General features: G+C 40.7%; 1 long non-coding RNA gene across 2 annotated transcripts; it reads right to left on the reverse strand.

The window, feature by feature from the left end:
* Nucleotides 1–36,657: 36,657 nt before the first annotated feature.
* On the reverse strand, nucleotides 36,658–44,984 carry LOC310898390. 2 transcript variants are annotated; one of them, XR_014583268.1, is made up of 3 exons: nucleotides 43,827–44,024; nucleotides 39,490–40,935; nucleotides 36,658–37,668 (listed from the first exon to the last, which is right to left on the reverse strand). It is a non-coding gene; the product is annotated as an uncharacterized lncRNA (long non-coding RNA). The 2 variants fall into 2 exon arrangements; XR_014583269.1 differs by lacking the exon at nucleotides 36,658–37,668 and having other exon boundaries at nucleotides 37,976–40,935; nucleotides 43,827–44,984.
* Nucleotides 44,985–72,089: the final 27,105 nt, after the last annotated feature.

A 72,089-nucleotide genomic window follows, 5' to 3' on the forward strand; every position in this document is an offset into this window, starting at 1 on the left:
GACCCAGGGAACTACAGGCCAGTCAGTCTCACCTCTGTGCCCTGTGCCTGGCACAATCATGGGGCAGATCCTCTTTGAAAATATACTAAGGCACATGGAAAATAAGGAAGCTCTGGGGAGACCTCATTGCGGCCTTCCAGTACCTAAAGAGGGCCTACAAGAAAGCTGGAGAGGGGCTCTTTGTCAGGGAGTGTAGTGATAAAACAAGGGGGAATGGTATTAAACTAAAAGAGGGCAGATTTAGATTAGATATAATGAAGAAGTTCTTTACTCTGAGGGTGGTGAGGCACTGGAACAGGTTGCCCAGAGAACCTGTGGATGCCCCATCTCTGGAAGTGTTCAAGGCCAGGTTGGATGGGGCTTTGGTCAACCTGGTCTAGTGAGAGGTGTCCCTGCCCATGGCAGGGGGGTTGCAATGAGGAGGTCCCTTCCACCTCAAACCATTCTGTGATTCTATGAAAGTTTTGCATCATTCCTTAATATGGTCAGGTGCTAGATAACACTGAGCTTTCTCTGGGGAAAAAAAAAATAAAATAAAAATAAAAGCTTCATAAATGGCTTTATCAGATTATATTTTGACCAAAGTTCTTGTGGTGTTTGTGCTTGGTGATAGACATTGCTACAGAGGTATGCACCTACCATTTTGGTTCGGGGGTCAAAATTCAGTTACATACCTGTGAGTCATGCTATTGAAGACTGAGACCAAAGCATTAAATAGGCATTGGAAACCAGCTGAAGGCGACAGAGTCAACTGAAGACTACAGGAGAACATCCTTAGCATGGTTTGTAATATGGAGAAGGCAGGCAGCTCCTTTCCCTTCCTGGAGAAATTGGTGTATTATTTTCATATTCAGCTTTGGTTACAACACTGAAGATACTGATAGTAACCCAGCTTAGAGTGAAGTAAGGCAACAGTCTCCTAGGGCTTAGTCTCATGCCTTCAGACTCCTCAGCCTGATTGAAAGTATTCCTGGATACCCAATCCCCATGCTTAATAGAGAGCCAAATGCACCATGTGGATTCAGACCCCTGGTGAGTTGGGGAACAACTGTTTTCAGTAAAGACATTTTGCAGCTCTTCACACGCCTTTCTTTCTGAGCTACACTCTTCTGTAGATCTAACTCAGTTTTGCGCCACCACCCAAGCTTGACTGTCAGGCTCTAGGGATGTTAGGAACTTAATGATGACTTCTTTTGTATGTATGTATTTTGGCCAGAAAGAGGAAACTGGAAATGGAGCAGTAATTAGAAAGAGTCTGGTGGGTGTGATTCCCTTTCAAAGAGTGCTTCTGACAGAAACACAAACTGTTTCCTATAGTAATGATGTCAGTTGCTCTTTACTGGCTTTTGTCAGGCACATGGATGTATAGAGGGTAGCTGTAATATTTTTCAGCGTTTTTCAATATTTTTTAAGGCTTCAAAAACTTTGTGATGGAACTTACATTCTGCTGTACAAGATGGGACATACAATACATTTTGTTTGCAGCTGGAATTTTCTTTTCTAATTAGTTCCATATGTATTCAACCAACCTAATCAGTGAAGCACAGACAGCTTTTCACAACAGTTGATACTTGGATCTATCAAGTTGGTTTTGTGTCTGGGTTGATCAACTGGTTCATTGTGTGAAATAGGTCTGCTGCCTTGATTGCAGAAGAGTTAGAGGTTCATTTTGCCTCCTTTATGTAGCTCTGTGGTGCTGTAAGTGTTGGTCCTGGATCTAGTGGTGAAATTCAGAGTGCCTTTTATCCCGGCAGACTTCTCTGTACATCACGTTTATTTACTGCAGTTTATCTGTGAATTCTGCTTTTTGCCATCACTGCTTATTTTCTTTCCAGGTTAAAAATATGTACATTTAAACCCAAGTTTCTTTTTAGTTTAAAATTATAAATCCTGCATGTGAGATTTCCCATTTGTTCATCAGCCTTGCCAGCATTTTGCTGAAGAACTTGTGAAAAGTGAGTGAGTGCTGTTTTGGATAAAGACAGGCCCATTTGCAGGGGGTGACTCCACAACCAAAGCTGCTCATGAAGCCTTGTAACAGTAGCTTCATTTTCAGCTGAACCTGAAACAGGAAGAAAAGGTCCTCCTTAAGGAAGAAACTTCACAGGGCAGTGATGTGCAACTCTGCTGGACTCTTTAACAGTATCGATACAGTACAGACACCTCAACATCACCCATTTCTATATACTGCTAAGCTTTGGAAACAAAGGCACAGACATATTTGGACAGACCAGTGCTGGTGCTGGGGATCTTGCTATTTTTCTCTCCTTGGTTCTCTCTGCAGCTCCATCTGGGGCCTCTCCCTGGCAGTCCTTACCCTGGTTCTAGAACAGAAGTGGCACTGGAGTCTCTAGGACCTTCTGCTGGGTTTGAGATCCCACGTCCTAGCAAAATGCTACCCTGCTTGATGCCTTGCACTTACAGCTCTGCTCTGCTCTATCCTATCCAGGAGGAGAGGGAGTGGTGCTGTTGGCTGGGGATGAATAATGGGAAGTTGCTCCCTCGGCTTATCCTTTGTCCTCTTTCTTGGAACAGAAAAGCTCAGCAGGTAGCACTGTCCCAAACTCCAGGAAGACTTGGAGGAAAAATGAGGAGGTAAAAGAACAGCACATAGAGAGATTTTTGTAGGCATCATAGTTTGGTAGTTAATGTGGTTGGACATGGCTTTGCATAATTTATGTTTAATTTATTGGCCATTACCACTAATGAGGTGGGGAAAAGTCACCTTCACTATCAGTCAAAAACCAGGAACCCCTCCACACACTAAGGAGAAACAAAAATGAGGATGAGACACAGGACAGCATGAAAGAATCTGAGAATAACAGAATGGTTGAGGCTCGAAGGCATCTCTGTAGGTCATCTTGTCCAACCCCCATGCTCAAGAGCCAGTTGCTCAGGACTACATCTAGAGAGGTTTTGAAGATCTCCAAGGCAGGAGACTCCACAGACTCTCTGAGCAACCTCTTCCAGTGCTTGGTTACCAAGAGAGAAAACAAACTAGAGAGGAATCTGAAACCATCTCTCCTTTCCCATGCCCCTGAGGAATGAAAATGCCATGACCATGGCATCACAATGCACGGTATTGGGAGAGGCTGCTTGGGAAAAAGTGTATTGACCTAAAATTTGCTGCTGATGATGCCGAAGAGCAAAGGATCTTCTAAAGATTTTATAAGGACTGCAGAGGAAGCTAACGGCAAGCCCCTATGAACCCTATCCTGACAGATTCATAAGTATCTAAATTTCTGACTCAGCTCTAAGGCAGGAGCTGGTGAGGAGCATTTGGAGAGCTTTCTGCACCTTAGTACCATTTTCAGCCAGGTGTCTGGGGAAACAGCTTCCCAATCATTTATCCATATAAGATTGGAAAGCCTGGCAAGAAAACATTCAGCATAGCTATTGATGTAGCTTGGAAGCAATTGGAATGGAAATGGGGTTCATCCATGGTCTTTCGCAGGCATTTCCTATAGATCTTTGGTTTGGGATTTTAAATTTTCTTCCTTGTTCTCTACGTTCTTTGACTTCTTAGGGATTCAGCATATCTTCCATTTATTTAAGCAGGTTATACCTATTAAACTTATTGAGAAAATAAGGTCAACAGTCATGATGTAGCTAAGACAAGGAATATTTCAAAAACTGATAGAGTTATCTTTATGATACTTTATGATAACTATGGTAAATTCATGCATACCATTTAAAGCCTTAAGTTATGTGTTAAAAATAGTCAAATTGCCTTGAAGAAACATTTTAAGAGTAATACTGTGTGTAATCACCCCACATATGATAAATCATCCTGAAGTTTCAAAAACTCTTTGGTTGAAATTTTAACAGCTCTGCTTAAGAAATGCTAAACAGCAAATACTCTTTCCAGAAATACCATCCACTGTAAACCTGTCAGACTATTACTTAGCTATTAACCTTTCTCGATGAAATTGTAATAGTGCTGTTTAAAAGAATGCTGAATATCAGAAACATTTCACTAATACATAACAGATGGATACCATATCCAGAAATATTTGTACTGTAAACCAAAGCGCTTAGCAGTTTTACACTGAGAGGTCAAAGATGGGCAGGAAACAGTTTTCCCATCCCACAAGAATTTTAGTTTTCATATTTTCCTACTGTGATGAATATACAGAATATTAAAGAACCTGGAGTTTCTCATAATAGAGTAAACAAAGATTAATTTTTCTAAGTTTTTATTTGTTTGCTTTTAAAACCAAGCACATTACACACTTATCTAACATATCCTCCACACACGTTACATATTTGTTATTTAACACTTCTTTCTTGGGTACAACATCCTGCCCTGATAGGGCTTCAGATTCAACAGTCAATAGGTTTTCTTTTTCATCTCCATCTTCTCAACTGAAAACCATTTTTCTACTAGGTTAAAAAAGCAAAAATAGTGTTATAGCAAAACTGTGACCTAACTGAAATACAGATTCCATATGTCACATACCTTTTATAACTCTCCATATGTGAGAATAACTGATTTTTCCATCCTGTTTACATGGCTGATTTCACTGTTGGACTTGGTCCTGGGTGTAACCTTTATTTTTAAATAAATGAAGTTTGGGAAAACTTAGAGTTGCTGATTTTCTACCAGTTATAGGTATGGGAAGGGTGACACACGCATTTGGAAAATCTTTGTGAAGATGTGCTTTTTTTCATCTTCTCTAATATTTATACCCATGGCTTTAGCTGGCAATCATGTTTCTATAAAAGGATGGAATATGTTTCCAAACAATGTCTTAGTTTAAAATAGTTGGGCACTTCTTGTGAAATGTAACTTCAGCTGAAAAAAAGTACACTGTGTCTTCCATTTAAGAACTAGTAGACACCCTCCTAAAGGATTATGTCATTGAGGCTGAAGATTTGGATGCAACAGAGCACAAAGTATTATCATGTGTATATCTGTAATATGAGAAAATAGTACATTTTATGATTTATTTTTAATAACTATGAAGCAATATGTTTTCAGAAAATTTTGATTTGGTGTGATGGAAGCAGAAACCCTGTGTTCAAAAAATGTTTCATCCTTCTATTATGAGATGTAGCCAAGATGTTTTAGCAATAATTTTCTACCATTGGCAGTTAATGCAGAATCTTTCCTGATTGATAAATACATGTAATAGTAATGCTTTGCTTGCATTCCTTGAAATTAATTTTTTTTTGTTGCTTTTTTTTTTTCCATCATATTTTCTTTATCTTTTTTTTTTATTTAATCAGCTTTCTGACCAGGGCTTTTCATTAATTGAAGTAGAATTTCCTGTAAATTTTAGTTCTTCTAAAAGAAGAACTTTCTCTCTTTTATGCGTCTTCTTCTCAAGGTGTAAATTCTAACTTCATGAGCACTGAAATGATGAAGCAAGAGATGTTTTAGCTTTCCTGTTAATTTAAGACTTTAAAGCTAAATAAGCATCTTTATAAATATATCTATACATTTACATAGATAACTGTGATTCCATTTCTGCCCTATGTATGATTCAGGAATAGCTGGATAAAATCGTATGCTCTATAATACACAAACACTCAGACTAGTTTTCATCAATAATCCTAAAATGTACCAAATCGTATTAATCGTATTAATCGTATCCATTTTACATTTCTGTGTAACCGTCTTGCCTTCTATTCAGTATTTACTACCTGTACTGTTAATTTTTTTGTGGGGGTGTAATCTAATTAATGTTGTTTCCATCATATTTTGGTTTTGACTTTTTTTTTTCAAATTTTGAATTTTCAGCAGCAAGAAACATTGAAAATGGCTATAGAGAATGCTCACAATTTTAACTAACAGGAATTTGGATGCATTCTTTCAATAACTGACTTCTTTTTTTTTTTAATCTTTTTAATTTGAAATTTGTCCCATTCTTTAAATCTCTGAACTATGAAGTTGCTTTGAACTAGCAAAACCAAAGGCTATTGCCCCCCCCCCCCACACACACACCCAGGAGAAAAGACTATTTAGAGACACTACTTCCCCACTACCACCCTGCAACTGGGAGAATTTTTTCAAAATTCCTTCCGATGCCATTTAAAATTAAATTTCAATGGGATTTTTTTCCTCAGGTTATCCTACTACAGTAAGGATTGTTCTGCACATCCAACATGCCAAGGAAAAGCAGCAGTACAATTTTAAAGCTGTAAAGCTCTTTTTTCTTTTTCCTTTCTTTTTTTCTTTCTTTTTTCTTTTCTTTCCTTTTTTTTTTTTTTTTTTTTTTTTTTCCAATTAAGAGATGCACGTGCTTATTTCACAATAAAAGTTCCCCTGGCAGAACTACTTAGTTCGCTTTGATGTATTTTAATCAGCTTTTTTCTCGATGCTGCACAGGAGCTGTGTCCACACAGGCAGATGGAGCTGGGCAGTTGGTTCACAGTAAGAGCCAAGCAACAGTTCCGGGGGCTGTGTGTCTGTACTGACCTGCTCCGAGACTGCCGTGACTCAGAAGCCCTCTTGGCTTTTGTTATAGTTGTACCTGACTTATGTTAGGTAAAATCAAAATCATCCCGCTGATGGAAGCTTCCGTTTTGTTTTGTCATTCCTTATTATGTCCCTCCATTTTTGGTTGGGATCTTTATGTGTGAGCGGGAAATGTGCCGTTTATGTACAAGCCTTCTTGGCGATCTGTTTTACTAACAAATGTTTTCTGCGGCTCCACAAAGTTATAGTTCTGTGACTTGTTGGGCTTTGACTTACCAAGTCCAACTATCTTAAATACCATAGCAATGCCACCATATCATATTTTTCCCTCCCACCAGACCCCTGCAGTCCCTGAGATGTACCTCCTGGCCTTGACACAGCCACTGTGTCCCAAAGTCCCATCTCCCAGAAGGCATGGGCCAGACCATCCCTCAAAGCAAACCGCTCTTCACTGAGAGCAGTGGTGGTTCAGAAGATGTTTCCTCGCAGCAATGAACCATCCTCCCTAGAGATCACCCTTCCCTGAACACCTCTCTTCTCACATGAAAGCCTTTTTAACCTCTTTTTCTGTTAGTCTCCAGCCCTGGGAGAACAGCCCACAATGGCTGGGGTAGATGAGGAGGGAAATGGTCGTGTGTGATTGTGCCTTCAGTATTTTTTAGCAGGCTTCTTGTCTATAATTGTGTTGATTCTTTCATTGTTTTTCTCCCTCAGCTTTCTGTTAAGATACAAGTCTACATTTATGCAGGGAAGTTTTACAATTATTTTCCCTACTTCCCTAGCAAAACATTAACAAAATGTTAACGCAGCATGCTACATAAAATTGCCAGTAGTTGCAGGCTTTTAATCTGATGTTGTAACAGATATTGGTCCTGCCAATTCCAGCTAATTTGCACTTTGCATGTTTCCAGTATTTATGAGCACAAGGAAAGCTGTGCCATGCCTTTCTATCCCAATGGATAAGGCTCCACGTTAAATCCATGTGGAAACACATGTCCCCACGCTGTATCATAATTGAATTGTAGAGAGAGATTTTAGCTGCTCCCAGCCAGCCTTGTTACCTATGTTAATCTGGATGGTATCCTAAGAAGGTCTCGAATTCTTGAATATGGGTCACTTTTAAGGCAAGTTTTCTTTGTGAATCAGGAATGAAGTGCACAATCTCTCTGAAGCAGCCTGGATTGCTAATTCCTTTTTTTTTTTTTTTTTCATGTACATATATCGTTTCTCTGTCATGCTTGCAAGTGCATACACACAGAGACACTGTAAGCTTTTTATAGTTAATAGGGCCCTCGGCATTTTTAAGCCTTAGCCTTGACTAGACTAATTTGTTTTATTCTGCTTCCCCTCAGTTGTAGCTTGGTAAGCGTTTGAGTTTAGTTTAAGCGAAGTTCTTTGTAATCATTCTGCATGAAGGGCGCCACAGAAGTAACACAAGTATGATAGAACTGATTGAACGAATATACTCCTCCCTGCTATGTTCTCCTCTTCATTGGTATTTACAAGGAAGGGGGATGGACAGCTCTGTAGATGTTATTTGGACTGCACATTTTGTTGTGCACTTTTTCTACCATTTCCGTACCCACAGCTTCAAGATATTGAACCAAGGGAGTCATCATGAAACACTGCCAATCTGTTACTATACAGCTTGTTTTTAAACTACAGAATCCAATACAAAGGTACAGGGAGTATTCTTAATGCTTTTTCTCAGGACACCTTTGTAGTGGGTTGCTATAATTTGATAGAAGAGTGCAAAGATGATTGGAGGTCAGCCAAGTCTTCCCATAGTTCCCTAAGCTCCATGAAGAAAGACTGTGGCTTGGAAAAGGCGTTTACTTATGCCATTAGACTCCAGCAAAGCAACCACAAGAGGCTGAACAGGGTGATAGGCTTCCCACTGCAATATGTTCAGCAAGGAGAATAATAAGAGGGCTCTTGACAAGTACCCTAGAGGTAATAATGAAGTATTAATGTGATTGCAATCTTTGAGACCTCACCTGAAATACACTGTACATCTGAGGTCAACCACATTCAAAAAGGGTGAACTCAGAGCAGAGGTCAAAAGATTCAAAGGGCCTGCAGTAGGGGAGCAGAGAACCTATGTTTTGAGAGGATACTAAAAACAACTTTTTTTTTTTTTTTTAAAACCTAGCAAAGTAGCATCTGTAAATCTGTAAACTCATCATGAGGGCATACGCCAGGGGAATGAAGAGCTGGTTAAACTAGATATCAAAATAAAAGATTAAATGTATTTAACCAGTCAAAAAAACTGCAGAAAGTCAGAAGGCAAAAGAAGGTCCTCAAACGTTAAACTATTGAGGTTCTGAACAGCATCTCCAAGAGATGTGGTGGGAATAAAAATGGAACTGCTCGCAAAACACAGTTCAGTCAATCTCTGTATATGAGATTATGTGATGTGATTGCTTATGATAGTTGGATAGTTGTCTAGCCTTGATGACTCAAGAGGTCCCTTCCAATCTTACGTAAATGGAAACATAAAAAAATATATTTTACAGAAAAATGGTTCCAGTTGGAGTTATAGAACAAATGGGACTTTCACATCTATTGATAAATTCTGCAATTCTTATCCATAAAATGTTGGACTGTTACAATTATGGTCTGAATATTATTAACTCTGATTAAAAATTATGTCCAAAACATTTATGACTAAGTGAGCACCTCTGGACTTCTTCTGGCACCTATCATACTGTTGTAGGTTGTTATCTCATCTAAGCTCATAAATGGAGCGATTTTGAGTGAAGCTTGAAGTTGGATAATGGACATAGAGAATTGCCAAGTGAATCTTTGGCCTGCCTTCTGAATCAGTAATAAGCAAATGTTTGGCTGAACAAATTATACCATTGGATCTGCAACAGCCAAGAAGGTACATTTCCAAATAAAACAGAAAATGGACTTCTGTTTTTTATGGTTATTAAAAATCATGGGGTGCTTGGACATCCGACCAACCTGACCAGGAAATATTATTCTCCATATGTTCCTGTATTTTCATCTGTAAGGTATTTCTCCTTGCTCTTTTCCTAAGCTAGTGGCTCTCAAGTTTTTTTGGACTGGTGAGCCACTTCTCAGCCTTTGTAAGGCCACAAGCACATACCTGTATTAAACACACCTTTTAGTTTTAAAATACCACTGGGGCAACTGTGGGTCTGTATGCTGCTTGTACACCACCTATTCTGACCTTAAGATTCATTGTTTATTGTGTTGCATTGCTGGTTCTATTAAGGAAAGATTATTTTCTTTCACAAGGTGTCTATAATTTGTGATTGACTGCAATAGTGAATGACTTCATACATTTATATATTTTTGCTATTTTTTGTTATAAGGATATGTATCATTGCTGCTTATTCTTTACTTTTTTATTTTTTAAAATTTGATAGTTCATTGTTGTAATTATCGTTGCTCCTGTTGTTGTTACACCATGCAATTAAGGGGCATCTTTAAGTTTGTTCGCAACCATGGTCTCCTTTGTCTGTGGCTTTTCCAACCTTGGTAGGTAGAACCATTTTCATTGCTTGGTGCTGTTTGTTCTGCAGACTGAGCATAGCTGCAGAAGGAAGGGTAAGGCTCAGTTTGGTCCTCAGACCTTTGTTGAGCTAGAAAAGAAAGAGCAGGGAAAGATTCTGGTGTTAATGAATGTGGTCTGTGTGAGTGGAGAAGGTTTAGTACCTATTTTTAAATCTTCTTTTCCAGGCTACTTGAATCAGGCTTTGCCAAACATACCGCTGTTAGAGATATTAGGCTATTGTAATACCAGAGGCTGCGGTCAGATGTAAAATTAATTTTCTCTCACCGCATTTGATCAAAGTAATTTTATATGATGCATGTGTGTATTTTCCCTGCCACAAAGAGTTAGGCCAAATCCTTGTCTGGAGTATTTAACTGCCTCTATTAGATGGGTTTTGTGTGGTCCTCACTATGAAGGTGTGGTCACATACCAGTGTCAGTCCCATTTATTTCTGTGTGCAAAGCTGCAGACCGTAGTGCTGTAACACAGCTAACTCCACTATTAACTAGCATATGCTACTGCATAGTCACTGATGTTTCAAACTACCACACATGCCCTTGATAGGTTTCCTAATTTTTCTGCCCATCTTCTTCTTCAGCACAGATCTTGTTGCAAAATGCTAATTATGTGCAGGAACCAACTCAGGAAATGCTTGGTCAGACCTGGGGATGAATGTGTGGCTGGTCAGGCCTCTGAGTACTGGGAAGGGATCTCTCAGGATGATGTACAAGGTACTAATGCAGTAACACATTTGTTAAAATTTGTGTTTCTAAGACAATAGTGACAATATTTTAGAAATGGAAGTACAATGCTGTGCAGTACGCCTAACTCTTATTTCCCAGCCAGTATTTAGAAGTGCATTGATTTGAAAGACACATATGTCTCAGTAAGCATTTTTTTTTTTTATTAAAGAAAAAATGATCTGACTGTGAACAGCCTGGTTCTAGAAAGATAATCATGGACCACCCAGGCATAGTTTTTACATGGCCCAATTTACTAAGGAATGCCAGAATGTTATCTCCTGGGGTTATCACGGAAGAAATTAGTGTCTGTGCACTAGAAGCTGTTTGTTAAGTTAAAACTCCAGAAGAAAAAAAGAAGGGGAAAAAGGATGGTAAATTAATATTATTAAATTTAAACTATGATTCTCCATTGCCTTTGCCAAAATCTTTTATGGAAAGTGCAGTGTTACAAATAAAAATGCAGACAGTAGAAAAGCCACACTACCATGAGTGCACCCATATGGCATGTTGCAATATAGGCAAATATATAGATTTTACTGAAAAACAACAACAACAAACCACCTCCCACAGAAACTGAATAATATAAGTGGCAAGCTTATACTTCCACAAGGATATATATTCAGAACCAGCTACCCAAACAACTGTTGCTGTAGATGTTTAGGAGGTAGCTGACAGTCATGCTGCACAAATGCTACTTAAATGGTATTGCAAGACAGGAATGGAAGTGGCCTTTTAAACTTGCACGGCACTGAAGCAGGGGAGCAGGCAGTGTAGGAGAACAGACGGGATTTCTTACTGCTGCTTTTTACTTGAAAGCAGTGGCTTCTCTGGTGAAATTTTACTGGCTCTCATGTTGTAATAACACTGACAAAGAGCCAGAGAGGCTATGTATTATTTTTGTTTGGAGCTGATTTGCTTTTTTGTTTGTTTGTTTGTTTATAAATACAAGTTCCATCATTTATAAATAAAAGGGACTCCAGAGAAACGAACTATCACATGCCAGGATTCCCCTCAGTAAACGAAGGCTCCTGCCTCTTGGACGGCTGTTTCCTTCCTACCCTGTGTGCCAGAAGAAGTCATGCGCAGCCCTCCCCTGCGGCCCTGACACCAGGGATAAGCAAACTTGCCTTTGTTGCTCAGAGCAGCACAGAAAACTCAGACAGGGATCAAATGCTCCTAAGGAGGCAGGCGGGAGGCCCCATGAAGTTGCAAAGCATGAGTGAAAGCTGCCCACCTGAGCAGCAGTGTGATCCCACCCCATACAACTGTTCCTGTCTATGTCGACTGCAGGCAGCCTCTGAGCACAGACCTGCACCCCTGAACCTCACTACTTGCTCTCCTGGCCCTCTCCTGGTTTGGGCTGCGAAATTCACCCAGACCAGCAAGAGCCTTGCTCACCCTTGGAGACCACAAACCTGGACTGAAATCAGACCTAAATGGTGCATTAGGCCTTGTGCTGGCTCTTCTCCTTGGAGCAATTTCCCCCTCTACGGGGGAACTAATTCAGGCCATTAACTTGTACTTTATTATACCCTAAGCGCTGTGTAAAGCCACCCGATATTTGCCTGCCCACTGTTCCCCCAAGCAAACACACTACTGGCTATGCCAGTAGTGCATAAAGACAGCTTGTCCTGAGCACAGCCTGTTGGCTGGCAGAGGGTGGAGGGAAGACAGAGAGGATGGAGGGAGAATGAAGGGAGGACGGAGCTGGCTTGTGGGCACTGCGTGGTCTCTCTGGACTGACAAGGAGCCTTGTGGGAACCCACCCTGCCCAGCCTGTCACAAGTGAGCTGAGAAACAGCTCACCTGCACCTGGTTTTGGTGCTAGTTTTTGTTCCATATTGTTTGTAGTAAGTCAGTACCTCACAACCTCAGCAAGTATCTTAAGTTTCTGCTGGAGCTAATTTCTTCCATGGAGGGTGTTCCAGACTCTCATTTCACAGCCTGATGAATGGAAGATTTGAAAAAAGACTCTTAATGACTTCATGGTAGATTTTTGTTTTGTTTTACTCTCATGTGGTCAAGCCAAGAAGCAGGAAGGAACCTCTGCTTGTCAGGTGGGATCCCAGCATGCAAGAGTCCTTTTCTCTGGACTCTGTTGTATTTACAAATGATGGAATTTGTATTTATATCTGGCCGAGCTTATCCAAAAACTTTCCTTTTGTGGTATAAATATTTCCTGGAAAATTTGCACTCTGCAGGTGAAATGTTGAAAAAAGTTTCGAATGGCAGAAAACAAGGGGTTTCTTAGGAAACTCTTTGGCAGGTTTAACTACAGCTGTCACAAATGTCCCAGCTATGACATATGGCCCTCTACTATCACAAGAACGGGAGTGCTGATGCAATAATAACAGCCTATATGCACATGTATCGAACTTCTCATAAACCAGCAATTATGGGGCATTATCCAGTAAGTTTTGCAAGACACGCTTCCCTAAAACCCCAACACCAAATGAAAAAAATCACAAGGCAAGACAAAAAACTCAACCCCCAAACAAGACTATGCCTCTTCAGTCACCATTCAGTTTAAAACATTCATTATAGAGAATATAGCTAGCTCTACAAGAGCACACACAGAACATGCTCCTAGCTGCAATAGCCTGCACCGAGGTTTTATTACTACCCTGTGCAGAGTTAAAAAAAAAAGGGGGGAGGGCGGGGAGAGAAAAGAAAAAATAATCTGCAGCAACAAACTTACAGAGCACAGGGATCAGTCTCATTAAGGAAGAAAGGGGAACTTTATGAAATATATTTACAGAAAAAGAAGGCGAGAAAGGAAGAAAAGAGTACTGTACCAACTCCACTAGGGAAATAAAAGAGACGACCAGCCTTATACCAACAGAAAGAGGAATAGAATTACTAGAAAAACAACTCTAAAGACATCGTAAATCAAACAGCATAGAGTTTAGAACATCAAAAACGCAGAAATTTTCATCTATTATTAATTATGATAAAAAATTCTATCTCAGAATATTTTACACAGCAGCTGTTGCCAAGAAAATCTACATCTTCTTGAGCTGAGAAACTTTAAAATCAGAAGCAAATCTTTGAGTGGCCAATGGAGATAATACAGATATTAAGATGGTATTTCAATGTCTTCTTTCCATTTTCCAGTCAATTAAAATATAAATATGAAATTAAAAAAATTAATTTTATTTTGATCTTTTAACAATATTTAACTGAGCCCCAATATCCTGCTGTCTATTCTGTGTGTGTGTGCCTGTGTAATGAAAATCCAGTCATCTCTCTGAAACTGATTTATGGCTGTTAATCTATGTGGATTAGTAGTTATAATAAGTAATTTACTTTTTTTTTTCTTGTAGTAATTTTGATGAGATTGAGAACCATTTGTAAAGACAATGTCAGAGTTAGTATATACCAGATTAGCTTCCTCCTGAAGCCTGTAAACACCACCTCTAGCAGCTAACCTACAGTAACAAAATTGCTATCATTAGCTTCTTATTAATGTGTGTGCATATTTTCATATATTTTAAGGAGCTGGTTCAGCACTTGGGTCCATAAACTTGGATGCTTGCCTACCTTTTGGATGCTTTGCCTACCTCGGCAGGATTTTGACTGCAGTTTGTAAGGTTTGAGATTTTGGCCTCTGTCATCTGTTGCATCTTTTCACATATTTTGTCATGTATTAATTTATATTGCAAGTTCTTTATGGCAGGAGCCACATCAGTGGTTGTGTGCTATAGGTATTGACAATATTCACGGTAATAAAATTGCTGTATTCCCTGTTTCTTCTCAGCTGCAAATAGCTGAAATATAGACACAGAGATATAGCCAAAATTCCCCATGCTCTTTGTGTTTCAGTTTGGGCTAAAAAGGTCAGTTTTATTGGTATGAGATATTCTGGCCTCCATATGCATTCAATGCCTGGCCTCTCCTCAGGGAATTGTTTCTAGCCATTAAAGTGACAAATTATACTTCCTGAAAATGTATTAGTTCTTATTTGTCTAAATAAAAGATAAGAGGTACAAAAAGATTATTACAAACTGACTTGATAAAATAGCATGCTCCATTTGATGGGTGGGAGGAGAATTTTCAGGGAAAATACCAGTTACTGCAAACAGCAATAGCCCAGTCAACTTTCATGGTTAGTTTTTGTCAACAGCGTAACACATTTGCATCAGTCAGGAAAGTCATCGAAGCTGTTCACTTGGAAGAATTGCCGTCTCTTGTTCTTGAAGCAGCAGAGAATTGACAACCTATAAACTGCTTGCAAAGAGCTGAAAGGAAACATTTCAGGCACTGCCTGGAAAACGTGTGACTAAGGCTGTGAGAATAATTGTGGTTTTTTTTTTTTTTTTTTTTTCAGCTAGAGTGCCGAACTTAAAAAAGAGGGAGAAAAAATAAGTTAGAGTCAAACCAAATGGAACTTCATTTTTTGTTTTTCTTGCCAAAATGGAAATCTGAAAACATTTATTTAGTGCAAAATGCAAACATACATTCCATTTCATCCAAAACAAAAATGTTCATTTTGAAGCATGGAGGAAAAGTAAAGGAAATAAAGAGCTGGGATTTGCAAGGTTTTCAGAGGAGGCAGTGCTTTTTACCTAGCAACTGGTGTGTGGCACATTGTGTATATACATGACTGTTATTTGAATGGTGACTCCAGCTCATTATGTGACCTTAGCACAGGGACAGGAAGCACAAACTAGACTTTTAAAGGGGTAAAAGGCTCTTTCCTAGTATCATTGTGCCCAGAACACAGTAGGCAAAAGTTTCCTTCCACATCTGATGTGAACCTCCCCATCCTGAGAGGGTGCCTGCTTCATCTGGCTAACAGCTCTCATGAAAGTGAGCATGGCTCCCAGATACATGGCTAAAAATCATTTTTTTTTCTTTTTTTTTTTTTTTCCTCCATAGATCTCTCTTGCTTTTTGCCACAGTGACTATTTAAGCACTTTATTATATTTCAGCTTAATAATAACAGCTCTCTTGAGAAGGATTTAGAGCTACTTCGCTCAATACCCTGTAGAGTGATGGCAGGGGTGCAGGTGTAAGTGGCAGATTAAATTCTCTATTGACTCTGTCCAGGACAGTGTTGTCAGGTGTTTTGGACCTACTGTTTGTGACCTGCTCACGCGTTCAGTGCATGTGTAGTGAAAGGAGCTGAATGAGACATAGTTCACAGAAACAACATCTGCACTGTAAATCCAATGTAACTTGGGAAGTACACCAGGATTTCTTTCCTGGAGTCACAGGCTGGAACATGGGAGCTCTAGGGAGTACAAGAGCACACAGTCAGAGCGAGTCCTTGAGAGAGGATCTGATTCAGTTCTCACTAGAATAATCACAGAATTATTTGGTTTGGAAGTTACCTCTGGAGGTCTCCAACCTCCTGGTCAAAGCATGGTCAGCTCTGAGCTCAGACCAGGCTGCTTAGGGCTTTGCCCTGTTGAGACCTGAAAGGTCCCCAACGCTGGCGACTGCACAGTCTCTCAGGCAGCCTGCCCCACTGCCTGACTGGGAGAGTGGGCCCTGCCTCATGGGCAAGAGGGTTTTCCTTATATGCATCCTGAACTTCCCTTGCTTCCACTTAACGTCTCCTGTCTCTCATTCTCCCATTGCTGAAGAGACTGGCACTGTTTTCTCAATCATCTTCCTGTAGGAACAAGCAGGCTGCTCTTAGGACCCCAGAAGCCATCCCTTCCCCAGGCTTAAGCAGCCTGCCTCCCTCAGCCTCTCCTCACAGGGCAGGTGCTCCAGGCCTCAGCCATCTCGGTGGCCCTCTGCTGAACCTGTGCCAGTCTAACAACAAATTTATTGTACTGGGGTCGTAGAACAGAGTGTAATATTCTAGACGCAGTCTAATGAGTGCTAAGAAAAGAGAGATGATCCCTTCCTGCAAGCTACAGGCCTTGCCCCCTCTGATAGAGCCTGAGAAGCTTATGGGTGCCTCTGCTGCTCGTGCTCTGCTCGCTACCCAGCAGGGCCCTGGGGCCTTTCCTCAGAGCTGCTCCCCAGACAGGCTGGCCCCAGCCTCTGTGCTGGCAGGGCTCTTCCTTCCCAGGGCTGGGGTCAGTGTTAAGGGGCTGTTCACTTCAGTCACCCCTGCTGAATTTCATGGAGTGCCTGTTGGCCTCTTCCTCCAGCCTGTCTGAGTCCCTCTGGATGGCATCTCTGCCCTCAAGTGTGGTCCCCTCAAATCAGTGCTATCTGCAAACACGGCAAGAGGGCAGCCCATCACCTCCTCCAGGTCAATCATAACGATATTAAACAAGCCAGGTCCCATTGTAGACCCCTGTACTGCATTTGCCACAGGCACCCAGGTAAGATATGATCCATTAATCATGACCTTCTGAGCTTGAACATCCAATTGCTTTTTACTCGTGTAGTTGCCCACCTATCCAGTCTGTGACGCTTTAACTTGGATACAAGTATACTGTAGGAGATAGTGCTTAAAGCTTTGCTTAAATCATGGTAAATGACATCTACTACTCTCTCTTTTTGCACAGATCCAATAATTTTGTCATAGAAACCAACTGGGTTGGTCAGGCATTAGTTACCCTTGATAAATCTGTGCTGCCAGAAGTTTCTTTCTTTTTTTTTTTTTTTTTCAACTAGCAAAATATTTACTAAACAGTTGTAGAAGGTAAGCAGAGAAAAATAAGCTAGACAAAGTGGAGGCGAAGAACAAAACTCAAGCCTTCTCAATCTTAGTCCAATACCTGACTTAAGTGATGTATTTCTCTACTAATGGGAAGTTAACTTTTAGTAAAGTATTTCATAGCTGGGAAGAAAACAACAAAACGTGGACCATGTGACAGATCCCCACAGACAGCTAACAGCCAATGGAACACATTTTGAGAACTGCTGTTTGACCAAATTCAGCTATGAATTGAAGGGCATCTCTTTCAAAATAAATGTGCCCCCCATAACTGGGGACACAATTTGTCTTTGATATTTCCTAGACCACAAACAGCTTAGGAGCTTTGAAAATTAAACTCAGGTGTAAAACAAAGAATAGAGACATCTCTTCTGGTGATAGTAGGAGGAAAGAAATGTTTTTTGTGTGTCTCTTCTGGTGATAGTAGGAGGAAAGAAGTGTTTGCTGTGTGTAACTGCCTAGACATATCTGAGAAAGATTTGGTATGTATGCAAGCATATTTTAACTTTAATTCCTTAAAGTTCAAGACAATAATCTCTTTGGTAGTCAAAGCAGAAGGCTGAGGGATTGGAGGCAAAAGAGACGATGTTCTTACTGTGTCACTACAGAGCCAGATTTTCTAGCATTGATACCCACAAATGGGGCCACGTTTTTAGAAGAACTCTTTCCCCAACAATTTTCTTGTTAGAGTTGCAGCTTATTTGTCAGAAAATTTTGCTCTGTGTTCTTAGCTCAGTTGAAAGCCTGACCACTCTTTTTTTCCTGTCTAGGTAGAAGCTTTGATTATTGTCTAGATAGAAGCTTTGATTTGTGGATGGGTGCTCTTAAAAATCCATCTTAAGGAGACAGCTAAAAACTTTGATTCCTGACTGATGTCAGGAGGATGCAACATATTTTATACAGAAATATAACTTGCATTGAAAAGTAATGCCTTTTTCCAGAAGAACGGGGTAAACACAGTTATTTCCTAGTGGGTCTATGCTCCTGTTTGAATGCAGCCTTTATGAAAGTATTTCAGAGCTGTTGAGTTTCATGCATGGGCACTAATGGCCAACTCATTTAACCTCTGAGCCCATTGTGAAACCATAGCCAAAGAGATGGAAGAATAGCAGTTAGACTTTTTTGGTGAGCTGTACCACTTCAATGATGGACGTGCTGAAGTCCAGGAAGAATTTCCATTCAATTTAGTATGTTAAGACTTCATCCCTACCACATATCTTTTAAACCTCTTTCTTTTTCATAGTAGTTCGCAAGTAGCTCAGAACTTAACTGCATATTGGGTCAGCTGAGTGTGGTCACATTTTTGTCCTATTATTCGATGATCATGGAAGCCCCCATCAAATGCAAAAATTGCCTGAAACTCTTATAAAAACAGCTTCCCTGTGTCATGGGCTGGTAGGAACATGCTGCATCTACATCGTTTCCCAAACTTTTGGAAATTAAGTTCTGCTGCACTTAAAGTAACACAGTTTTGCTTCTCCTGCTAAACTACCATATGTTGTAAGTACACGCCCATTTAATGTATTCATCTTCTGTGACCCATTGTTAGCTCTTCATACCCCAAAAGGGGATATGTCTCAGACTTTAGGAAACAATGATGTGTTTTGACTCATTTGCTTAAACCTTTTATTCATTATTTTCCATCATACAGTTACACAGTTGCTATATATTTTTGCTTGGCATTATTCGTAATTGAATAAATAGTAATTTATGATGGGTTAACCCATAAAAACTTCAGCGGTTTAAGTGGCTTTCCATAGGCATCTGAAACCTACTTACTGCTACAAGAAAGACAGGAAATCAAGATCTGCAGATTATGTGTATAAAACTAGAACAGTCCTCTTTGTAGCAGGAATAGAAATCTGAAAACTGGTTTGTTAATTCCTCTCACCCACACAGAAATGCAAGTTTCTACATCTTTCCTTCTTTTTCTTAGGAGTGAGGCAGAGACAGAATATATGGAAAGAGAAGGTAAGAAAAGTTGGAGAATTGGAAAATTGGAAATAGGAATACAAAAATACCCCCATGAGAAATATTCTTGATATTTCAAATCTGGCATTAGAAATATCAGTTATCATCGTGTTCTTGCAAAAATTCCCACTCAGTATGAAGAGCACAAAGCTTTACAGCTATGAAGAGCTCCAGAGCAGGTCCTGTCCTACCTTGCTATTTGTGAAATTTAATTGTTACTGAAGTTGCAGAAGGTATAAGTCAACCCAGAACTTGGTCTACTTTCTTGATTTTAAAGCAAAGTTTTCTGTGATCTTATTGTTGCTATAGAAAGACAAGATTGGAGTGGGTTTCAAACCACCCATGCAAACTTTCAGTAAAAAATGAAAGACTGCTTAAATCATAAGCTTGTTAGCAACAGCATTTTTTACTATGCAAAACAGCTTTTTGCACCAAAATCTATATCTTCCTGTAAATGGTTCTAATTTCAATATTCATAAACTCTGAGTTTCGCTTTATTCCTAATGTTTAACACTGTTTTCTTTAGCGTCTAAAGATTAGCAGGGTCAAAGATCCAATCTACGTACTGCAGTTATGTAGTAAATTACTGTGCTTCCCATATGTAGATTCACAGAATAGGCTGAAAGGGACCTCCAGAATCCATCTAGTCCAATACCCTGCTCAAAGCACTTCCATTTAGAGCAGGTTGCTCAGGGGCGTGCCCAGCCAAATTTTGAATTTCTCAGAGGGTGGAGATCCTACAGTGTCTCTGGTCAATTTTGCCAGTGGCTATCCACTTCCATTTTGAAAAGCTTTTTCCTTAAATCTTACAGGAATTTCTCATGTTCCACCTTGTGTCTTGTGGCTCTTGTCCTGTCACAGCTGAGAAAAGTCTGGATCATTTTTGAAATGGCTAGATTCAGGAAAAAGGCTGTAGTAAAAAACACATAGCTAACTCTTATCTAATGAATCTTTCTTGTGAAATCAAGTGAAAATCCAAAACTTCTGCTGATCTCAGAAGGGCTAAAATCTGGTTCAGTCACATCTGTGGCAAAACCAAATTGTTTCCTTCTTTTTTATTTTTATTTTTTTAATTATTATTAATTTTTTTTTTTGGATCACATAATTTATGAAGCGTCAAAGTAACTATGAAAAATGTGCTGGCTTCTGATTTTGTATTTTGATCCTTTTTCATCATCAGTGCATGTATGAATATGAGTGCAAAAATCAGAAAGAACCTGATCTGAAATTCAACTCCCCTGATAAGTGTGAGCTGCTAATAGCAGATAGGTGTGTTGAAAAAGGAATTTTTGTTATGAAGTCTCTGACAGAGAATGAATGTGTATCTCCCCATTGTCATTGTTAGAGGTACCTTTCTTTTAAACTAGCCACCTCTGGGGTGGCTTTCATTTCATTATCGTAAATGCCCTCATCATGCTGAAGCGGTTTTGTGCACCAGGCAGGCATCCCTGAACAACAGTTTGTGCTGAGGAAAACTAATAAGAGAAAATTCCTTTTTGGTCAGATTGCTATTTTGCTTATCAAAGAGATTAAATATAGAAAAGCATTGTCAGATCATTGAGCCATTCCCATTGCAAATGTATGCAATCCCCAGCAGAGAATGTCCTTGGTTTTCAGATGAAGATGCCTTTTCAGGGAAGAATACTGTAGGACTCCCTTTCTCCTGGAAAGCCGGGGAGCCTCATGGTCTTGTAGGAGAAGAGGGCTGGGGTGTGGGAGGAGGGGAGAGGAGATTGGATGGCCACTGGGAAGCCTTTGGGCAGTTCAGAGAGGGGTGTGCAAATAATGCCACCTTTCCCTGAGTGCTTCAGCACTCCCCTCAAACAAGGCAAGACAGTAAATCTTGTCTTTGCATTGTAGCCCAGATAATTTTCTTCTTCACTTTCTTTCCATGCCTGTTCAGATTTTACTGAGTCTTTGCTCAGTTTTAATGCCTTTTTTTAATTATTTTTTTATTTTTTTTAAGCTTCCACTGTGCAGCTGCTGGGCTTGAAGGCCCAATTTATAGCTCCTCGCAGTGAACCCTCTTTGCCTGATCCGGGTCACAAGAACAGAGGAAGGCTGGGGGAAGCAGACTTGTTGCTAAGCCCACTCTCTCCCTGTCACAGAGGTCTGATGTCTGAGGTGTTAATCTTCATGTTCTTTTGATCTGAGAAAGGATAATAGGTTGTTTTTCAATATTGTTTCTGGTTCATTAATATGTATGTTGTCTGCTACTATTTTTTTCTTTTTTTTCCCCAGAAAAGCCTTTGAAGATACCTTTGTAGCCTCTCTTCTGCTGCAGGCCTAACTTTGACTTTTCCGCTGTTCATTGTTTTACTCTGTGTTTCATGTTCTTTCTGTTACAGCCACTTGGATGCTGTAGCCAGCACTAAAGCGTCATCCTGCTTTTTTTCTGAAGAGCAGTATAAAGCAACAGCACCTTCTGCTGCAACCTCGCTCTGTAAAAACCTCAGCCAGGCAACACAGATGCTGATGTTTCAGGAGGTGTCACTTTTTTCACACTGTCTCGTCCCAGAAAAGATCTGAGGATACTGTGCAGCAGCCAGGGCCAAAAGGGCCTGAGACCCCAGCTACAAAGATGACCGAGAAAGCCAGATGCCAGCATGTTGTAGGGTTTCCAAAGGGTGCACCTGTTGCAGCATGCTGTGCAGCATGCTATACCTCTTGAATGCACAGGGGACTCCAAAGAGCACACAAGGTAGCCTGTTTGCCCTGCGACGTGGTGCAGGTCCTTCAGACTCCTGCAGCATGCATGGTGCCTAAACCTTTCTGGCTTCTGCATGTGGCCCCGGCAAGGCAGGTGTCACTGTGCAAATTAAAATAGGAGAACATCACTGGTAGGCAGCAGTGCCTTTAGGCATACATGCTTCTCCCTACAACAGTATTGGACAAACCAGCCTTCATTAACCGTGCTGAAGTCTGATTGGTGTTGTTTCCAGACACATTTAAATACTTGTCATAGTGTACCCTGTGAAAGGGTGAGACAATAACTATCTAGTCTTAAAGGCTGCTTGTGATGAAAAGCACATTAGATCATTTGATTGCTATTTTGCTTTGGAATACACCCTCCTACTCACCACCCTGTGGGCATCTATACTCTCTTTTGTTGAAGTTGTTGCTGTTAATATGATTTCATGTGCTTTGAGGCATTTCAGTGTTCTTGCTGATCTTTTTTTCCCTCTGTCTTCTCTTCCTCTGTACCCTCTCCGTATTTTTGTGGTATATTTGGCAAAGCTGTGGGTTACACCCATGTTTCGTCTTGTTGTTTTTGTCATTTATTCACCAACTGAGCTCAGAGGAAGGATTTGTTTTTCAGTAAAATCTGGGGACTTTTTGTTTTTTGACTTTTAATAATTTTATAGTTTTGTTGACTAAAGTACAAGAAAATTGAACGACTTGTCCATGGTCACACAGTGAGTCATTGCTTCTGTCAAAATAAGAATCTGTCTTGATCTGCCATAGTTTGCATCTCCTCGTCCAACCATTAGAGAATCATAGCTCTTCTGTGAGTTTGTCACAAATTTAAATCAAAGCTATTTTTTTACATCACCTGTTTCTATGGCATCAAATAAATTTCACAGGCAGAGCTATCAACCATGCTGTGTGGCAGACAACAGCAATACAAAATTCTTCGATAAAGTAGATGTTAGTTCCTGGCCTCCAAGGAATGGATTAATAAAGACCTGTGAGTCTGGACCCTCTAGTTCCAGCTCAGCTCCAGTCCAGGTCTCACTTGAAAGAAAAGTCTGAAACAATGAGTGCTCTGAGGGTCAGAAGTTTTGCGTTTATTCTAAATTGTTGCTTCTTGTCATGGCCTAAGACACCACCTGCACGTGGTGTGGGCCAGCGTTGCACTGTCCATTTGGACCCATGCACCAGGCTGTGAAGTGCCATGTGTGGAGAGGAAGCTCACTAGTGATCACTGCTTCAATACTACTCATAACAGTAGATGAAAGAGCAACATTGCCTGCAGAGAAAGAAAAACAAAGAGAAAAACAACTCTGTAGAAACAGAATTTATAATCTTATGAGTTTATAAAGTAAACAGGGAAGGCAGAGTGGGAAGCATTCCCAGTATTCCCACCTCTCCATCACACTGCTGGCTGGGAATTCAGTCACAGAAAAAGGGACCGGACCTAAGGAGAAAAGCCACCTCCACTGTTGTCCCTGGCTGCGACCTCCTAAGGCTGCTGAGGACGTTTGCAGCAGAGCTGAGAGCTGAAAACAGCACCTCTCACTACCATTACCAAGTCTAGCCCAGAGATAAACATTTATCGGTCAAAAGAAAACAAAACCAAACACCAAAGACCCTAAGTGGAGAAGAATAGCAATGTACCTCAGGTGCTTTTATAGGTTGAAAAATGTTCAAAGTCTCCTCCGCTAATCAATGTCATATCTCCTGATGGTGAAGAAATGTAGGGAAGGAAGACAAAGAAATTAGAATATGGAAGGAGAAATAATAGAATTATCATAGGCCAAATGAAAGACTAATTCAAGTCTTATTTATAGACTGTGGGTAACACTCAAATTTCACTTCATCTTCTTTAAGTCTTTTACTCACTAATTCTTTGAAAGGAAGACTAATTAAGAAAAGGATCCACTTGGCAACTTATTAGTTTTAAAATCCTTCTTCTTTACAGCCTTGGTCACTATTGCTTCCATAGTCTTTTGGAAATTTTTCTTCTGTTTATTGAAGAGACTTCAGTTGCCGCAACCCTTTTTACTTTAGCTCATTTAAATATATCAGCCAGTTTCAAGACTTGATAAAGATGAATGCAATTAAGCTTAGAGGCCTCAAAAACATTAGGCAAAGAGCTTTTATTCTGAAATGATGGTAAAGCCAAATTAAAAGAATATCTGGTAACCCTCTGAAAATAGGAATGTGGGAATTTCTGACTGTAATTAATTTTGTATGGGGATTATAATGACTTACATTTACATACAACAAGGAATGCTAAAGAAATGGTGTGACAGAGTTTGTGTGAGTGTATATTAGTGTGTGGATGTATATGTAATGTAATATTATAATGTGGCAGTGTATGTTTTATCACTAAGATTGGTACTGAGTTCCCATTGTCTCTATTCACCCCTCTGAAAGAAAAAAATTCCAGCAACAAGATCAGTAGGCAAGCTAAGCCTGGCATGCACTTTTCCAGCCAAACATGAAGTCAGCAGGAATGGCAGATCCGAATTATCATATTCCATGAGATAATGGTTGGATTTTCAACACCAATCTTAAACCGCTTTGCAAGGCTGTTGTTAGTATTGCACCAAAGGGGAAAGTGAAACAGCAGAGGTGGAAACAGAACCTGGGGCCTCTCGAGGCTGTGCCTGGGAAGTCATTCTGCCTAACACAGGCTTTCCCTGAGCAGAAGTCTGGTGGCTGGTTTTGTTCTTTCAGCCACCTGAGAAGAAGGAAAAAGCAGCAGAGGACTGAGGTGGGGAGCAGTCTGCCCTGATGAGGACAGAGATCTCCATCCCTGAACTTTGGCTGCTGAGGCTTGAGGACCAGGTGCAAAGTTGGTTTCAGTACACTCTGATTTTTGGAGTCAAGAGATTTTTGAAATACTAATCATGAAATGTCACTCATGAACAGGGGAAATGACAGACACAGTTGTCGTCATTTGATGCAGAAATACATTTATTTATTTATTTATTGTAGGAAATAATGTCTACAGCATTTCAGTCACAACAAAGCAGAACGACAGTGCTCTTTTTCTTAGTGTCTTTAGAATGAACATAGTTTTCTCTCAAAAAAAAAAAAAGCTCCTTTTTTGATGAAATCTGGTTAGAATTCACAATATGAAGTAATAATTATGAAACCTTTCGCCACCTTGGAAGCCATAATAAGATCCCGAAGTCTCACCAAACTTGTGTGTGAACGCCTGTCCCTTGACAAGCCCAAAGAGTATCATGAAAAGACCTGGAGTCTTACTTTTTTTCTGCCTCTTACAAGTGGCTGATGATCCAGACTTAGCTTGTTGAGCTTGATAAAGCCTTACAGAAGGAGAAGGGCTGTTTGGGGCCTGAAGAACATCCTTAGCCTAACTTGCCTTTCACTAGCATTCACACAATTTGTTAAGCATGTAGTACAATTATTATGGGAACAGCAGCAGTACTGCCCAGCAACTAGTGAGAAAGGACTGAAAGTCCGGAGACATCTACTGTTTTCTTGACTGTGCTATTAACTAGCTCTGTGACTGTTGTCCAAATCAATTCTTATCCACACCTCAGTTTCTGTAAGCCTGATTCTCCTGACAAATATAATTAATTTGCACCATTGTGTCTGCACTAATATCAGGAAAATAACTTCTTACCCCATCTTCTGGGAGTGTGCATGTGTTTCAGAGATCTCTTGGTACCAGAGCAGTTGCTCACCTTTGCAGCAATTCTTTGAGGTCTTTGAATGAAGGGTGCTATAGGGTATACATTTTTGGAGAAGCACAGTACGAAGCATAGGATTTCTTCTATTTGTCACTTGAGTGTTCATTGGTTTTAGCCTTTATTTTACAATTCAGCAGCTTGGTGTATAACAGAAAGCTGAAAATTTAGGAGGGAGGTTGCTGGACCAGAGTGTGGAGCAGAACTGACCTTGAATAAGACATGCCAGCTCTGCAGAGAGCATACAAATGTGTTACACTGTATAATACGCAGAAAGGTCTTGAGGTCTCTGCTCTCTCTTTAAACATCAAAGATGGGATAATGTGTTTTCATCCTTCAACATTAAACATTCTGTTACAGCCTTGGCAAAGGCGAAGAATTGTCTCTGGAATCCGCTGCCACGGGAGGTCATAGAGTCAAATAGCATGGCTGGATTTGAAAATGAGAGGAATAATTTTGTGACCAGTAATAAATTGTGTAGCTACACATGCTAAAATAATGATAGGGCCATAACCTGAATGCAGTGAGAGTCAGGGAGGAATTCCCCTCTACACTACATGGAAGCACTGCACGTGTAAGCTGATGAATTTGGGGGGGTGAGGAGGTGGGGTCACCTTGCCTTGGGGTAGAAGATAAATCAGATATGATGCAGGAGACCACTTCAAATTTCTGAGAATGTTGGCCTCAAAGTGGGAGAATGCAAAATAAATTAATAGGTTATGGTGAAGTTTTGGGGACATAAAATATTTTTGTAAGAGCAGGACAATATTTCACAGGGGTAAACCAAAAGTCGGGTTCCTTTTTGTCGATTTATAACAACCTTGAAATGCTTACTGTTGTTTCCGGATGCCTGTTAGATATCGGGAGGTGGAAGTGAAATCTTGGCTTTACGAGTTTTATGAAAGAGTTTGACTTACTTATGTCATAACCAAGGAAGAGAAGCATGGAAAGATTATTTTTCATGAGAGAATCAAAACAGGGGGGAGATAAGGTGAGACAGAAACATGGAACTGGTGCTTTAGGAGAGAGGGTTGTCAGCAAATAAGGTTGCTGCTCAGTTTTGTAGAGCCGTTTCACAGTGTGCTGAATAAGCAGAGATGGCTCCATTAGGCACATTGCTGAGTATGGCCAGGAGACTGTTTTGCTGCTTGAGGCAGGGTGGTGGCCCTGAGAGTGGGAGCAGACAGCGTTGATCTGTTGTTCCAAGCCACATTCCAAGTGAAGCTTTTCTATTGTTTTCTTTCCAGACCTGTTGGCAGCAACTCTAGCTGCTTCATACCCTGACATAATAGTGATCACATCTTCTCCTTGTGCTCCAGTCAGTATTTTTTCTGTCCAGTGGGATTCAATACTAGATATTTTATCAATGTGATAGTGTTACTATACATTTTAAGACCTTAATTTCTTGGAGGGTTGCCTCCAAGAGCTGTAACATTCTGTAATTGTTCAGCACACCTGTTTCCAAATACCTCAGTGTGAAACTATTTGTTTTTTCCTGTGAGAAGACTATAGTACAAGTTCTGTTAAGTCTTTGACACCTAGCCAAAAAATACACCATTCATTTAAACTTGAGCATTAAAGGCTCTATTCACACACACACACAAAAAGGATTTTTCACACTTTTCCAGTAGAATTTTAAATGGAAATTAGAGCACATTAAAATATCACCTAGCCCAGCATTGCAATAGGTAGTTATGGGATGACGTGTTGAAACTGAATACACAGAAGATGGAAGTAAATGAATATTATATATATAATATCATAGTATTTCTATATAGCTTTAAAAAAATTGAAATGCACTATGAGGAGAAGACTGCAGACTGAAGCCTCTACCTACTCTCAGGGAGAAAAATTTACTTTTTGGTGACAACTTCTAGAACCACCATAGTGGCTTTCTGTCAGGACAGTCACACCATGTAATTTCCCCATCACAAAGAAGGTCCTGCTTTAGAGGTTATAAAGTAGCACTAGCATTTCTACTAAGTGCCAAGCTTGCTGTTCATCTAACAGTGTCTTCCTTTTACACACCAGGGTTGCCTCAGAAAAGTTCGATGATAAGTGAAATTATCCTTATGGGCATATTGTGAAGTTTTTAGATCCTCCCATGCGAAAGATTTCACTTAAACATAAGGTGGCTATTAGTAGTAGCAATACTCATAAAGTTATCCAGCCTTTTCAATATTCAATCGTGCTGTTTCGTTTTATCACCTCCTGATATAAGAGAAGAAAAACTGTATGTGAAAGGATTACGATTACAGTTTCCCCAGTGTTAAGTATGCTGATGGCCCAAGGGCACAAAAGGGGTTAAATACCTGCCTGTATTTGCTCCTTCAGCATGAAGAAAAACGTGAGCTAATTGGCTACCAACATTGCTTAATTGCAGGAGTTATTAGTGCAACAGAAGCTAAACCAGGTTGCATTCAAAATGTGCTTGTTAAACACGTGTATGTCTTCTAGCTGGGAGGGTGACTACGTGTATATGATGCATATTTATATGTGCCCTGAAGCTTGTCCTCTTCTACAGGGGAGGTGTCTTGTAAGTCATCGTAAACCCAGTTATTTCACCCTGGGGGAAGTAGTTTTTCCCCTATGTTCAGTAAACATATTGATATTTCAGTCACTTCTTGAAGACATCAAAGGTAAAAGGAACGAGGGGCTGCAGATCTTCCGTCTTCTTAGAGCATAGACACTGTACTGGTAGGTGCATAAAGAGCACAATACATACAGCATCACTTGAAGTGACCTCTCTTTTAGGTTGAGAACAGAACAAAAGGGAAGAAAAATAAAAATGTAAAATCTCTGTGAAAGATTATTGAGTATATATATATATCTTTTGCAGTCCACATTGAGCTTTAAGAATAAAATGTCTTCCCAACTGCTTAGAAGTACAGTTCATTATACACAAACAAAAAGGAGTCATAATTTGACAGCTGCATACAGCTTTCTCTTTGCATAAAAAATCAATTCAGTTATGATAAAGAAATTCAGTTGAATAGCTCACCCTGATTTAGGCTGTGTACTGTACAAATTTTTAGAATGATCATAATAAATGTGTGCTAGCAGCCAGATTTCATTCTCAGGTGTTAGAAATTTCAGTACAACTCTACATTCCCAAGCACTGCAGCATAACCTTAAGATTATGGCTGTACCCCAGAATTTCAGATCATCTTTTGTATATCTTGAAAGCAGTGTAGTTGGTTTTGATTACAAAGAAAACCACACAGAATTTGAATTGAGTGTAACCAACGTGGAGTTGAGCTTTAAGAGAGATTAGAACGTATTTTGCATTTCTGTCTGTGAGGTTTTAGCTCAGATGATCAGTACTTTAAAAATAACTTCATTGATAACGAGGTCATATCTTTTATAAGAAATTAGAGGGATGATCACAGACTTGCATAACATATTGCGCTTAGAGTTATTTTATGATACAAGAAACTGGGGGAAGGGCAGATTTGAGATATTGTGCAATTATTTTCTTGACTAACCAAGAAGGAGTCAACCTCCTGAAGAATGTAAGAGGAAACCAAATTCAGGGGACTTGGGGCAAATTTTCCAAGGAAGCCCAGCAGTAATAGCTACACAGCCTATTTTGATTGGGTATACTGCACACAGCTGTGGGATGCAGTTTATTTTTCAAAACTAGTTCTTCCTTTTCCATTTTTGTACCCAAGAGAGACTCAGATACTAATAGAAAGTGCGTACTTATTAGGTCCAATGCACATATTCACTCTGTTCTGCCATATTTTTAACCCATCATACTACATTGTGAGGTTAGAAAATACAAATCCATTCCAAATCAAATGCATTTCAAATACAAACCCATTCCAAATAACATGCATTTCACAGCAGTGTTTTCCAGAAACAGTCCTTCCCAAACAAATTTCCAGTAGGATGGAAATCATTTAGCAGTGATTAAAGCCAGATTGCATTCTGTAAAAGGGTCCTATGGCTGCTTCGACAGTCAGTGAGAAAGTAAGAGGAAGGCAGAAATCTCTTCTTTATTAGACTTACCATGGCTCAAAACTCAAAATGCTGCTGGAGATACTTCCTGATCCTCTGTTATGCATACCCCTGTTTTCTAAATTAATGCAAAAACTACAACCAGAAAGAATGCAGGTTCCTAAACAAGGAAGCAAAACTTTAGATTCTTTATTTGAAAAAAAAAAAAAAAAAAAGGAAAAAAGAAAGAAAGAAAAAGAAGAAGAAATAAGACTCTTGAAGAGTTTTGGCACGAAGGTGATGAAAGCTGAAGTCATTTGTTTAGCCCCAGAACAGGTATGGTACTGCTCCAAGAACGTACCTCACTTCTGAGCTGGAAGGACCACCTGTAGGGATGAAAGGGCACTTCAGGACCTGGGTCCGCTCAGTCCTTGGCTTCCCTACTGAGAGTTCCTATATGGGTGCCAGTGAGTGCCAGTCAAGCTGGCGGTTTTTATGATGTGGACAGGCATCCAGCAGGGACTTGACTGAGTTAATATTGTTTTAATAAAATTCTTCTGGTATATAAAACTCTACTAAAAACTCACAGTGCATTTAGAGTCTTGATGTGTCTGTGGAGAAACGAATGCTAGCACAATAAGAAAAAAGCTGCAGTTTACTTACCCAGATTAGGATCAAATTCTTTCATTTGTAACTTTATGAGATAAAACATATATAAACGCAATGTGCTTTTACACTGAAACAAAGAATTTCTTATATGAGGAAGGTCATTAAGTCATCCTGCCATTAGCAAATGATAATACTTTGTGATGTGGTAGAAAACTGAAAAGAAGTGAAACAAGTGGTAGTGCAAATGGGATAAAGAAGATTCTTCCCAAACCCTAAAACAATCAACACGTGGTATGCAGCATGGGTTTTGCTTGACTTTTGTCAAATATGCGTTTCATCCATAGAAAATACCTTCCTCCCTGGTGAGCGCTCCTTCACTGTTCAAAACTATTCCAGCATTCTACTCAAGTAGATTAGCATCTAGCTTCAGCTTCACCTTATTTAATAAGCAATGATTCCTTTGTCCCAATGTGATGTGTGTGTTCTTATATCCAGTAGGGAAACTGAGGCATACCACTTGTTATCCCAGAGGGGAAAAGTCATGGAACAGAGTCAGGATGTAATGCTAATCCCTCTTCCCTAATTCTCTCTGAAAGCACCAATTAAAGCAAGACAACAAGATTTGAGCATTTTGCTGTGACAGCACTGAATTGCTTCAAATTCCATTGTTCTAACTGGATGCCTGCACGACTTCAGTCAGATCACCAAATTTAGCCCTGCTGTGAGCTTGTGCAACTTGCACATAAGTCACTGGGAGTTATGGCTGGGTTACACCAGGCCTAGACTTGGCAGTGAGAAAACATTTCTCATGATAAAGAAGCGAACCGATTTCAAGTGAATGCTAAAAATTCCTGGCAAACTAACATTTCTCTCCTCCTGCCAAGCATCATCAACAGTATTTTTTGGGTGGATTCAAATCTCAGAGAGCAGAGTTTTCCATTACATGTTCCTAATTGTTAAAAAATCAGGCCTGTTTTAATACTTGAGAACTGGTATGTTTGGTTGTACTTGTTACCATAACACCAGGGTGAAATACTGCTTCTCCCTCAGCTGGTTCAGCCGCAGCATACAGTAGCAGCCGGCCTAGTGATGTCAAGGCATTAGACGGAGGCAAAGCAATCCACAGTCAACAGAATGAATGGAACAATTCACACTGTTGTACATAGATATAGAGGTTAAACCCAAACACATGAAAAAGTGATGCTGGAAGCACTTGGGAACAGCTGGGCCAGATGAATAACTCAATTGGATGCCATGAGGAACAAATTAAACAACTGACTGGAGACCAGGCTGCTCCTGTGACAGACACTTTAATCAGAAAGTCAAAAGCTGATTGACAAGATGAAAAGCTGGATGACATGAAAAATGGAAACAGAAGGAACAACACAAGAAAAGGGCACCCTGGGTCAGCATGCTGACAAAAATAATCAAGTACGACAGGCCATAATCCAATCTTTGAATGTTTGGCATGGTGCTAGTTATGAGAGTCTGCAGCCAAGAGGAAAGAAAACTATTATTAAGTGAAGGAAATTATCTGCATTTCTAGAACTCACTAGTATGTGTTCATCAGAGATTCTCTTTCTATCCAAAATACATTGTAGATATATATTAGAAACAATATATGTTGAATAATATGTAATAAAATAATTCGTGAAGAAACAAAGTAGTTTTGCAACAATATTAAAATAAGCTATCGCTTTTCAAAAATCTACATCTAAACAGGTGTTGACACTGAGTAGGTGTGAAAAGTGAGGACAAAGTATATGGGCCTTTTTTTTTAACAGATGAATGTAAAGCTATCATTTCAAGTTTTCTATAGGAACGTGTTCTGATTGGGCTTCAAGACTGGCTGTGTCTGGTGCTGTATTTGCAAAATGGAGGGAAATTTGAAATGCCCCAATTTCGTACATTTAAGATGTTCTGCACATACACTTCAGCTACTTGCCCCCCAAGACAGAGGGGCTGCAGTAACTGAAGGTAAAATTTAGCCTTTCATTGGCTCAACACCCAGTTTCTTAAAAGATAAGCATACTGAAATAACTATCCTAACTTCATAATTTGATGCCTAAAAATATTGCTGCTTTTTCCAGAATTTCTGAATCGATTGTGGCAAGGAGCAGTTTCCAGATGTTGGTACTTAGGGAAATCAGGTGCCTTGGGAACCTTGTCTTGCCCCCTCCCCAGCTGTAGAAAGTTTGTTATACAGGAGCTATATGAAATGAGATTCTGCTGTAAACAGGACAAATCCAAATATGTTTACACAGGCACGAAAGGAGTATTCAGCGACAGCTTAGCATATCCTCTTCCAAAACCAGCATGGAGTGAGCTTCCATGGGGGGATGTTGGATCTTGAACACTGACATCAGAAATGGGGAACCAGATGCAGAATTATGTGGCCTTTCAAGCAGAACTTGTGTATGTCAGGTGCTCCTGTACATCATTACACACAGTTTATGTACAGTGGCAAATAAGAAAACATTAGCCCACACCAGGGTATGCCTTGCTAGAATCTTTTTTATTGCTGTTTCAAGTTCTTGCCTTTCATCAAAGGGCATGATAGATTGTCTAATCAAGCTGATGACATAACTTTTTGTTAGTGAAGCATGTCTCCCTGTTTTAAAGAACAGTATTAAAATAATACTCTGAATGTCAGGGTGAATGTGGAGCTCTTTTTGCTAGAGAGATAGTTACCTGTAAAACAAAACAAAACAAACAAACAAAACAAAAAAACCACCACCACCAAAGATGTGTAGAAAAAGGAAAATCCAAGGTAGAGATTAATTTAGGCATAGGTCTTCTTTTTCCTATCTGCTTCCCATTTTCTTGCTTGTGTGTTTGAGATTTTTGTTGCTCTTCTGTGGCTTTTAGTGGCTCGAAATTTTTCCTTTATTTCCCCCCTTTCTTTGTCACTGGGCTTCTGTTTCAGTGACAGCATGGACCCAGGACCTGGTTTCATCAGTTCCCCGTTTGTTTTCCTAAACAACAGCAACAGTCACCAGAACAACAAATCCTCTGCTGATACTGAGCTGTGACCAGGTTGTTGTTTACCACAAACAATGGTGTAAAACTTCCTGGAAGTCCTAAAACTGCTGTTGAAAGAGAAAAATTAGTGTTCCAGAGTGTGTGGTTGGTTAAATGTTTGTTTTCTTCCTTTAACTTTGTCTGCTCTTGCCATGTTATCTGCCTTTGTGGTGTCTTTGTTTAAAGCTTCTTATTCTTACTTTTCCTATAATGTGTTGCAGAGGCAGAACATGCTGTGCTCTCCTCTAGGAACTTTGTATTTGTTCTTTTCTTGTTTTGCTGTTCTCTTACTTGAAGATAAAGGTCAGCCTGACAGGAAGCATAGTATATGCTTGCTGCTGGTGTAGGTAGAACTTATGATAAATGAGCTTTGTTCTTGGTTTAAATTCTGGTAGACAGATGTTTCTGCTTTAAAGAGTCCCACTGTACTTGAGACAAGGGTGGTTTTTTGTTTGTGTGTGTGTGTGATTGTGTGGTTGTTTGCCACTAGATGCAGATGTCACAGTGCATGGCCATAGTGCAGGGGAAGAGACTGTGATACGTTGTGCTCTGTCTGTCCTGAGCTGAAGATGAGTGAGGTGAAAGACTAGAGGAAGGTTCTTGAAAGCAGGGTTCTTCAGCCTGTAACATACCCTCATGAGAGAAGCATAGCAAATCTCTCATCAAAAAGAATATAAAATTATTTTGGGCAAGGGCCTGATGATTATATGCTATAATAAAACAAACAAACAAACAAAACTTCATTGGCTGGACAGAGGGAAGAATGTCAAACTTTCATGTGGTTTTAGGGTTATGAGCTCCTTAGCCTGAATCAGCATGAAATTTGCTTTTAAAAAAATGAAGGGGTGTGTATGCATGTGTGTGTGTGAGAGAGCACGTGCAGGTATGCATGAACATGTGCCTGAGACATACAGAGGGAAGATAATTTTAAAGTTTTTCTGGGGATGCACCCAGGGTTCATTCAGAAGAAAGAAAGGCTCTTAACTATGATGAGTTCAGGTTAGGTCAGACAGCTGTTTTTTTCCCTGTTAAGAAGAACTATTTTATATGGGTGCTACATTCCAGAATTTTTAGTTTATGAATAGTTTTATTAGATGAAATAGATTAATTTCTTATTATGTGATATTTTAAAGTATTTCCCAAAAGGAGAAGAGAGTTTTTATTAACTTTCAGCTTCTAATATATTTACTAAAATGTACGCTTTACATGTTTTAAAAAATAAGCTGTATCAAGGGATGTAGATCCAAGGACAGTTCAGGTCTAGTCCAGAACTGAAATCCCTGCAGAGTGGCCTGTGTGCAGAATCAGAGCCAGAGAAGTGACCTGGGAGCCAGGAAGACAAACCAGTGCTGAAACGGCCCACAGTCTGTGCCCAGCTCAGATTATCACTGGGCTTGAGACCAGCTGCATCACCAGCACGCCACAGGTGTTCACACAATGAGCAGGTGAAAATGTGATGGTCAGGGATGAGATGAGGTGTCAGAGCAGCACAACCCTGCACATCTTTCCTTTGATTTACAGGTGTTAGGGGCAGAATCATCAAATCCAGCTCCACTGATATGTAATGAAAAATGTTCTGGAGATCAACATCCACTGAAGTGAAAAAGAATACTATCCTCCAAGAGTAGAGATATGGTTTGGTATTTTAAGACTATTATTATTATTATTATTTACATTTCAAAAATAAGTCAGGTGCAATAGAAAGTGTTAAGCAATGGATGGAGGACTTTTAGCAATGGAGTAGTTAAAAGCTGAAGCGTTACGTAATCAGGCCTAATTACAAAAGATGTCTCTTCCCCCTTCCCCCCTTCTATCTTTATTAGCACTAGGCAGTGTTGTTAACGTTGACCATGAAGGATGTAGGAAGACATATGTTTTCCTGCCCAACAAAACACAGCCGCCTCTTTGTCAGAGTGTATTCACAGCAGGGCTGGTTCATAGCTCTCACGCAGCTTAGACATGAAATAGAACAGTGTGTCCTAGCAAAGATAAGGGAAATATGGGTAGCCATTGCAGTTAATTCAAAATCTTGTTTTCACAGCTTTTTATAAGAAGTTACACTGCCTGTTTGAAGGCACCTGGTGGCCCCTGAAGTTTTATGGTTTCAGGGAGTGACCAAAGGCCACCCCCTGCTTCTGGCTTTGGTTCTCTGCTCTAGATACTCTGGTAGAAGCATCTGCTACTGCTTTCCTGCTGAAAATGGGCATCTACAGTTTGGCCACTGCACCAGCTGGCCTGGGTGCCTGCCATGGTGCCTCATACCCCCATCCCAACCACTTCCACCCCAGACATTCCAGAACTTCCAAAAGACATGAACTTTCTGATATAGGCTCCCTTAGCCAGAATAAAGTATGTACAAGGAAGCAAAACCTGCAGATTTTGCAGAAGAGTCACATGCATCACTTACTCTGACATTGGTAATACAATATATGTATCTGTGAACATGTTTCACCACCTCTGGCCCTTGAACATGACAAGGTATTCTTTAAGCTTAATATAGCATTAACAGAGTGCCTTTATTTTCTATGGCAGTGCATTATTTGCTGATTGAGGGACCCTGTCTTTAGTTTTGCATTCTTGATTTGAAGGTCTCCTTTCATTCTGTTAACTTTTTTGTCCATCTTACCTGGCCTTCAGCATTTATTTTAAATCCACACTCAGCACTGTATATCTTTGTTCTTCTCTTAGTAACTATCACAAATGTGTAATAGCTAGTTCACTATCTAAAGGTCTCTCCCTAACGTCATTCAGTTGTTCCTGGTTTACCCGTGCCTGTAAGTCCATGCTAGGTCAAAGGCTGGATAGTTTTCAGTCTGACAACCTCATAAAATCAACCATGATTCATAAGCTGCATGATTACAGATACCCCTCCCTAAAACATTGCAACCACTATGAAATAATTTTGAAACTCCTAGCAACGTTATCACTTCAATTTTCCTCTGAACTCACCCATCTGCTTATTAGCTAGACACAGATCTGCCTAACTTGAGAAATCAAGAGAAAAAGAAGGAAGGATGGTCCAGGATTTAGGATGCTGCTTGGCATAAAACCTGGCCTTTAGCAGGTCATTTTGAGGTGGATGTAGAAAAGAGCTCAGACATCATAGCCTTTAACTCTTATTTAATGTCATGGCACCTACAGTTATGCAATAGGTTCCAGTGCAGTACTGCCTATACATTATGTGAGGAGAGGGAGGTGTTTGAGGATCAGAACCACAAATGTCAGCTCACGTGTCAAGGCTCTCTAGCAGGTACTGCTGGGGAAAGGCCACTGGGGTTGTGGACGGCAGCTGACTGCAGCAAGCTCCAGCCCTCCTTGACCTGGAGGCACTGAACCCACTCCAGCGCTAACCACCACGTTACGGCTGACTACAGGGCTTGAAATCCCCCTATCAAAAACCTTTCACTTGGGCTGGAATAATTAAATGTTGATTGGCCAGAGAAAGTGAGAGTGAGAGAATATGTATGACTTCATAGTCCAGTAATTATGGCACCTCCTGAGGAGGAGAAATCTGGGTCCCAGTCCTCACTGTAATGACTATTTCATATTTTCTTTTATGTACATGTGTATATGTAATATAAAGTGTATTGATATAATATGGTATAATCTAATGATATAACATTAAATAGACATTAGAGCAGAGACAAAACCTAGGCCTTTCCCCTTGGGGAAAGCTCAAGGCAGTGGAGTCATGCTTATTCTCTCACTTGTAATCTCCCTGGCCCAATGAATACTTCATTAGTCCAAGCACTGTGGAAACACTTCAAAAAGAGGTTTGCCAAAGCCTTCCTTGTGTATATAACATGGTCCCTTGTTTAGAGAATTCACAGTTGGAAATGTGGGTTGAAATCTTCCCAAAGAGAGAGTAGAATTAAATCTCAACCTACTAAAGTCTTGGTGAATACTTGTAATGGCTGAGTTACAAGGTGTTTGGGGAGGGGTCAGACAGGGTTTTCTTCTGGACCTTCTTTGGGCAGTGTGGGAAGGCTCAATCCAGGAGGAGTGCTCCAAAAGGACGTCCCAATTCAATACTCCACAGTGGGGCAAGGAGGTTATCTTTCAGCCCTTGAGCCCATCGCAGGCCTAGCTACCTGACACTGAAAACTTGAGAAGTCCTGAGCAAGTCCAAAAAAAAAAAAAAAACAACTTTCCAATACTTAACAAAGTTGCTGGGAAAAACAGGCATTCTATGTACTTTTAAACTTTGTAAGGACTAGTAGCAGGGGGGACTTTGTGGATAGAGACTTCGTCATTCACAGAAGCAATAAGGCAAGAGTTGAGCAGCTAAATCCCATTGAAAGTTTGCCATTATGCTATGGACATACATTAATTTAGCAAACAACAGTGAGCTTTAACAAATTGCTACCATTCACCTGTTTGCTTTTAGTCTTTGCCAGCATTACTACCCTCCTTAGCTTCTGTGAGCACTTCTTAACCTGGAAGAGAAAAAATTCAGCTTATAGAGCTTAAAGAAGTCATTTCAGATAGTGTGACTGAGCCTCAGTGCCACAGGAGGTGTGAACAACCCATCAGCCAGTAGTTACTTCAGGATTTGGGGTGTTTGAGAGATGCTGGGTTATGGTATTACAGCACATCCGTATCAGGAAGACACTGCCTGTCTAGAGCCTTACCGTATCTCTAAGTAATTCATTTGCAAAACAAGATTATAGATCTTCCTGATTTCTTTTACTTTTTACATATGTGCAGAATAGATGTACTGAGACCTCTATGGCAATAACAGAGACCAATTTTAGGGACAAAAATAGATAATAGTTTAGCTGAAGCTGGTTGGGAACAGCTTTATATTTTGTGGAGGCTTGTGTCCCCCATGTAGAACAGGTGCAACATGGGCATCAGTAGGATGAGCTTTCCCCACCTAAATTGCCACCGTGAGTCAAAGGTTTAGTGTAGGAATTCCTCCTGAAATGCTAAAAATAGTTCAGTTTATTGCTTCTTCTATCAAGATGTCTACTTACGGCCAACTGAGCTACAAGCATGTATCTACCAAGACCAGGAACAAGGGAGCCGCTTGTTTCTGATGGGCTCCCAAGAACCACCAAATGATTGAGATTTGCAGTCACTTTGAACTGCTACCAGTGAATGTGTGGAAAAGTTGCCTGCCATAGCTGTTCTGGAAGAACTATCTCCATGAGTGGGCGGTGCTGAAATAAGTTTGGCAATTCCAGAATAACAACTCCACCTGCGATTACTCTGGAAGATCTAAATATATCAGGATAGATGAGTAGTCTCAACAACCCTGAGAAGCCGAGGTCCTAAATGAAACAAACCCTTCTCTCTCTCTGAACTTACTTTGAATAGACACAATCTCATTAAAATCAAGAAGCATATAGCCATTGATTTCCAGGAAGGATCTGGTGTTTTGCTTATATAATGAATTAGCATTAGCAAAAATTCTGGCTGATACAGAATGCTTACAAGAAATGTTACTGACTCCTGCATTATTTTAGGCATTTGCTGTGATTATTTTATAGTCTTTCAGTGCTAACTGAAACTGGCTGAAACATATGGCACAAGGGTGAGATAAGAAATACTCTAAAGGTGATATGAATGCTAGCTTAATGGGCTGCGTAGAAAAGCTGCCTTTGTTACTATAGCTGCAACTTCTCTGTACAAAGGACTGCCTCATTCATGTTCTGCTTACAGTAACTCAGTGGGGAAACTTGTATTTGTTCAAGTCAAAAATTTCATAAGTTGTTTCTGCTTTTGGAGTCCAGCCTGAGATACTTTGGGTCTGATTTTGAAAGATGCTGAGACCCCCATCAGTCTCTGCTATTCCTTGTGAACAGTGGGTACTGAGACCCTCAAGAGATAATTGTTGCTTGAGCTCTTACTTCTGCACATATCTCCTGAAATTACAATATTGCAAATCCATTGTAACTACTCAGGATTTTGCAACAAACAGATGAATTAAATTTGCTTAATAAAATTACTTAACAAAACCAGGTCCAAATTCTATTTTTCTTTTCTCTCTCAAGTGCTGAACACATAAGGAAGATGAAACTGCTTTGATCATAGTTCTGAAAACAAATTTCTCAACTATCCATTGCAGTGGAGTCACCATTTAATTAGGTCAGAGAACAGTAACTGCATAGCTTAGGAGAATGAATATCAGCTCTAAATTAGAGGCAGTGAGTGTGGGAAGGCAAAGGAAGTGACCTGAAGTGGAATTTTGGCCAGTACAGCTTAAGCTAACAGCCCTTTTTTTTGTGAAGAAATACCACAGGACTTATAATTACCATTGTTGGGAGGAGGGTGACGGGATGAAGTACTCATAATCTTGTGCCTGTTCCAAATCAAAGCATATCCAGCCCTCTTCGCATTGTGCTAGGGCAGTGGTTCAGCACTGACTCAGGCATTACGACATCAGTCAGCACTTGGGGCTCTATATGCCAGCCTGGCAGACAGTTCTCTCTCGCTTCAAACTGTCAACAAGAAATACGCGTTACTGTGCTTGAAAAGTTTTTGCAGAAAATCACAGATAGTGCAACACCCCTTGGGAATGCAGCTTAACCACAAGATGTGGAATACCAGCTTTGTTGGGCAAAGGTGCCAGGACACATACTGTATTGGGAAAGGTGGCTATGGAGCATTTACTTCCCTTGGTAACTGGCTGACACTGAATTTGTGACATTTTCATGACATTAGAAGTATGTCAAGAGTGGTAGACTGGACCGGTGAGCGTTTTGCCTTTTCTGTCAGGACCAGAGAAGTGTTGCTGCCCTGGCTTCCAGAAAAAAACCTGTTGCCAAAGTTTTGGCTCAAGCAGAAGTTCCCGCTTGTCAACACAGCCTGTTTCACTATGCCTGTGAAGGAATATTTATGAAAACAGCAGTTCAGCAGTTTTCAAGTTATAGGATAGCCTAAAAGTTACTTCAGAAGTTCAAGAAGCTTTCTGAACTTGAGCAGCTATACAAAGCTTTTTTTTTTTTTGGTCTTTCTAACATAAATTGATTAGTTCATCAGATAGTATGGCCTTGTATAGGCGTTCTTAAACATTTTCTCAGTGAACCACCCCTACCAGACAAAAATGTACAAGCCACTTCCTCCCACAGCAGTTGCTTACATGGAAAGGGAACATTAGGAAAGTATTTAAGGTATTTTTAGCTGCCTTTTCATACAGCTTAGAAGCTGGAAACAAGGAGCACTGTGGTCTAGCTATATGATGCTGGGAGCTGATGTATAGCCATGCAGCTGCAAGTAGGCGGAGATGGCCGAGATCCTCAGGCAATCCTCATCTCCAGTTATTCCCCAGCAAAGCAGCTTCCAAGCGGTGAGGCAGCTCACCAGGGAAGCGTGAGCACACTGCAGCGGGGGCGCAGGGCAGGACCCAGCCAGACCCATGGTGCCTCCTCCCAAAACAAGCCCAGGTCTCGCCCACGGCTCCCAGAGGAGGACCAGTGTGCTGGCTCACCCGAGCAGCTCCAGAGTGTGTCACCGTGGTCCGGGTAGGTGCATTTGATCTGGCTCAGCTCTGAAGTTGTTGCAACAGCCCACAGATGTGGCTGGAGTGGAAAAGGGGTGATCAGCATCCCAGGGAGGAGGGAAGAGGAAGTAGCAGTGGCATCTTCAAAGCTGGTGAGGATGGGCAGAGGGCTGGACCAAGCAAGTGAAGCATTTTCTTCCAATTAAGGCCTAGTCACAGATCACTCCTCTGAATTGCGATTTGGGTTCTGGAAGGTTAGCTGTAGCAAAATCATTTTTTTTTTTTTTTTAGTAAACAGAAGTTATCTGAATATACGCACAGAGAAGAAATGTAGCTGAGAAATCCTAAAATACTTTCCAAAGCTAAGAAACTGATTTATGCATTTATCTGAATGCAACTATCCACATCTTCCCCACCCCTTCATCCCCTCTTATAGTAAGAGTCAAAGAGACCAGGAGGGAAAAAGGACCCAACAGAAACTGGAAATGGGTATTACATTGGCAAAATGTAGTTACTGTTATTGGAACTGACTCATAAGACTATTCATAAAGAGACTCATTAAGCAGTTTTTCCAACTTCCACCAGAGCAGCCATGACATCCCCTTTACAAGGTGACAAGCTCTGGCTGCCTTGTTTCACATCTCAACGTATTATGGAAAGCAGGCAAAAATTTTAAGTTAGTTTCTGATAAACTGGAAGAAAAGCTCAAAGTGATACTGAAGTAATCCCAATAGCTCACCTAACATGTATTATTATTATTTTGTTATATCTTATGAGCTTTGAGATCAACTCTCTAAGTTGGAGGAGGCTAATGCTGTCTTTTTTGACTACATAACAATACTTATAGAAGATGTGTGTTTGTTTCTCTATTCTTCTCAAAGGCAGTACTTCTAGCAGCCTGACATTTAATCCACCCACATCAGACGTTCCTGAGAGTATTGTCATGGTGCTGTTTAAGCTTCCTAGCACAGTCCAATAGATTTTGATTCAAATAAAACTTGCAAGAAGTGTTACCATGTACTAAATCTCCAACACCCTGCATTGTAACATGAGAGATACTTCAGGGTCTCTTCACCATCTTCGCTTTTGAGCTCTGCTAGGATGCCAGCATATGGGAATAAAGTACACCTGCCTTATTGCTTACGAACAAACGTTAGAGGTACCATTGCTCCATAAAACTTATTCCAGTTTCCATGCAGTGTCTGAAACAGTGAAGCTCAAAACACTGAGTATGAAAATAAGTCATCTATGAGAAGTGGAAAGTAATACCATCCAGAATTTGCAACTGCAGGCTTCTTTCATTAAAATCTTCTAACCTTCTCAAAGTACAAAAAAAATTAAATCATTTTTAAAAGAAAAAACTGTGCTTCTCTTTCAAAATCAAATAAGGGCTGAAAGTGTGCTTGAAGGACCTGCTACTAGGTGTATACAAAGAGACATTTTCTGGGGTTTTCCCTGGCAATGTTCCCTAGGAAGCACAGTTTAGTGGTTGCTTTTATGTTCAAAAAAGTACCTTGTTGTTGTAAACTCTGGCAATGAAGTTATAGGAGTTGATAGATCAACAACTTTTATCAATCTGCAAGAGCTCTTTCCATGGCTGTCTGAAAATGTGATCAACATAAATTGTATAGGGAGGATGGGATCACATATTCCAACAACTTAAATTTGTCAGTCTGTAATGCACATAAATGACATAAAATATAATTGCTTTTGAATTTGGGCCCCTTCAGGTTTCATGTTGATTGAAGAAAAAAGAACCAGATGTTTCTTCAGCAGGAATCACAGAGGCAAGATAAATATTCTCTGGCCCATGACATTTTATAGAATTTCCAAAAGAAACCAATTCATTATTTAATTATTGGGTGTGTTGATCATGTAAAATATAATTGGCCCAGGGCAAATAGCAGTACAACCCAGGGAGCTGGCTGACTGAGCTTGTATAATGTAATTTTTGCCAACTTTTTTTTTCTGCTGTGAAAACATTGTAAGATGAATTAATGCTACTTAATCTTTCTTTCAGTGTTTCATAAATAAAAAAGGCCCAAAATACAGACTTTTCTCTTTTCCGATCACCACCTTGCACTAGCAAGTAACTTGGAGACAGAAGAGCTAGTAGCAAGCATAAATATTGTGATAGGAAATGATAGCTTTGTTTAACTAACATCATTTTAAGGAGAAGGCAATCTGTTTTAAGCAGCCACATTTAATTCCTCAGCTCTGTGAGGAATTCCTCATGTTATGGAGAGCGAAGAACCAGTTCTTTCCCTGTCAGCACCAGTGGGGTGGGTCAGGAAAAAAGAATGTGGTACAGGATTTACTGAGACACTGTGCAAACCTAGGTAATTGAACTAATTGAACCGAGTTCAATTAGCAAAGCTGACAGAGTTTTTCTTTATGATGTTTTATAAAGAAACATACAAGAAATTAATGTCATTTCTTTAAACCAGCAGCTACTTCTTAAATAATATTTATTGTGTTCCAAACTTTCTCTGTGTCTATGGATGTTCCTGCACTCACTCTGTGGTACCTGTTTTCCTGTTAAGAAGCAGGAAGTAATTGAAATGAGGACTGAAAGAAATTCATGACTCATGTCCTCATGATTCTCCCATCCTAACTTTCTTTTGTGCTTGTTCAGCAGCTTCTGACATCTGGGAGAGGCACGTTACTTCCACACCATTTTCTATGATTATATCAGCAGGCAGAGAAGGGGGGGAGGCCCACTTGTCTGCACAACGGTGAAAGAAATCAAAGAGATAAAATAATCTGTGATCCCTGCAAAAAAGCAGTTTCAGATTGTTGGGATCTTCTTTTCCTTGCCATTCCTACCATAAATATCCCTAGGACTCTTTCTTTCAGTGGTATGAGGTCAAGTTGTTCCCTCACTTCTCTTACAGTCTCCCCTCCAGATCTAAAGGTTCTTGCTAGGTTAGGTTTGTTCTGTAATAAGGAAACATACAAAGCCATAACTACAAGAAAAGGAAATAGCAGTCTCTACCAAGGATTGGCTTCAAAACTTTCATCAAAGAAATATAGAAAGCACTGTCTCCATAATTTCAGCCCACTCATGCCCATTCTTGAAATAACCTGATGGCTGACCTCAAGAGTCTTAAGACAAACGCATTTCTCTGAAAGGTGGGTATAGCTACTCACCTGCACCCAGAGCAAACTTAGGAGTTTTTCTCAAAGGACTTCAGCCAAGAAGAGATTGAAAACAGAAGCATTAGTCCAACTGAGAACCTAAATGCCCAATCTTAGGACACAAGTCTGCAACTCTCAACTCCCCTTCCCCTCCCCAATCCCCATTTAATACTAATCTTTACACTGGTACTTCCCCTCCCCCTGACACCTGGAGTTTTAATGCACACAGGTGGCAGAGGTTTAAGGCATTATTTCTACGTGCTGATTTAGGGGGTTACTTGTTTAGCAAATCTCATTGACAGGCACCTTGCTCTCCCCTCCACAGCCATCTAGTTGTTGAATCCTCTGGGGCTCAGGGCACCCACAAGTTGGAGGGACTAGCACTGAGCCTAAGCCCCATTTGTGAAAGGAGCCCAGGTGCCCTCAACTAACATACACTCTTTCTTCCGTTGTCTTAATAACATAGGATCTTCTTGACCATGAATATGCAAGTAAGATGCAGTGTAAGCGCTCTTCAGGATACATTAAAAAATGAAGTTCTGCCTTCCACGAGACTGAACTTTATTCTATGTCTAAAATAGCTTTCATTGACCATGCAAATAAAATGTTTCCAGTGTAACAGCTTTTTCAGAATGTATAAACAAGATGGAAGTCTGCCTTCTAGATGACTGAATTTTATTCTCCACCTAAAATGGCTATCATTGACTACATCATCTGCAGCTATATTGAGGAAGGAACTGCTCTCCATTTCACCCTATATATCATCTTACAGTGACATTTTCTTAGCTGGGAATTGCTTGGTGATTTGCCAGCAGACAAATCAGAGCAGGAAAAGGATAAATTGATCACATTCATCCAGCTCTGGAGGTAAAACCCAGATCTCAGCCAGAGCTCTGCTCACATTAAAAACTTGCCTGTCCACCTGGTGAAAATGCGTCTGAGGAGCAAAGGATATGAGAGTGGGGTGGAGACAAAAATATAATAATTCATATTACCATAGCTAATCTCCCTCCTTAGATTATAAGTCCTGCAGAAGATATTATTTATGAGTTTTGAGCAGTAGTTCATGGCACTGGACCAATTTTCTTCCTTTCTATATGTACTTCTCCAGAAACCTCAAAGAAATGGCACTAAGTTTACTAACTAAATGTCCTTCTGTCCAACTGGACAGTAGGCATGGAGCCAGATAGAAATAATGGCTGTCTAGACTCATTTAACTGAAAAGGAAAGTTAATTTAACCAGTATGAGAATAAAAGAAAGGTATTGGGTTTATAAATTGTAGGTGTTGTTGCCATTCACAACTAATAGTTTTTCAATCAGGCTGTGCTCACTAAAATTCACTTAACAAAAAGGGCAGTAATTTGAATGAGAATCTGTACCTCATGTACCTCAAGTTTTTGCTCTACCTGGCCAACTTTCTGATATTTTAGGATGATTCAAATGATCATGTTTAATAATTAAAGCTTCCAAGGGACTTCCAAGGGACTTTGCAAGAGTAATTTGTTATTACTAGTCCTCTGCACAGTGGGTAAAATGAATTGTGTCTGACTGGCACATGTGTAAACGGTGAAGCAGCGAAACTCCATGACTTGCATACAGGCATGTGGTGATGCAGCAGCAGAGAGGTTTCCAGAAGGCTGCAATTCCCAGGCTTTGCAACTATTGATAAAGTTTGCTACTATTGGTAGATCTCTTATTTATGTACACGGTTTCAGCATCTCCAGTGTCCAAGTGTGCAGCCAAGGCACCATGCAGGGAGGACAGGTCTAAAACCACCAAGCAGCCAAGTGATATCAGGCCAAGAACTGCATACAGGTTTCCCAAATCCCAGTTCAATTCCCTGTCAGCATTTCTCTCCGAAACTCTTTCAGCTGACAGATTAATATGCTTTTATGGGAAAGTTCAACCTACTAGATTTGCATGGTCTCAGCAAAGCTTTAAATCTTGTGCTTTCACAGTAGTCGGAGGAACATTGGTTTTCCATTGGTTAAAAAGCTTATTTGCAAAACAGCCTGTTGGAAATCATGGTTCCGGTCCTTTGCTTTGCTTCGGGCATTTGCTCCTGTCTCCAGTGCAGCTTGCTGGTGTGAAGTCACCCCAACATAGGATCAGGCCCCGGTGCGTTCAGTAATACAAACAGATAACAACTACCAAATCAACACTGCTTCATACTTTAACAAATTAAGTAAGGAATCTATTTAAACTGGGAATTAAAAGAAGCTATTAAAACATTCCCTCTGGTATTTTTATTTTGTTTACTCATGAGACCTGGCTCATGCCCCTCTGATGCACACTGAGTCCATATTTGGAGAACTCTGCACTCGTTAGCATACTTATGCTTAAGCAAATTTTAGATATATTTTTTTTTGTATACACAGTGTGCTTTCTTATTATTTTTCTTTTTTTTTTTCTTAAACAACTTGCCCCTTTCGTTTCGCTTTCAAAACATGACCAAAAAGGGATCTAACTGCTTTCTTCAATTACTTGAAACGAACATTTCTCTTGTACTTGTTATTGCTTACTGCCCACCGCATTCCCTCCCACGTCTCCTTTCCAACAAAAAAAAGAAGTAAAGCTGCAGCTGGGTGAGGGAACCTTAAAAGTTTGGATTTGGGGCAGTTAAAATAAACAGCCTGACATTTGGATGCTTTGCTGCAGCACAGGCTCACAAAGCTGGGCCACAAGTCCCTCGGGAGGCCACTGGGAGGCTCCTCCCATGTCCAGGACTTCCTGGGAAGATCCCTCAGAGCCTCCCTGTGGGTGAAAGGAAAACTAGCCATCTGGTGGGATATTTTTGTTCTGGTGTGATGACACCTTTTGTAATCTCAGTGTTATGTCTGTTAATGGCTAACGTAAGCCATTCCCACCTGTTGAGACACCAGAACTGTATTCAGCCTGCATAGGATTGAAATCAACATGGTTCCTCAAGTGGTATGCAAACCAAGGGGTGTATGTTTAGGACTACCACGACCCCAGTGCAGGGAGGGCATTGCAGTGTGAGCAGGAAGGGAACAGGACCCCATCAGCTGCCACCTCCATGGGCAGTCTGCCCTGCCTGCCTCCCCTCGGTAGCAGAAACCAAAAAGGAGCTGTGGGGATATGGCTGGCAGATGTTGCATGGAAGTGAGTTGAACTTCAGCAAGAGCCAGCACCCGTCTCTCAGCTCCCCCATGCAGTGTGAGGGGTCGTTCAGGCAGAAGGGACCTGTGAGCCTCCAGCCAGGGGGACAAGGTGCAGCACCAGTGTAAGCCGGGCCTGCCACTCATGCTCGAGGCCCTTGGGAGGAGGGGGTTGTACTAGGGAGCTGGCAGAGGGGCCTGCCGCACCCTGCAGGCACATAACACCATGACCATGTCTTACCTGGATGAGGGGCAAGGGAAAGGAGCGAGCACCAAGATGACACCTCTCCAGGAGGCAGCAGGCCTTGCTGTAGCACAGGATACAAGCTTATCTCATTGACACATCTATTCACTGGGACTCTGATCCCCACTGTAAGATTTTAAAGTCTTTGAAACCCACCACTAACCTCAGATGCAAGCCTGGACATGCTCCACTTTTTACCATTGACCTTCGGATCTCCAATTTGGCTTTTGCTCAGAAGGCTCCTCTGGTTGGACTGGGCTGACCTACTTAGTGTCTAGTTCATTCCTAAATTGAGTTTGAGCACCTGCTGGAGATGTGTGCACATAGGTATTCCCAGCAAACAGCTGGACAGGCAAGCCAAAAGCGGGGTACAGCCATGAAGGCTGCTTTCTCATGAAATACCAGAAAAGAGACGCCTTCCCTCCCCACCCCCCCCCCTCACCCCCCCCAACTTCCATTCCCTGGGTCAGGAGCTAGAGCACTCAGTCCTGGTGTGGGAAACTTATTTTGATTTTTGCTTTTATTCTTAAGGGATTCGAGCCCACAGCTCCCACTTCAAAGGAGAGGTCCTGACTTATCATTATCAGGGGCACATTTGTGGGTAGTTTAAAGCTAGTCAGGGAATAATAAAAATAAAAATAACTCGGAAACAGAGAATGCTTCTGAATAAGCATCATATTCTACATACATTCTTATGTATCTATCTATCAAAAAGAATACGATTGTATATGAAAATATAGCCTGAAGGCTAGGATATTTGACTAAAAGGAAGAAGTTCTTGTTTCCTGGAATAGTTCTTTACTTTATTCAATAGTAGATAAATTGTTATTGAAAAAATGCTTTTGCTGTCAATGTTGTAGGGACTGGAATCCGTAAGTTCTTGTCTGCTTGTCTAGACAGCTGAAATCCTTCCTTCCCTCTCTTATGGTATGACCCAATGAGTCTTCAATTACAGGGAACAGTAGAAAAACTCCATCAAGATGGAGCTGCTGAGTTTTCCTCATCCCCAAATATCTTCTAGTCTGGTGGTCAGAGCTTTCTCCCTTCCTTTAAAGATCAGAGTCACTCAAATCTACAGGTGGGGGACTGCAGGCAGCTGTCCTGGCTTCTGCTGCTTTCCCAGTCTAACCACTAAAGAGGAGACCTTTCCTTCTCTTTCACTTATGTCTGATAAGACGGTCTGCCCTGGACCCTTTTTTGGCCAAGAGGGCCATCATGCATGCCTAACTCCAGGGTAGGGATCCAGGCTGTGTGCAGGAAGGTGTGTTCCTGCCTGCTGTAGTAATTCCAGTGTTGATTTGCTGATACTGGAGAAAATGAAGAAAGGTGAGCCGAAACTAGCTATGTTCTCTTGCTGTGTTTAGAAACAGCCTCATCTCTCAGTTCGTTTGAAAATACTGCCTAAAATTTCCCAGATACTGCTGAAAGCAGAATTTGACCTCAAGACTTTTACCGCTGTTCAGCTTAACTTTTTTTTGTGTGTATAGGGAAGAGAAGTATGCACTACTGCCAGAAAAAAAAATTAAAAAAATATATTTATATTTTGAGCAAATTTAAGATGATAGGTACAGGGCAGGCTTCATTTAGGATACTTGTTTATGTGTGGATATACATAAAAGCAAGCCACTTCCTCCATGTTGTCAGTATAAGGTAGCACTATACTTACTCGAAGCAAAGAAAGTACATGCCATATTTTTTAGTAGACTTTACACCTAAGATTTTTACAGCCTAGGCCAGTTATTTTATTTTGTACTTACATGTTGTCATTACAGTAGTCTACACTTGCCTCACAATTTTGAGTATGTTTTCCACTCACTTTGTTCTTTTTGTTCTACAGAAAGTGTTTGTATCTTCTCATAAGACAAATGTTTTCCCTTAACCTTACCCACTGCACTCAAGAAGGAAAATGTCCATAGTGTTCCTATCCTGAAGTTTGTGAGCAGAGGTGGAGAGAGGCTATGATTTGCCCAGTGTCATACACAAAGTTTCTGGCAGAGCAAGGCATGAATTCAGGTCTTTTGAGTTTATACTTACCTGCTAGGGCAAGCAGAGCCATTTTCTTTTTTTCCCTTCTACATCTTTATACTTTTTTTCCCTCTGTGATTAATAGAAAATCTGATTATTATTCTTTAATACAGTGTTCTGAATAACTTGATAGGTGTTACTAGGGTATCTCAAATAATGTAAATGACTCAGAAGAAAAGGAGTGGTAAAACAGTGTGAAGATACAGATGTAGATCCAAAACTTGACATTCTGGGTGCCTCAGGAGTGCATGAAAAAGTGGCTACTGGAAGATGCTTTTTTTCACAGCCTAGTTTCTGAATGTCGTTCAGAGAGAAAGGGAAGGAATTAGAGATGGAGATAAATTCTTGCTGCCATGTTCATCCTTTATTTCTTTATTGTTGAAAGCAGGGCAGCAGTATTATCAGACATATCCTGGAAGCACAACACAGCCCAGAGAAAGCAGTCTAGGAGGTTTCTGGAGAGCGTGGAAGATAGCTTCCTGACGCAGCTAGTTAGAGAGCCTACCAGGGGAGGTGCCCCGCTAGACCTTCTGTTCACAAACAGTGACGGACTGGTGGGAGACGTGGTGGTCGGGAGCTGTCTTGGGCAGAGTGACCACAAAATGGTTCAGTTCTCTATTATTCGCGAAGTCAGGAAGGGGACCAGTAAAACCGCTGTCTTGGACTTCCGGAGGGCTGACTTTGAGCTGTTCAGGACACTGGTTGGCAGAGTCCATTGGGAGGAGGTTCTGAAGGGCAAAGGAGTCCAGGAAGGCTGGGCACTCCTCAAGAAGGAAATCTTGATGGCTCAGGAGAGGTCTGTCCCCATGTGCCCAAGGACGAGCCGACGCGGAACTAGACCGGCCTGGCTGAGCAGAGAGTTTTGGCTCGAGCTTAGGTTTATAATCTTTGGAAAAGAGGGTGGGCTACTCAGGAGGACTATAAGGATGTTGCGAGGCTGTGCAGGGACAAAATTAGAAAGGCCAAAGCTCATCTGGAGCTCAATCTGGCTACTGCCGTTAAAGATAACAAAAAACGATCTTACAAATACATCAACGCAAAAAGGAGGACTAAGGAGAATCTCCATCCTTTACTGGATGCGGGGGGAAACTTAGTTACAAAAGATGAGGAAAAGGCTGAGGTGCTCAATGCTTTCTTTGCCTCAGTCTTTAGCGGCAAGACCGGTTGTTCTCTGGATACCTGGTACCCTGAGCAGGTGGAAGGGGATGGGGAGCAGGATGTGGCCCTCGCTATCCATGAGGAAATGGTTGGTGACCTGCTACAACACTTGGATGTACGCAAGTCGATGGGGCCGGATGGGATCCACCCGAGGGTACTGAGCGAACTGGCGGAGGAGCTGGCCAAGCCGCTTTCCATTATTTATCGGCAGTCCTGGCTATCAGGGGAGGTCCCAGTCGACTGGCGGCTAGCAAATGTGACGCCCATCTACAAGAAGGGCTGGAGGGTAGACCCGGGGAACTATAGGCCTGTTAGCTTGACCTCAGTGCCAGGGAAGCTCATGGAGCAGATTATCTTGAGTGTCATCATGCGGCACTCGCAGGGCAACCAGGCGATCAGGCCCAGTCAGCATGGGTTTATGAAAGGTAGGTCCTGCTTGACAAACCTGATCTCCTTCTATGACCAAGTGACGCACTTGGTGGATGAGGGGAAGGCTGTGGATGTGGTCTACCTTGACTTCAGTAAGGCTTTTGACACTGTTTCCCACAACATTCTCCTCAAGAAACTGGCTGCTCGTGGCTTGGACTGGCGTACGCTTTGCTGGGTTAAAAACTGGCTGGATGGCCAGGTCCAAAGAGTTGTGGTGAATGGAGCCAAATCCAGTTGGAGGCCGGTTACTAGTGGAGTCCCCCAGGGCTCAGTGCTGGGGCCAGTCCTCTTTAATATCTTTATCGATGACCTGGATGAGGAGATCGAGTGCACCCTCAGTAAGTTTGCAGATGACACCAAGTTAGGTGCGTGTGTCGATCTGCTCGAGGGAAGGAAGGCTCTGCAGGAGGATCTGGATAGGCTGGACCGATGGGCTGAGGTCAACTGCATGAAGTTCAACAAGGCCAAGTGCCGGGTCCTGCATCTGGGGCGTAACAACCCCAAGCAGCGCTACAGGCTGGGAGATGGGTGGTTGGAAAGCTGCCTGGCAGAGAAGGACCTGGGAGTACTGGTTGATAGGCAGCTGAATATGAGCCAGCAGTGTGCTCAGGTAGCCAAGAAGGCCAACAGCATCCTGGCTTGCATAAGAAGCAGTGTGGCCAGCAGGTCTAGGGAGGTGATTGTCCCCCTGTACTCGGCTCTGGTGAGGCCGCACCTCGAGTACTGTGTTCAGTTTTGGGCCCCTCGCTACAAGAAGGACATGGAGGTGCTCAAGAGAGTCCAGAGAAGGGCAACGAAGCTGGTGAGGGGTCTGGAGAACAAGTCTTAAGAGGAGCGGCTGAGGGAGCTGGGGCTGTTTAGCCTCGAGAAGAGGAGGCTCAGGGGAGACCTCATCGCTCTCTATAGGTACCTTAAAGGAGGCTGCAGAGAGGTGGGGGTTGGTCTATTCTCCCACGTGCCTGGTGACAGGACGAGGGGGAATGGGCTAAAGTTGTGCCAGGGGAGGTTTAGGTTGGATGTTAGGAAGAATTTCTTTACTGAAAGGGTTGTTAGGCATTGGAATGGGCTGCCCAGGGAGGTGGTTGAGTCGCCATCCCTGGAGGTCTTTAAAAGACGTTTAGATGTAGCCCTTAGTGATATGGTTTAGTGTAGGACTTGTTAGTGTTAGGGCTGAGGTTGGACTAGATGATCTTGGAGGTCTCTTCCAACCTAGACAATTCTGTGATTCTGTGATTCTATTAGAGGGAGAAAATAATGAGAGTGGGAAAGAGTTAAAAACACCAGTAAAACCTTTCCTTCTCTTTTCACTCCATCTCCATCCACTTCTGTCCTTTCCTCTCTTTTTAAACAGTACAGAGAAATATCTCCCAGTGCAGACCTTTAGCACAGAATCACTAATGTGGGAGAAAGAAAAGTTTATTGTATCATCATACTGAACCAGTACAGGACTGAGCCTGTCTCTTGCATAGTGGCTTTGCCAGGGAAATTTTAAATGACTCATGTCATGGGGGCTTCCACCCTTCCTCTGACATTACATTTTGGATGTATTAAGTTATTTTTCTTTGTTGTCCTTACCATTACATCCACGTTTCATGTAGATCTTTGCCTCCATTGTCATAAACCAATAACTCAGTAAAATCTCTACATGGTTTTAGGACTGAAACCAGGATTATGTCAAGTAAGTCTAATCAAAACCTGAATAAAATTATTCCCAGTAGGAAATGAAATGCACAAAATTGTACTGATGCACAGCAGTGCAAAAGGGCTGTTTGTACTTGGGCACCCCATCCACACAGTATCATTTGCATTTATTTACTGGGTGCCTTGCTGGGGGAGGCTTACAACATTCCACATAAATTATGAGAAGCATTAAGGTGAATGCTCCAAAACCTCGCTGTTTTCCTTTCTTTTGTCCTTTTACAAAGCTGCTTAAACTCAGGTTTAGAGAAGTTCTTAGCTGTGTTGAGATGCAATAGATGTCTAATGCAAACTAGGCTAAACACCCAGTTCCTATGGTTTTCCGTGCAAGTAATCTCTCTCCTGGCCTGCTTCTTTCCATAAAACTGACTAAACATTTATTTGCACTTTTAGGTACACATGTAAATATTCTACTAAGTAACTTGGGAGCATAAACAGCAATAGGTTTTGGGCAGATGCATTTGAAAATGCTAGCTACTGACAGGTAAAAATAGACAAGCAGGCAAATTGGTAAAGATCAAAGTATAGTTATGAAATAGTATTAGCTGAATAATTTCCTTCCTATAGTCAAGGCTGGTTCTACCAAAACTGTTCCCTAAAATAGCATTGTAAAAGTGGAAGATTTTGTTCTCTAATTGTATTAGGCAAGGACCACCTTTCTTTGTATTTCTTAAGTGCCATAATACAAACAAGATTTCCACCCTTGATGGAGCTCAGAAGCAGTCATGTTACTACTGTTCCTGTCTTTGTGGTTACTGCTACAAGGTCTTCCCACCAATCTCTGAGGAGGAGCTCCTATATGAGCTCTTCTGAGGCTCCTGTTTTGCATCAGAAGACTGTAGCAATATATAGCCTATAGAATGTAGATTTGCATGATAAGATGATGGGAAAAAAAATCAAATCCCTAATAAGATCACTTACAGAGCTTTAGTACAGCAGAAAACAGTGATTTCAAAACAAAACTTCAATTAAGGATAAAAATAATTGTACAAATAATACTGTATTTGCATGGGAAATATGCAAAATATCATCATGCAATTCTTAATCAACCAGAGAGCTGTCAGACATACAAAAATAAGTTAATTCTGCTGTTAATATTGCTGCACATTATAAATATTAATTGAATGCCATTCAACATTAGTTTCATTATTGTTTAGCGACTGTTTTAGCTCTCCCCCCTCACCTTTTAAATTGTCAAATAATTGGCTTTCTTCAGCTCGTGTCTGTTCTCATAAAGTGGATTAATGTGGAAAAGAAAGAAAAGTTCACATAAAACAATAGGAAGGACCAAATAATTATGTTTCTAAACACTCTGCAAGATTGCCCTTTTTACCTAAGTTTGATAAACCGTGAAGCTAAGTTTTGGACTGATGGCCAACCTCAGTCTGGCTTTAGGCATTCTTCTGCACTGAGGACAGTACATGCCATCCTGTGCACCTACAAGTGTATCATGGACGCTCTGACCAAAATTCATGAAATGCCTGAAGAACGCTGACAGACTGCCTGTGGGAGAAGCTGTCTGGTTTTCTCATTAGCAAGAGCTAAAGAGTCTGTATCAGGACCTTTCATGTGGTAAAAAGAACTCATTAATTGCGTAATTCTGTAGTTGCTATTTATATCATTATTTATTAATATTCTAGATTCTGACACTGGGGCAAATTCTACTCTTAGTTAAATTAGTAACTTAACAGCACATTTTAAAAGTGGCTTGATTACACTATTGTTCTTTCAGATTTCTTTCGATTAGAACCAAACCCCTGCCCATTACGGGGTTTCTACCCAATTATCTCAAGTGCAAGTTACCCTTTTCATCTATATGCAATGTTATATAGCACTATTGTAGTGCGAATTCCTGCACAAGTATTAGTGAATTTGTATTGAAATAGAATGTGAGGTTGATAAATACAAATCCATTTTACAGGCATGAAGGTGAATGTACCTAGACATACTTTACATACTTTACATACTAGAGGGCACCATACTGAGTCAGTGTGGAGCCTGGGAAAGAAACCAGAATACCAGCCCTTGCTGTAACCACACAACACATTGTCTTCATGACTGGACTTCATTAGCTCCTGAACAGAAATAGTCACATAAGCCAGCCTTGTACAGACATAAGCAGCATCTCTGTTATTTCAGGGACATGCAAAATATGTTTCTGGTTATGTATGTTTTTATGCCATTGAGAAATCCAGTCATCACTTTGAAGAGAGGGTTACATTTGTCCAGCAGTTCAATCAGTGATTCCTAGACCTCTAAAGACCTAATCCAAAGCACTGAAAAAGACTGGACATAATAAGAACAACCTCTTGCAAGCCAGTTGGTGTCAGATGTTGCAAGAGTTGGTCTCCTGTCTTCACCCCAGCTAACATGTAGATAACATGCTTTAGCCAAACACATGTTATTGAGCACCATGCAGGAGTGACTAGGTGAAAACATGGTTGTGTTTCTGGTGATCTTACTGCTCCTTATCCTTTTCAGAATCTTGAAGTGATTTTGCCTTCACTGTATGCATCTGAGAATGGAGGCTGAAGCATATTTACACATAAAAATCATGAGGCACTTTGGCCTTTACATCATTTTTCATTTTAGTTTTCTCACCATTACTATATCAGTAGCAAAGGAACAAAGGCTAAGTATCCCTGGGCTTAATGAACTGCCTTCTCTGGAAGAGCAGGTGATCACTATCCATAGTTTCTTTCAGAAATGGACCCCGAGTCTCACTACTCTGACAGGTAATAATCTCTTTTTTCGTTTTCAGCCCAAAATTATTTAGGCCAGATTATAGCAAATTTTTACTGTACCGAGTTTTATCATTTACTTAATTAGCTCTTCTCCCTCCTAGTGTTTACCCTCAGATATAGGCAAAAAGGAGTCATCACCCTCACAGAATTATTTTTCAATGCAAAAGGATGAAGATCTTAGTCTCTGCTCAGATGGTGTACTCTTCATTTCCTCATCTTCCTGGCAGTTGTTCTTTGCTTGTGCTTTAGTTTGTATTTGCAGATCTTTGATAGCCAAAAGTTGTGTTCTGTATTTCTGATGGAGCCTCATCATTGCCTTATTGACAAATGGCAATGATAGTTCCCTGTTTCTTGTGGAAACCCCTCCGTGATACATGCACTGATCATGTTTGTTCACCATCCGTCACCCCCTACGTCAGTGCCAACCTGCTGATTTTCTTGCAGGTTGGGATGAGATTTCATAGTGGGAGTAGCTGCTTTGTTAGGAGGACAGTAAACCCCAGCACAATCTTTTACATGATTGTCAAGGCTCAGCACAGTAACAGACCCTGCAGCATTAAAAATGATAATTTTAGACCCTGCAGCATTAAAAATGATAATTTTACATACTTCTTTAAGACAATGCAGACCAAGATATGTTTAAAACACGTAAAGGTATTTCTTAAATGTAGTAATGTGTGCATCTACTTGGCATTCACTGTGTAGTGTACACAGTGCCTGCAACAAATGAATGGCTATGTGACCAGCGTGTCTGTCAGTAACAAAATGATGACTTTGTCTCTTTCTATTTAGAAATAAATAAAACCAAGAACAGGAAAACTGTGGTTAAGGCAACAAAAATAAACACCTCAGAAGTCACACAGTTCTCATCGTAAGTTCTGTCGGAGCACAAAGCTACTTTATACACATATTTTCTATTATTTGGCTTGTACTCCCTACATTAACATATAAGGGTGTACAAATGGCGGAGGCAACTTCAGCTGCCAGTGTAGCCACCACTGTATCTGACCGTTGGCCGACCAGAGTATGCCTGGCATGTAGACCGTTACCCATGCTCTGCAGCTCTTCAGTGAGGCGCAGAGGTCAGGGTGCACTGGTGTGTGCCTGGGCAGCTGGGGGTTCTTCTTGAGGAGTCCTGGAAAACCCTGATTTGGGAGACGTGTAGGGATGAGGCTGGGGAGGGGATGTCTGAGTTACTGCTTATTAACTGCAGTAAACAGCACTGAGAAATATTTGGGTGATAAAGAGCCCAGGAGGAAGATTAGGAAAGCTGCCGATAATGTAGAGATCCCACAAAACAATGTGGATACTGGGGTAAAAAGTCCTTTTCTAACATCCTTCATTTTCTCATGGCTTCTATATTTACAGAAATGCAGCATAGGTATTATTTGTCCCTTCTTGTCTTGCAGGAAAGATATCAAATACATATGAAAGGCATAACACAAAAGTGAATGAGTGAATAAATAAATAAATACAACAAGATGCCTTCAAGGCACAAATTATTTTCTGTGGAAAACATATTTCCTTTAGATTGGAGCCGCTAGCACTTTGTTTTTGCTTTTGTTTGCGCCACTGCCCATAGCATGAACCTCTCCAGATGAGCTGGTCTAGAGCCGGGCACGCGGGAGATGGCACTTATCCCAGCCAGGCCCGGCAGGGCTTGCGAAATTCCTCTTCGCTTTCTGAGGCAGCTTGGGTGGGAATGGCTGGTGGCGAGGATCCCAAGACCTGGTACTGCAGCCTGCCCTTGTAAAGCATCAGGACGTGCCATGTGCCTTCGCCTCGTCCCCGTTCTCAGATGCCAAGTATGTTGAGCGTTGGACTGAGGTCCATAATTGGAGTCACGAAGCAAGAAAATTAAGAGTCCAGGAACCAGCTCAGAATGTTTTTCTTTGTGAAGATACATTGTTTATCTCCATTGCTTGTGGCAGGGGAGGGGCGGAAAGCCATCGTGGGATCGGCATAAAGTGACATGAAGCAATAAATAAAACCCATGTCAATGTACTGAGAAAATCTATTCTCCCAACTCCCAGTTAAGGACAATGAAATTTTATTTTGCTTGCTGTAGCTCTTTTTATTTCTTCCCATCACACACTTTTTAGCAATATTTGCAAAAACTTTGAAGCAATATTGCTACAAATACATATTTAAGATTTGATTACTCATTCTCATCCACTATCATGTGCCAGACATGCAGCCTACTCTAACAGATTACTGTTCTTCAAGTTGTTACAGGAAGGTTAAATAAAATGTTACTTTTATGACACTGAATATCTTTATGATGTTTTAGCTAAATCATAGGCTGTTTGGTGATGCCACAGATGTTCCAGGTATTAAAATCAAACTGGCAAAATGTCATCAGTCCTTTACTCAAGCTGTCATGTCTCTGATCTTTTAAGCACCTATCATTTGTTGCACTGTACCTCAGGAGCCCATCCCTGCCACACCTCCTTCTGTACATTTAATGACACAAAGCAAAGTCTAAGCATCTCCAAGCTGCTGCAGTAGTAAGATCGAAGTCTGAACTGAAGCCACTATAAATCTTGATTTTGCAAGTTCCTGTAACTGTGGTTATTAGCCATCCCCTTTCAGTAGCCCTCTTAACTGATTTATTCTGCTTTTGAAGTCTTGGTAAGTGGTAGGTTCCATCCAAAAGTGTTAGCTAAGTGTAATTTGTATATATATATATATGTACATATAATAACACATATATATATAATGTATATATATAACATGCACATAGTCTGCGGAAAAATAATTAAAAATGAAAGAGGTGGCTTCTAAGGCAAAAGCAGTATCACGAAAAGAATGACATGCTGCAATCTTTATGTGAGAACAAGAACACTCAAGAAGAGAAGTTCAAAATCTTGGTTTTGCATCGAGCTTATTCTTTATAATACAATTGGAACTGGACACAGATGTAGAACTGGACACTGACATGCTCTTGATGAAATTTTCATATGTAAATTAAAATAAAAACAAATGAAAATGTTTGCATATTTTTATGCTACTTGCTACCTGCTCCAGTTCTTTCTGTTAAAAAATACAGATTCATGTTTAGTTGACACACACGAAGTTAAAATAGGATTTCCTTTGAAATTATATAGTCAAGAAATTACAATGCAAATGCTTTAAGGAGTTTTGGGCCTCAACAAGTTTTGCAGAGTAATTCAAGTATGAAGAAAACTAACTTATTTTAAACATTTTGAAATCTTGATTTTTTTTTTCAGTATTGTAATCTATTTTTCAACACATTTGAAATGTTTCAAGAGATGAAAGCATCTCATTTTTAAATCATTCACATTTGTATGCCAACTTCTTTTTTTCTTTTCCAGGACTGAAAGGAAAGCCTGGGCTAAAGTTGGCCAGTTACTTAAAAAGCCATGTTAGGAAGGTACCAATAAAAAAAAGGATTTCAGAATGTTTTGATATACACTATTTTGAGACTATGAGAACAGCAGAAGAATTGTCTAAGTATAGACTCTAAAGGCATTTGCACCCGCATTCAACCCCCTTCCTTTGACTTATTGGTGTGAAATGGTCCCAGTATGGTTTAAAAACAGGTCCAAAGTACTTATTCACTGGCCTTAACATGTGTTGTGCTGCATTTAGATATTTGTGATTGACTCATAGTGCACAGTTGTGTTAGCCAAATAATGTAGAAACATACTTGAAGTAAAACATTGAAACAAGTCACTTAGAGAAACATTTTCTACCTGCTGCATGGAAGTTACACCCAAGTCTCTCATTAATGTTAATGCCAGTTGTGCAGCTAACACTTCACATGGCATCCTGTAAATCTGCTTTTAAGACTCCAGAAAAGAAAATGATGCCTCACTTTTATAGGACTCCTGCCAAATTTAGAGCACTGAAGCAGAGCAAGGGCAATCATGCTTCATGTTTCAGAGTAGAAGAAAATTGCCTCGTGGCCTGGAGATGAGACTTTTTCCCCTAAGGTATTGCACTTTCGGCTGCGACATTATGGGTTTCTTTCTCTGAAGTGCTAAGTAATGGAGTGCTGGGCACCATGAAAACCACAACGGGGAGCTGACAAAAGGGAAACCCACATCGTCTGAATATTTGAAGGCTGATGGTTAGCATGGAGAAATAACCCATGAAGTCTTTCACTGGCTGTGACCAGCTGTCCAGAGTCACCCAACATCTTCCTCATTTATGGCCTTGCTGATGCAAGTTTGGCTAAGTCAGATCTTAGAGTCTTTGTTGAAGCTTTGTGTGTGCTTATGATCAGTTAATACATTTAACCGAATGCAAATTATACTATGTAGACAATGTACAGTTCCTATACAGTTGCTTATGTGTGCATGTCAGTATGCTACAGATACCTTCTTACTTGACAGTTGTCTCAGGAGAATTCCTTGTTTTCAGATAGATGTTTTATCTCCCAGGACAGCAAGAGTGATCAGACATGGACTGTCAGTCCTGAATTTTGCAAGTGCTCCTGTACGCATCATAACACCACTTATAATTTATTTTTGTGATTGTACTAGCTTCCTTGAAAAAAATCTCAAAATTGATGTTACAACAACAACAAAAAATTCTTATCAGAATACTGCATAAAACACATGTCCTTTTCTTTCACACTGTGTTTATACTCCATTAAACCTTGACTGCATGGGAAGGGTGTCATCAAAGGTGACGCTATGAGTGGGGATGGCAGCCCTCATCCAAACTTCACGACATCTGACTCAGAGTCTTGTTTTGCTCTTGCTGGAAGTGTGGGGACGTGCCAGCCCCATCACACAGGGGAAGCATGCTGTGCCTGCACTGCAGCCTTCAGTATGGGTAAGGCGGGCATCTCCACCTGCTAGAAAGTACTTAGGTGCTAATGATTGTAAGGATTTGGTTGCATGCTGCTGGAGGTGATCGCCTCTTTTCACCTAGTACATCTTCTCCTGTGAGTGCCCTATCTTGGAGCTTAAATGGGTGGCCTTTCCTAAGTTTTCCAGCATGTGTCCATATTACTATCAGTGTACTTAAATGAATAGTAGTCTAAGCTAAGTGTTGTATAACCATTTTGGTTTTCTTCCTTGCATGAAATAAATACAACCACCATACCTCTGTACATATAGCAGACTTTAGTGATCAGGTCTTTACTATTTTCTATTTTTGATTATTTTTTTGCTTTGACTTTGCTGTAGTAATCCATGTTTAAAATAGCTAAAATGTTAGAACATCAACATGAAGTTCCACAGTTTATGGGAGAGAACTTCTGGCTTCTCTGGTTTTATTTGTATTGCTTTCCCATTGAATTTCATGCCTAGAGACCTTGTGAGCTTATGTTCAATCTCACAGTTTTCCCAAACTAATTTTTAAAAAGAAAAACATAAAGGGAAAAAAATGCCATCTTCAGTTAACTTTGAAGTATAATTTGTGGCTTTTTCAGAAGGGGCAAATAACTGCCTCTCGCAATAATGCAACAAAGATGCATATTCATAGCTTCCATTACAATGACAAAAAGGAGATGAGGTGAAGCAGTCGTCCTTTGTAACTAGCAAGCAAATTTTCTCAATTTTCAGCAACTCACACTGCATTATTAACTAGCAAAGATTTGTAAAGCCACAGCTATAACAGATAATACTTTGTACTTAGAGCCTTTCATCCAAGACTATCAAAACACTTCAGAAAGGGGGGCTTTGTTACTCCCAGAACACAGATGAGGAAACCGAGGCACTCGATTTATGTGGCCTGATATTGAGTGTAATGTAAACTCAATCACAAATTGAAGAAACTTAGTTTTTTGGTTTTTGTTTTTTTTTGGTTTTTTTTCTAGTCTACTTAGCTTATCCATGTTGTGTAACTATATTTACATACTGACACTACCATGCAGATTTAGGGCTTGCTGAATGTCTAATGTAGTATATAATGAATAGGAAATTATCTGTTGAGTTATAAACAGTGGATACAATAATAAATGATAGTTAATTATGTGTAATAGATTTGATCATTTATTGCTACAGGATGTCAGCAATAAAAATCATTATAAAAAGCTAATCAACTTCATAATCTCACAAAACAAACCATATTAGCTATTACCTTCCTTTCATATTTTATTATTAATTTTCTATTGTTATCTTAATGTAGAACACAACATAACCCACAAATCATTCTCTTCAATTTAAAGAATGTCCTGTATTTCATCTAGGTACATGAGTATTGAATCACACTGAAGAAACTGAATTTCAGTTATTCTCAGAATTAAAGAAAACATTGAAAAAAGAAAAAGGGGGTGAAGTATAGGGAGAAAAGCAGCAAGAAACATCAGTAAGTGAGCAAAAACAAGTGGAAAAAAGTGTGATATTTTGGTGGCTTTACACTGGTGGGCAGCTAAGAACCGCCAAGCCACTCTCCCATTCCCCCTCCCCAGAACGATGGGGGATAAAATAGAATGTAAAGAAAAAAAAAAAAACACAACTAGTGAGTTGAGGTAAGGGCAGGGAGATCACTCACTAATTACCATCAAACAGACTCAGTGTAAGGGAGATTAATATAATTTATTACCTATCAACTAAAGCAGTGAGAACTGAACTAAACTAAAAACACTTTTCCCCTCTTCTACCTCCTCTCCTCAAGCAGTTCAGAGGAATGGGGTTGTGCTCAGTCCATAATGCCTTGTCTCTGCCACTTGTCATCTTCACTCTCTTCCCCTGCTCCATCCTGCCCACAGGATGCCACCCTTCCTGTACTGAGCCTGTGTGGGCTTCCCACAGGCTGCAGTTCTTCAAGACCTGTTCCAATATGGGTCCGTACCATGGGGTCCATCCATCAGGAGCAAACTGCTCCAGCACGAGTCCCCCACGGGCGGCAGCTCCCCCAAGACCCCCTGCTCCTGCGTGGGCTCCTCTCCAGGGGCTGCAGCTCTGGCCCGGGGTCTGCTCCTGCGGGGGCTCTCCATGGGCCGCAGCCTCCTCCAGGCCACATCCACCTGCTCCACTGGGGGCTCTTCCACGGGCTGCAGCGTGGAGATCTGCTCCATGTGGGACCCATGGGCTGCAGGGGGACAGCCTGCTCCACCAGGGGCCTCTCCACAGGCTGCAGGGGAACTTGTGCTGCGTGCCTGGAGCACCTCCTGCCCTCCTGCACTGACCTGGGTGGCTGCAGGGCTTCTTCTCTTACATTTTCGCACTCCTCTCTAACAGCATTGCTCACTGGCTCAGCTCTGGCCAGCAGCAGGTCCCTTTTGGAGCCAGCTGGAGCTGGCTCTGATCTGATATGAGGCAGCTTCTGGGCTCTGCAGAGGCCACCGCTGTAGCCCCACCACTACCAAAACCTTGCCACATAAACCCTGTACAGTTATGTAATATGTAGCATCACATAGTGCACAAAACCAGCAGCTAGGTTTGCACTTTTCGTTTGATCTTTACTTTAAACTTCCTTGATCAAAATTATGCTTACCTTAGGAGTCCCTTACACAATCAGGACACTAGAAACTCATCTTTTTGTAAGTGAGAAATCAGGTCTAAAAACTCCACAGAATCTTTAGGTCTCTACAGTCAGCTGTCCAAAGCTGTCAGCCTAGTCATTAATTTGGGCCAATCGAGCAGTAGTCTTTCTTTCACCTCTGCAGCAGTAGACTTTTTGGTTAAACTTCCTTATCATCAGCTTAAGAAGGACCTTTTGTTCTTTTATTTTTATACTGTCTGACAGCTTTTGTAACAGAGTTTAGCAAACAGGAGTTCAATTTAGCTGTAATATAGAGCTAATATGACTAAGAAAGTCATATGAATTTCTTCAAAGAGATGTTATTTTATGCTAAACATCTCTGTTTGACCATAAACATTTGGAAATTAACTTATGGGAGATCTATGAATGAGACAGTAGCTAATAGTGTAGACCTGCCCTACACTGGCTTGAATCATCTGATTAAGTAGCTTTTTACTTTAGAGTGTTTCAAGTGAAAAATGAATTGGTTACAAAATTTGGACAGTTTTCCCATTTATGATAGAAATCCTATTAAAATTAATCAGTCTTTCCATTTAAAACAGCCTGATAAAAATTTAAATCATGAAAATGCTAGGCTACATTTAAACTATCGTTCAGTTAGCTCATTAATGAGATCAAAAGTTACCACTTTTTGTGACACTTGATCATCTGAAAGCATGTCAAGAACTTAAATCAAAGGCCTTTCATATACAGTACATTTCTATGGAGATAGTCATATTTGAGCTAAAGTGAATACCTTTTCTCTCAAACCAGTGCATTTATCCAGAAAATAAAATACTGAATTAAACAGGAACTAATTCTTCTTCCCGAAGCTGTAAGCACTCAGCACAATGTATGTATGGCCCGAAAGTTGTACGCAGTTTAACACAGGCATATCTGGAGTACAATTCCTAATCAGGTCTGGTCTTATAAAGAGATTCAAGTGCTCTTTCTCTTACATAGTACATTTACTGTAACTATCACAATACTCATGCATAGAGGCCATCATTATAGGGATATTAGATGGTCTCACCATTTGTGAGGAGCAATCAGAGGTGACTAATAAAAATCTTCCTAATCAAGTGGTGATAATAACTTTATACCTCATTGTCAAATACCTTCTATCTGTTATCAGTCTTCTATTTTGTTAGATCTCTGTGAAAATCTCACCCTATTCCCCATTTAAAATGCATTCATTACCATGGAAAAATTTCTACTTTGAAAAGTTCTGTCTTTGAAAAGTTCTTTATTTATTGATTAAGCAGCAGTTTAAATGCATCACTTAAAACGTGTAGAGGTGCCAAACACTGACCCAGGTGAATACCGGTGTTGCACTGGTGCACACCTTTTAACAAATGTCTAAAGCAGAGGTTAACCTTTTAGCATGGAGTCATCAGCTTGCACATTCCAGTGTTGGTGAAGTACCAGTTTGAGAGCTGTGTACATTGTTGCACCTGGGACTGGATTACTGGGGCTGAGGTGTGTTTCCTGGCAGCCAGGCCCCCCCATGCTTGAGTAACCACTGTCCAGGCATATTGTTTGCTCTGGTGGGCCTTCAGCCTGCCTCCTAGTTCCCTCTGTCTGGGTACTTACAAAAGCAGAATGGTCCCAAAAAGGAGGAAACAGAATCCCATGGAAGTACCTGGCTCTTGTCCCTATCCCCTTGGCCACGGCAGGGGGATGGAGCACCTTCCCCAGATCAGCGAGCTGCTGGGAGGTTTCTCCTGCCCAATTCCACCATCAGGAGGACCTGTGAGCAAGGCTGTAGGGGATGAGCAGCCGGGAGGGAGTCTCTCCATAGGCCAGAAGCTCTATCATGGAGCTCTTAGGTTAACAAAAGAATGACTTAAAGACTAACAGCCTGGCCCAATATTTTTGATAAATTTTTACCATTTTCCATCATAAGTATGCAGTGAAGCATTGTTCATTGTCTGCAGGGTACCCTGGGATTCTTCAAAGTAATGCAAAATACCATTTCTGGGGAGAATGACAGAGTACTTGACTAAAAACAACACATACAAAGAAACAGTTCACATTCTAATTTAAACCCCACCAAACTACAAAATTTGCCATCGTTTTGATGAGAACTCACTAAAATCATATGTTCACCTTGGTTTCCCTTTGGAGTACCTTATGAAAAACAAACTTTGCAGCTGACTCCTAAAATACAAGCGCGTACCAGAGCCATCTTGTTCAGTACATTTGTTTATCTTGGGGTCGGTTGATTTGTTGCAGAAATATGCTAGACCCTTAATCCCAGTAGGAAACTGAAACTGTGAGAAAGACAAAGTCTGGCTGACCCCCTACAAGAACAAGCAGCAAATCCTGCTGAGAAACAGCAGTAGCAAAAACAGAGGGTATTACCAGAGAGTTTTGTCTTGGAGGATGACAACTGTTTAAAAAATGCAATGACTGAAGGAGTAATTCTTCTACACCCTCCCACTTTGTCTGTATTAAGCATGTAACAAATGGTGAATTGAAATCTATACTGGTAATAGTGTCAATGAGGGATCAGGATTATACATGATACTTCCTCAATTTGTTATGCCTCATTAGCATTGTGGCTTATTGCAGAGAACGACACAGTTCCCAGGCATTCCCTCATGGCCTGTCCTGATGGATAATGGAAATAAAGAAAGGAAAGGCACGGGTGACACAGTGCTCTCACGACATTTATCAGGGGCATAGTTAGCTGGGTTAGGTATGCTTCGCATTCTCTGTCAGAGTCACATATTGATCTGAATTAATAGTCATGCTTGCTTGGTACTTTTCCAAGGAGCACCCTGTGTGGAAGGGGCTGTGGTGCTAATGAATACACAAGTTTATTCTCTGAAAAATTATTTATGCTGCCAGGAGAAAAAGAATCAAACATGGTTCTCTGCATCAGACACTCAAACTCCCCTCAGTTTAAGCTCTTCCCACTGATCTTTCACTGGAGGCAAAATTCCGCAGGCATGCAAATTAAATTGATATATTTATCTTATCTGAGCCTAAGCTTTAAGAATAGGTAAATGATCATTTACAATTTTATTTATTTATTTATTTATTTCATTTCACAGGGAAATCAGATTTCATTTCTGTTGCGCATCTTTGTCATGCCATGGCGCATGAGCTAAATAACATCTTCTGTATGCAAAATTTTCACTCAGGAAGCCCTGATTTCAAGTGAAATGGTGAGCCTAGTAAGAAGTGAGGGATTGAAGTCCTTAACCAGAGAGAATGATGCTGAAAGCTAACTTGGGGTGTTTTCACACTGTTAATTAGGACCAGGCTTCTGTCCAAATGAGAACTTTAATAGTCTGACCACCCAAACCACTCTGCTTCCCTCTCCAGGGACCCGTCTTTGCTTGGAAACCCACCAGGAGTAAGCCTGGCCTTCCCAGGAGAACACCAGCAGCATCACTGAGAAACTCTTGCAACTAATGTCTTCCACTTGGCTGCCTCTTTCTATTCCACAGCTGGGATTAACGTCTGACTGTGTGAGCATTTCTTCTCCTCCTATCTGTTCCATTGCAAAGTCAAACAGCTTAATGTAAACTCTCTTCAGAGGAGCATCACTCCAGCTGCCAGGATCAGCTAGTAGGTAGCTTTACAGCCTTCTTGTTTCTATCTGCTTCCTCTCAGCTGACAAGTGTGCTTGACTGCATCCTAATGCAATCCTAGTTGCAGTGTAGGTGGGCTCAGTCCTTTACTTAGGTCTCAGCCAACTGTGCAATTGGTTGGTGAAGGTCTTAAAAACTGCTGAAAATATGGTGTGGGACTGGATTTAATTTGATATTGGTTTATGCCAGTATGTGTATTATTTTATGCCTCTGATTTTTAAAATGTTAATTAAGGTGACTGTCATAGACATAATAATAAGCTAGGACAAGATTTTATATGAGTGCAGCACTTGTAGTGCTAGTCCCAAATAGTAGAGAGTCAAGCTACTCTCAGGAAATGTACTTTCCCTCCTAGATTTCATTGTTGTGTATACTATTTTTATAACAAGTTAGTTAGAAAGCAAAGAGTGGAAGTTTAGGAGAAACTAAATTTTATCTGCATTCTCAAGATTTTTGGGAGAACCATAATTTTAAGTTAGTAAGTGTTAAAATGAGTCAGAGGAAAAAAAGACCTAACAGAACAGATTCATAATTAATGCTAGCTACCAGTAGACATTCTGTGAGGGACAGAAAGTGGTAAGCAGTTTTTGCCTTTATCTGTAAAGAAGGCAAAGAGCAAGACTGGTGTGAAGCCCACTCTGGAGCAATGGAAACCAACCAAAAAAAGAAATCTACATTCATTGGCAAAGAGTCTGTAAGCAAAAGACTGGAAAGAAGTTGAATGTATATTATGAAAGGATCTGGGGTTTTGGTCCACAGCAAGTTGATATGAGTCAACAGAGTGCCCTGGCAGCCAGGAGGGCCACCTGTACCCTGGGGTGCACCAGGCATGGCATTGCTAGCGGTCGAGGGAAGTGGTTGTCCCACTCTGCTCTGCACTGGTGAAGCCTCACCTTGAGTACTGCATGCAGTTTTGGGCACCACAGTATAAGCAGAACACAAACTGTTAGAGTGTCCAAAGAAGGGCTACAAAGATGGTTAAGGTTCTAGAGGGGGAGACGTATGAGGAGCAGCTGAGTTCCCTTGGTTTGTTCAGCCCAGAGCAGAGCAGACTGAGGGGAGGCCTCATGGCAGCCTGCAGCTTCCTCAGGAGGGGAGCGGAGGGGCAGGCACTGAGCTCTGCTCTCTGGGGACAGTGACAGGACCCAAGGGAACGGCATGGAGCTGGGACAGGGGAGGGTCAGGCTGGGTGTTAGGGAAAGGTTCTGCACCCAGAGGGTGGTCGGGCACTGGGACAGGCTCCCCAGGGAAGTGGTCATGTCACCGAGCCTGCCGGAGTTCAAGAAGCATTTGGACAGTGCTCTCAGACGTGGGGTCTGTTTTTTGGGCGGTCCTATGTGGAGACAGGAGTTGGTCTCAATGATCCTTGTAGGTCCCTTCCAACTCAAGTTATTCTATGATTCAATGACCAGTGGATACTTGAATAATCTGTAGTCAGGTGGGTCCACAGTATGGTTGTATGATGTATTGAAATCATTTTTTTTTATTATTTTATTTAATGCTTATAATTTCACTTATGTTTTTGTAGCAAACAAGAAATTTATGATGTAGCAAACAAGAAAGTTGTGGTGCATCCCACTGATCTAAGCGAGATCTTTGCCCTGATGATACCAGTGTCAGCACAAGTGCCCATCCTATACCTTGCATGAGAAACGAAAATGAATACCAGTGTGAGCTGCACATTTTATTCCGAATTGGGCTTCACTTCAGTGAAACAAAGTGTTGGTGTTTAGGAGTAACACTAGCGAAGAGGTCTAGGCCTAGAAGCTTATTGGAAATCTTATGTGTATTCAACTGTCCAGCTTCATAAAAGCTGCACTGAACCTCAAGTAGACACACAATCATGTCAGAGAATCTCCATAGTCTTTGGGGGATGGAGCTTCATTTTGGTGACTTGCATGGGTGAAGTTTTGAATAGCGAGAGGTTCAAATAGTGGCATAGCCACTCTCCTCATCATATGTGAGTTTTGCTGACACACAGAAAGCTTAAGGTACTTTCAACTGTTCAGCTGATTACTCACACAAAGATTATAAACCTTTTGATGTCAACAGTGCCTGAAACCCTGAATTTATATGAGGATATTATTATTTCTGGGGGAAGAGTATTTGCAGTCTTCCCTTTAAGATGCCCTACAGCAATGTTTGAATGTTCACAACATGGTAAACTGCAGTTTCTTGGCACCGACCGTATTCTGTGAATTAGTCTGTCAGCAACTGGTCCATGATTGTATAATCTGAACTGCAAAGTTTTTTAAAAAGGCAATTAAAGCACAATAACTAAAATCAGAAAATGTAGGCAGTGAAAATCTTTATTGGGTTAGAATAATCATTCAAAGCCAGTTCTAAAAGTAGCAAAAATAACATTAAATGTATATCTATATATCTTTTAACCTTTGTACAGACAGCAGGAGCACTGCAAGATGAATTTGCATTTCATAGTGAGAAACAAAACCATCCCACAAAAATATGATAAATAATCAGAGGAACAACAAGGTGCCATGACACATGCATATGTTTTTCTAGAATCACACGTAATGAAGATATGAGACACAACCCAATCTCCATCTCAAAGGTTTACTAACCATAATCAAGTCTGACTGCATCAAGAGCAGACTCACTGAAATTTGAAGAATGGATTTGTTTCCAACAGTAATTCCCCACTTCTTTTCTTTATATTATTTTTTGGACAATTAACTGACCTAGTTTTCAAATCATAAGAATTTTTAAGTCAGTCTTTTGTTATATAGGTGCAATGGCAACACAGATTTACTTCCAGTGATATTTTGATTACAGGGAGGAAAAAAGGCTGCCATTCCAGCAAAGCATGTTCTGTAAGAGGATTATTCATTCTGGTTCAACTTTGTTGACTTCTCTGAACATACAGCAGATACAAGTTTGGACAAATAAGCTAAAGTGGAACCAAATGAAAAATTTTCATATAAATATCACTTTGACAAAGAAGCAATTTCTATAAAAGAAACTGAACAAATTCTATGTGAAAATGTTGATTATCTTAAAAAAAGAAAAAGAAAAAAAAAGAAAGAATTAAAAATGTATCATTTTCCCCATAGAAAACCAAAACAAAACATTTCAGTTTGGCTTTGTTTGACCCAAATTAGAGTATGGGGGAGGGATGTTGAAAACCAAGCCAGATTTTTTTAAATCAACTGACTTGGCATAAAACTACATTTCCTACCAATGTTTTTGCTTTGCCAATCATAGCTTCAGTCCTCCATTTCTTTTGGTCCAGCCTCCCTAGAAGACCATATATCCTATGAAGTAATAAATGGATTTCACTGACACATGGCTTGTCTACAAGATAATTAATTCTCAGTAAGCGAGGATATGAATTTACAGTGTACTAGCTATGCTGCGCTGACTCTCCATATGGACATCCTAATTGCATTGTGGCTTACTCTATCTAAAGCACATTAAGGATATAACTACACAGACTCGTTACTGAGAAGAAAGCGAGAATAAGAGTTTACTGCTCTCCTATGGCATTAGCTGCTATGCTTGAATTGCCTTGGTGAGCACTCCTTTCTTGCAGTAATGTGATAGAGCACTGAGTGTCCAAGCTGGACTTATTGCAGCCTAATTCTCCAAATTCACATCCTTACTGGCTCTTCCTTAGCTGGCCTCTTCAGGGAAGAGCTGATCTATGTGATGCATCATACTCCAAATCACCAAACAGCTTACTTGCTCTGCACACTTTGAATTCCCTCCTGTGTGGCAGCATATGGAAGAGAGATATCTATACAGTCATCCCTTCTCAAGATGCAATTCAGTATGTGTTCACCACCCAGTATTTTCAGTTTATCAGTATGTACCGCATGAGGGCCATGTTTACCACTGATGCCTTTAGTCCTTGCTGTATTTTGATCCTGCCAAAATGCCTAACCATTCTGAGCAAACTGCAGAAAAGAACTGTTTAGGTAATTTAGCCTGGATACCATATACTAATCAACATTACTCTAGGCTTCACAGCTGCCCTAGTGTCCAGCTATGTTGATGCAGAGAGGTGGTAAGTACCCACGGATTTGGTAGGAGGCAAGTACTGATCAAGCTCTTGACCTTCTCCAAAGCAAGCAGAGTAGCAGAAAATCAGACTCAGTGCCAGGCTACTTGCTGGCACTCCTCTTCCTGCAAGAGTTGGTATCTGCTATGTGAATGGCCTGTGCTGCTAAAACTACTGTATTCCAACCCTCCTCTGAGGAACAGGTAGAAGGCCGGAAGGCTAAATCCAGCTCATGTGTGCAGGTCATATAATTTGTAATTATTACTGAATTATGTCAGCTTTACATGACTGCCGTATCAATTGGAAGTCTCACAGGAGGACTTCTTGTGAGGCTTTCACAAGCACTGGCTTCTAATCAGGACTAAACTGTCCCAGAGCAGACTTCATTGAGGATGAAGCCTGGAACTGCTAGGACCTGGGAATGTTCAGAAGTATTATAAAGGGGGAAGTTTCTCCCCTCCCCACCTTTGAAACAAATTTTGTGAGCCAAGGGATAACAAAACCCAGTTTTCTAAAGGTCTGTGTCCACTTGCCTGTGTTCCATCCCCCAAAACCTAGGGTCTTCCCTAATCTCCAGGAAAAATCTCATTATCCAAAAAACTCTAGACCTTCTGCAAGTCTTTGTGCTCTGCCATGAGGATCTCATTGCACTCCATAAGCATTTTTCTTTCTTGTGCCAAGATACGTGTAATGTCCACATTTACCTCCAGGTCCCCTCCCTTTCTTTTTTTCCCTTGCATCTCAAAGGGCTGTCAGCGTTATATCAAGTTTGAAGCTTACTTAGACCATAGGTGTATTATCCTTCATTTCACTAGCCATTGCCTCTTGAAGGTGAAATAGTATGGAAAAGAGAAGTGTTTGCTTTATATGTCAGCAGAAATGGCTCCTTTACTCTGCTGCTAATTTTCACTATCTCATGATCTTTAAGACTTTTTACAGATTAGACTGACAGTAAGTAATATGTTCCAAACTTATTGGGGAAAGATGTGGGGGTAGTGACAGATAAGCAGCTAAACAGAGTCACATACGGGACAAAGTGATAAGCCCCATTTTCTTGGAAGATCAGAAAAAATGTTCCCAAGATTTTGTTCTTTGTTTCAGAAGTTTCTGCTTACACCCCTTGTATTTTTATTTCTAGTTATAGATTGAAATATGCTATCCATGTGAGGCAAATGGACAAATTTCACATTGAAATGTATTTACAGCAAGTAGCCAGCCTAAACATGCCATCAGACCCAAACAAATGCAAATTTGCAAGGAACATTAAATCTAAAATTAGATCTGAATTTTATATATATCTTTATATAGATTTGTTTGTGCATGTGTGTATATATCTATATATAGAGAGAGATCTACTGTCAATTTGTGAATAACATAAAACAGCATTTCCAAACTTTGGGACAGCAGCCTCATATTGCAGGATTAAAAACAAAACAAAACAAAACAAAACCAAAAACTAACATTCAGCCAAATTCCTCAGCATCAATTAATCTCAGATTTAGACCGCCTAAAGTGTGCAGCACTACACTGGGGAGACTTGATCAGATGCAGTCACTTGATACAGCAGACATGCTATGAAATCTAAAGTTTTCTACTGTAAGTAGATCCTTTTACTTGAAACAGATTGTAATGTTATGTTGTTTTATTGGAATAATCTACATAGTGAATATTGCACTCAGCAGTCAGAGTTTGAAGCAAGAGGTTCTCAGATAAATTGAAAAACTTATTTTTCTTGCAAAATTTGGCTCTTCAGTTTGCCAGTCTGAGCAGAAAAAAGGAGTCTCTAGGAATTAATTC

This window comes from Anser anser (assembly GCF_964211835.1).
Source record: "Anser anser genome assembly, chromosome: 1".
In the NCBI taxonomy this organism is placed as follows: domain Eukaryota; kingdom Metazoa; phylum Chordata; class Aves; order Anseriformes; family Anatidae; genus Anser; species Anser anser.